The sequence below is a fragment of the Falco punctatus genome, assembly GCF_963210335.1.
Source record: "Falco punctatus genome assembly, chromosome: 2".
In the NCBI taxonomy this organism is placed as follows: Eukaryota; Metazoa; Chordata; class Aves; order Falconiformes; family Falconidae; genus Falco; species Falco punctatus.
In genome coordinates, this window is record NC_137581.1 from 105,194,233 (window position 1) to 105,266,321 (window position 72,089).

General features: G+C 36.6%; 1 long non-coding RNA gene across 1 annotated transcript; it reads left to right on the forward strand.

The window, feature by feature from the left end:
* The first annotated feature begins 15,719 nt into the window (after positions 1–15,719).
* Positions 15,720–54,699, forward strand: LOC308058553. Its single transcript, XR_013925879.1, has 2 exons — positions 15,720–41,519; positions 42,375–54,699. It is a non-coding gene; the product is annotated as an uncharacterized lncRNA (long non-coding RNA).
* Positions 54,700–72,089: the final 17,390 nt, after the last annotated feature.

Sequence of the window (72,089 nt, forward strand, 5' to 3'; positions counted from 1 at the left end):
TTGAAGGTTTAGATGACGCTGCTGCAGTCTACAGTGGGGGTAGGAACCAGACTCAAGAATACATTGGAACTGAGTTTTATGTAGTGGAAGTCACACCTACACCTCCTACATCTACACATGGCTTGCATAGAAGTGATCTAACTGTGGTTCTGAGGTCATGTAACATGTCAGCATGACACTGAGCTCAATAGTCTTCTAGCAGGGTTATACAGCTAAATACAGCTATTATTGTTTTACAGTGCAGGCCAAGGGGCATGGAAGAACCTGCAGGAAATTGTGAAGATCTGACCTAAATCTACAGTCCCTAATGGACAGATTGTGAGTAACTAACTGAAGTATAAAAAAAAAAAAAAAAAAAAAAAAAAAAAAAAGAGAGAGAGAGAAAAGTTTGAAATGTCTAAATGCTTTGGAAAATAGATATTTGATAGTTCAGTTGATGACTCGTCATCCACCTCTATCAAAAACAATCTATAATACCTGACAACTTCCATGATGGGAACAAGATGTAAATTTCAATAAATGTAATGTGGGCTGAAACCTAACTATTGCCTTAGCCTAGAGGTACTTTCTGGTTAAACCAACTAATAAACAGTTTACTTAGATTGAAGAAATTCTACAAAATCACCTGCCTTTAAAGTCTTCTGTGATTGCAGAATGTTCCTACAGACCAAAAAAAAAAAAAAAAAAAAAAAAAAAAAATCTCTTAAAAGCTATATATAATGAAATAAACAGATGAATTATTGTCAAAGCAAAGAGTCTGATGCATCAAGTGGTTGTTTTTTATTTAATGTAAAATGAACTAATTCAGAAGTAGTGGCTTAGGCTGCTCCTTGGACTGCTTTGAGTTAGGCACATACATTGTACATTGTCTTTTCTGTGGATTCTGCAATTAAAATTGCCAAAGAACCACAACGGCATGGTGATACCTTTTCAGTCAATTTCAAGTTGTAGAAGAAGCAAAAAAGCTGGGGAGCACTTACAATGAGGCTTTGTACTCCAATGAAAAGCCCTCATAATTTCCCTTATTGGTTACTCAATGAGAAACTTTAGATGAAGGAAAACAGGTTATTCAGAAGATTTTAGCATCATAATTATGATGCTAAAAAGGAAATAATGCAAAGCTTCTGATACAGTTTGTATATAAAGCTTTAGATTAAATGAATAATATTAGAAAAAATTACTCCATACATTGTTTAAATTAGAAAAATAAATAAATAAAAATATTATTTGAATTTTTCTTCAGAGGCCAAAATTACTTCAAAAGGAATTTAATGCAGGGCATTAGACTTGTATTTTGTGTTTTGTGTTTATGTTCTTCAAGAGTAAAGGATGGTTGACATCTGTTTGCTTCCTAAGATGAAATAACAAGACCTGTGGATGAGGGGAGAGCAGTGGGTGTTGCCTCTCTTCACTTAAAAAGACTTCTGACATGGTCTCCTACAGCGTCTTTGTATGCATCCTGGTGCATTGTGCTCCAGACAGGGATCTGCTAGATAGATGAGAAAGAAGTTGGATGATGAGTCTCAAAGGATAGTGCTTAGTGATTCTTCCTTTGGCTTAAGGCCATTTGCAGGTGGAGTTTCTTCAGGATATGCACTGGGACCTATCCTACTTAACATCTTTATCAATGGCCTAGAGGAAGAGATGGACTACACTTAATTGGCTTATGGGAGACAACAAACTGAGCAGAACCCAGGACAGGGCTGCCTTTGAAAGGGATCTGGGTAGGGAACAGCCTGACAGGAATCTCTTGAAAATTCTCACACGTGGAATGAATTAGCCCCTGCAACAATGCAGGCTGGAGTCTGAATGAGTGAGGGACAGCTGTGCTGAAGAAGACTGGGATGTGTGCGTGTGTGTGTGTCTTGGCTGACAGCAAGCTGAGTGTGAGCTGGCAGAGGGTCCTAGCAGCAAAAGCTCATTAACAGTGTCCTAGGCCATATGAATGTGGGAACAGCTGGTAGATCAAAAGAAGTGATTTTTCTTCTTTACAGTACTCATCAGACCATATATGAATTATCGTGCCCAGTTCAGGCCTCCCCAGTACAAGACGGACACTGACAAATTGGAGTGAGTTCAGAGGAGGGTCACCAAGCTGGTCAAGGACAGAAGAGCATGCCTTACAAGAGGCTGGGGAAGATGGGCTTGGCCAGCCTGGATGAGAGACAGTTTCAGGGGGACCTAACAGCTGCCTGTGAGCAGGTCATCAAGAAGACAGAGCCAGGCTCTTCACTAAGAAATCTGTCAGGTGGATCAGAGGCAGCCCACAACAAAATTGAGAAAGAGCCAATCAGTCTGGATACAACAAAAAAGTTTCTTCTTTCGAATACAGTCAAGCAGAGAAGAAGGTTGCCAGAGAAGTTGTGCAGTGTCCATCTTTGGAAGTTTTCAAGACCCATCTGGGCAAACCCCTGAATAACATAGTCTGATCCCAGGCCTATGCTTTTGACATATCCATAGGAATTGTAAGTTTTTAGTGTCTTGTCCAACATATCACTATTACATCCACTGGATGAAGTCTTATGCAATGTGTCAGTGTCCTGGAAGTTCATAAGCAAACTTTTGTCACGTAAAAGAATCCTTAAAGTGTGAAAGGTATCTTCTGCCTATAAAGTAAGCTTACGGAAGTTAATCATATGGAGCAAAAGCAGTAATTTAACAGGTTAAGAATTACTGCCTTTTCTTTCTAGAGTTCTTACTTCAGCAAAATGTCAGTATGCCTAAATTGATAGAAACCTCTGAGTTCTACCTCAGAATCATTAATATCTCAGTGGAAAGCAATTTACAGCTATTGGCTTCAAATATTACCTTAAAAAAAGATATAATGGCATTGCCTGTCTGAGAGTGGATGATTTCCTTAGCTTCTTGTCCATTATGTTGTCTGCTTAAAAAGAATCACCAGACATGCAAATCAAGATTCCTCATGAAACCCGGCAATATAACCAACAAGTGTACTGAAGTAGAGCTGAAAAATTTTACACAGACGCAGTTGCTATAGGCAAGCATGTAATAAAAAATAAAAATTTTGTAGTACTGAGTGAAATATATGTTATTGAAATGGGTGGCCCAATTTCTTGCCCAAAAGCATTTCTGGTTTGTGCATCCAGAGCAAGGTATTCTTTTCCTCTATGCTTCCAGTTGTGGGCAGTGACATTGGAAGCAGATAGACACAGTCTACTAATGCATGGCTCCATAACTGGTTCATTGCCACAGTTTTGGGGTTTTACAATAGTGGGATGGCCTACATGGCACCAGGCCTGCTAGTGTCAGATGGGATTCACCTTTCTCAAAGGTGGAAGAGAGTCTTTGCTCGTGAGCTAGCAGGGCTGATTGACAGAGCTTTAAACTAGGCTTGAAGGGGGTGTGGGGTAATATCAGGCTTACCTATGACAAGCTGTGGGACAACACTCCAAGGTTAGAGGGACAGGTGCTAGCAAGGATCCTCAGCCTGTTGCTGTGAGACATGCTGAGTATGCTACAGCACACTTGAAATTTTATGGAGATAAATCAGGGGCTCCTGAGGTAATAGGACCCAGCAGGGAAACACCAGTGAAGTACCTCTAAGGAATTAAGGTGTGTTCCTCTAAGAAGGTATCCTCTATGAATTGCCTCTATACCAATGCACATGGTGTGGGCAACAAACAGGAGGAGCTCGAAGCTGCCATGCTTCTAGAAAGCTAAGACCAAGTTACTATGACTTAAACTTGGTGGGATGAATCCCATGACTGGAATGTGGCTATTGATGGCTACAGGCTGTTCAGAAGGGACAGGTGAGGAAGGAGGGCTTGCCCTCTACATTAAAAATTGTGAAGAGCTGTCTCTAAAGGATAGCCACATACAGGTTGAAAGTTTATGGGTAAGAATTAAAGATGGGGACAACAAAGGAAACCTTGTGACTGGTGTTTACAACAGGCCATCTGATTAAGGGTAGCCTACTAACAAAGCCTTCTTACTCCAGCTACTGGAGACATCACATTTGCAGGCTCTCATCCTGCTGGGGGACTTTGACCACCCTGATATCTGCTGGAAAAGTAACAGCAAGCTGTAGGCAATACAGAAGGCTCCTGGAGTACATTAAGGACAACTTCTTAATCCAGGTAATAGACAGCCCTACCAGAGGGGATGTGATATTGGACCTGATGGTCACCAATGCAAGTGAGCTAATCAGTGAAAGCAGCTTGGGCTGCAGTGATCATGTACTGGTGAAGTTCACAGTCCTGAGGGATATGGGTTAGGAGAAGAGTAAAGTCAGGACCTTGAATTTTAGGAAAGCAAACTTCCAGCTAGCTGTTCAAGGAGTTAAGTCGATGGGATCCCCTGGCAAACTGTCTTTAGGGACAAAATAGCAGAACAGACCTGGCAGAATTTCAAGGAAGCTTTCCATAGAGTACAAAGGCACTCAAGCCCCAGATGTAAGAAATCAGAATGGAAGGCAAGAGACTGGCATGGTGAGTCAAGATCTGTGGGTCAAACTAAAGGACAAGGAAATGCACAGGCAGTGGAAGCAGGGACAGGTATCTCGGGAAGAGTACAGGGACGTTGCCCATTTGTATAGGGGTGGAGTCAGGAAGGCCAAGGCAAGGCTTCATCAGCAACCTCTCTTCCAACACCACTCAAGTGGATGGACCTGAAGATAAGGACTGGATGATCAAAGTCCCTCCCACAGTAAGACAAGATCAGGTTTGTGATCACCTGAGGAACCTAGGCATACATAAGTCTATGGGACCTGATGAAGTACATCCCAAAGTCCTGATGGAATTGGCTGATATAGTTGCTAAGCCACTCTCCATGGTATTTGGAAAGTAATGGCAGTTCCTGGTGACTGGAAAAAGGGAAACATTGCACTCATTTTAAAAAAAGAGTAGAAAGGAAGACCCTGGGAACTACCAACCTGCCAGAGTCGCTTCTTCTTGACAAGATCATGAAACAGATCCTCCTAGAATCTATAATAAGGCCCAAGAAGGACAGAGAGGTTTATTTGAGACAGACAGGATGGATTTACCAAGGGCAAGTTCTCCCTGACCAACCTAGTGGCCTTCTATGATGGAGCGACTACATCAGTGGACAAAGGAAGAACTACGAACGTCACCTATCTGGACTTCTGTAAAGCCTTTGACACCATCCCCCACAACATCCTTTTCTCTAAATTGGAGAGATATGGAATTGATGGGTGGACTGTTCAGTGGATGAGGAACTGGTTGGATGGTTGCATCCAGAGGGTAGTGGTCAATGATTCCATGTCCAGATGGAGATTAGCATTGAGTGGTGTCCTCCAGAGGTTCATATTGGGACCAATACTGTTTAATATCTTCATCAATGACATAGTGTGATTAAGTACACCCTCAGCAACTTGCAGACAAGACCAAGCTGTGTTGTGTGGTTGACACACTTGAGGAGCAGGATGCCATCCAGAGGAACCTGGACAATCTCAAGAAGTGGGCTTATGTGAACATCATGAGGTTCAACAAGGCCAAGTGCAAAGTCCTGCACCTGAGTCAGGGCAACGCCCAGTATCAATACAGGCTGTGGGATGAAGTGATAGAAAGCAGCCCTGTGGAGAAGGACTTGGGGGCTCTGGTACGTGAAAAGCTGGACATGAGTCAGCAATGTGTGCTCACAGCCTAGAAGGCCAAACATATCCTTAGCTGCATCAAAGAAGCATGGCCAGCAGGTCAAAAGAAGTAATTCTGCCCCTCTACTCTGCTCTCGTGAGACCCCACCTGGAGTACTGCATCCAGCTCTGCAGTACTCAGCACAGGAAAGACATGGAAAGAGTGGGTCCAGAGAAGGACCACAAAAATTTTCAGAGGGATGGAACACCTCTCCTACGAGGAAAGGCTGAGAGAGTTGGAGTTGTTCAGCCTGCAAAAGAGAAGGCTCCAGGGAGCCCTTATCACAATAAGAAAGATGGGGCCAGACATTATTGTAGGACCTGTAGTGCTAGGGAAAGGGGTAATGGTTTTAATCTAGCAGAAGGTAGACTTAGACTAGCTATAACGAAGAAATTTTTTACCATGAGGGTGGTGAAACACTGGAACAGGTGGCCCAGAGAGGTGGTAGATGCCCCATCCCTGGAAACATTCAAGGTCAGGTAGGATGGGGCTCTGAGCAACCTAATCTAGTTGAAGATATCCCTGTTCATTGAAGGCTGGTTTGGACTAGATGACCTTTAAATGTTCCTTCCAACCCAAACTATTCGGTGACTTTATGATTCTATGATTGTAGAGAAAGATTCTATGATTGTATGTTCATCCATTATTCTTCTAAATGTGAAGTTCAATGACATCAAGACCTCAAGAAGTAAATTAAGATGATTTAAGTTTTGTAAAACTAAAACTGACAATCAGAAATGTGCTTTTGACTGAAGTAGATTGATGGTTATTTAATGCCTAAATAATAGCCTGTACAGAAAGATCTAATACACTACCTTTATGGTTAACTGATATTTACCTTTAATTGTTTCATCTTATCCTTCTGAAACATTTTTCTACTGTTTTAAGTTGTACCTTAGAAACAAATGGCTATTATGAAGTCAAGAGAGTTCACATACAAATAGGATGACAATGGACTGGGCTTTTTTGTTTTGTTTGATGGGGGTTTTTTATCCATTCTGTAATAAAAAAATCCTCTTACAATGCAGAATGAGCTTCAGTGGATAGAAAGCAAATACTTCAAATCAAGCATCAAAATCTATGTATTATAAGTTGTTGAAGAAGCAAAGTTTAAATTTGCGAAGTTATTTGAAACACTGTTTGGTATGATTGTTTTAATGGTCACTTACACATGACACAACAGTTCCCCATTTATAAAATCAATATAAAAGATGAAACCACAAGTCAAAGTTTTCATCTGAGAATTTTTTAATATATATATAAAAAAACAGTTTAGCTTTAAAGTAAGGACATAACTCAGATACAGTCTGAGTATGAAATTCAGCTGTGAGATTCTGGCTTTTGAAAATCAAGTGTCTCAGATACATCCTCTGAAGAACTGAGAAGAAAGTAGCAAGATAATTGAGGGGTTTAGAAGGTAACTTTCCCTTACTATCTTTTTAAACTTTTTGGTTTGGTGGATTTTGCTTTGGGGGGGTGGGGGTGGGGGGGTGTTTAAGTTTGTTTTATGAAATACTTTTAAGAAAACATATCTCTTTTCAGACAGCTAATTTTCTCTGGTTTCTGTTTCCACTGTACTTCAGCAATAAGATTGTCAATCTGCACAGCGTGGTTTGCATGTTGTCAGATTCATACCAATGAAGGGTTACTGCAATATGGACATGAAAATATAGGTGTAAAACTGCTGTTTTCTTATTTGGAACTCAAACCTAAAACTTATTCACATACACTTCCTTATATTGAAATTGGGGATCTCACCATACGGAGTGTTAGCCTGATCTTTGATATAAACATGAGGTTCTTGATTCTGCAGTGAGTATTTCTGACAGTTCAAACATTTTCAGACTGTCTACTCTGCCTTTCTTCATAGTTCATAGAAGATGTAATCTGCTTTCAGAGAATAACCCTCAGCAGACAGTAAGTTGCCCATCCAACTTCTGTGCTACTCTTTCTTAGAGCATAAAAGAAAAATATATGTCAGAGTCCCCAGATTATTCTACACTGCAGCAAGAATTTAAAAGCTAGTTATGTTTCATTTCACCTCAAGGGAACGATTACTATTTGAGAATCTGGCTCTTAAGTTCCTGAATAAAATTCCACCAAATTACTGACACATCCGGCAGTTTGTACATGATAACAATACAAAATAAGTAGTGAAAAAATGAGATAATATGACAGTTACATTGAAGGATGGAAGCCTGACGTAGTTGTTCGTGTCATTTTTTATCTAATTCAAATGGTACTCTTAATCTCTGATCCTGCAAAGTGGTCCATCTGGCTGGAAGGCAGTGTCTTTGCAAAGCCCTGCTGATGTCAATGGGGTTCACATGCTGGGAGCAGCTTGCAGGGCAGGGCTAATTCTATAAATTAATAACTGGGCTTTATTACACAAGCATCTGTGTCAGGTTTCCCTTAAGTAGTTCAACCCAGCTCCATTATTGTTTTATAATTAAACAACCTTTTTTTCCAGCTGTAACTATTTGCACAAATCTCAGAGTAGCACTTTCTGCATAGATCTGCAGAACACAATACTGAAAGCTTCTCCAAAATGCTTGCCATATGCATAAAGCATATGGCACAGTTCTATAATTGTGTTATGTAGCAAGAACCTTGTAAATTTTCAAAGATCAAGAACTAGGGGAGGTAATAACTTTAACATTGCAAACCCTTTAATAGATAAGTGCTGTGCTCCCAGAAAACAAACAGTAATATTAAATAAATGTCGATGTAATTTAACAGGAAGGTTGAAGTAATTTTGGGCAAATTATTTCTAGATTACTTTTTTTCCTGATTTAAAGAAATGCAATCTATAACATTTTATTTGCTTCTTCATTTCCCAACATGGTGCTTTAAGTTACGTTTTCCATCTGAAAAAAATGACAATCTATTGAAAAATCCTATATTGAAGCGTGATATTAAGAATGAACATTATTTATGTTACTGAAAATGCTTAACAGACCCAATAGAATTTAGAATAACATTATTTATTCATGTTTAGAAAGAATACATGGACTTGGGTTCAGCTGCACTAATGCTAGTAGATACTTCTTGTGACCTGTGATTCTGACTGTGTTGCCACTCAACAGCCTCAGGGTAGATCAGCCCAGATAGAGTCTAGGTCTGTGTGCCTTCACCTCAAGTGACTCTTTTCCTTGATGTTCACCTATAGGTTCATGAGATATACAGAATTCAGTCTGTTCCCACTCTCCACCCTCTCCCTTTTTTTCCCTGTCTTTGGAGATAATCACTCCATCAGTATAACTGCAACTATGGTTTGGTTTGTGGTTTTTTTTTTTTTTTTTTTTTTTTTTTTCATAAAAAAACAAGTAGTCATATACTTTTCTCTGGGACTGTGGTGTCAGAGGGAAAAAAAACCAGCTTCATCAACAAGTGCTGACAGGAGAGGCATAGCTTTACATCTCATGATAGTAAAACTATCATATCAGAAAACCAATTAACCAACATCTCTGTCCCATGCTAAACACTGAAAGAATCATGCAGAGCTTGTCCATGTGTTCCATATAAGAAATAAAGAGTTCCATGCAGTTTGCCACTGACAATAAGGATGTGGAGAAGAAGAGAAAAAACAAAGAACAGAGCTTTTGTTGTCACATGATAACCCACATAGTGCTCTTTTATACTCAAGTATCAACTCTTGTTAAAAGTACAGTATTTTCTGACAGTACTATGGGATCAAGGTGATAAAATGAACAGCATGTGTGAAGGTGGGATTTACAATAAATAGGGAATAGTTGATCAAATGATCTTTAACATTTAATACAGAGAAATGTAGTGCAGCATGGATTTGGGGAAGGGGTGAAGTCCTGTCTTTTTAAGTATCTATGTTGTAATGGCTACTATCATTAAGAAAAGGTATGTTGCAATCGCACTAGATAATCCTGTGAAAATGTTTGCTCCACCAAAAGGAAAGAAATCAAATGGTAAAGCTGCTACAAATGTGACAGGTAATGTTATTATGCTACTGAAGAGATCTAGGAAATACTTGGAACTTGATAGTTTTGCTCTCCATGTCCCCAAAAAGTGTGTGGTGACACCCTGTGTATCAAACTATGTTAGAGCTGGCCTAAAGCATCCTCAGTTGCAGCTGTAATTACCACAGCAGGTCCTGCCTAAAGGGGAAGGGACACCTTATTAGAGGCTACAGGAACATGCAGTGCAGCCATAATCTGCTCTACTCATTCATAGACAATCTTTATGACTGTAACAAGGGACAAAGCACTTTACTCAAAGGTCTTATAGATATCTTAATCATTATGTTATATTGCCAAAAAAATTGTCCAGGTCCTAAATGGAAGATAACGAGTAAGAGAATCCATGAATGGAGACTCTCATTTGCTTTCAGATCCAGGGGCACAAACTTAACCATGCATTATTTAACAACAGCAGTTGTAATTTCTGTTTATTAACATGAAAGCAGCAGTTGCTGTTTGCATCTAGATGGTATTTTAAGATGAATATTTTCTAGTACAATTTAAACTGACTCAACTCATAAAATTATTTTTGCTAAGTTCTTTTATGAGATTATCAGGTTTGCTAACACCCTTAAGATATTGACTGAAAGCAATTTGCTCCTATTTAGCCATAAGATGCAAATTATAGTTGTTTGATCAGTCAAGAAACTGCTTTCTTCCATCACCAAAAGCTTACAGAAAAAATATATAACCAGATTTTTTTAAAAGCCCACATTTTCAAATTCAGTTCTAAACTTTTTTTTCCAGTATAACCTCCCAATTTCTTGACTGAAAAAACAAAAGTAATGACTAAAAAGTCAAACTTCTCAGCATGTTTCACAGAAGTTTTTTCAGGTGTTGGAGGTAGTATTCAATAGTGGTAATCTTGACTCCATGTAATTGCAATCAGCAGAAGTGGTTTTGGCATGGCAATTTGAAATATTCTATCTTAATTTTTTTTCCTCAAAACTCTTGCCTTATTGCCTCCTGTTCTTTAGATTCCACAATTCTGTTCTGCTGCTTTTGCAAGCTGGTAATTGCATGTTTTAGTATTTTCCACAGAATCTCATTCTAATCCTATCTTGTCCTACTTAAGCACTCTTTGATTAAAAAGGTTTCAATGGATTTAAACCATACTGCTGAAATTATTTGAACTTCACAAAAGCTGGACTTGTGTCTTCACAGTTGTTTCCACTAAAAGAATTTTAAAATATGACATAGTTTCAAGTCAGCATTGTATAAAAAAGGTAATTTAAATTTATTAAACTTTGAAAGAAAATTATGTATAATATCTTAGAAACAGAAATAGTATTTTTTATGCCCAATCTTGGCGGGGGGGGGGGGGGGAGTAATCCATGTAATATACCAGGTCCCTGAGGAGAATCAAGGAAACTGCAGTAAATGACACTGTAGAATCAACTAATGATGTATTTCTTCTTGAGTCGATATTTTCTCAGTACGTTAGCACAGAGTTAGAAGAATTATGCTGCTGGTGTAGCACAGAAAGAAAGGGTGAAATTAATTGCTAATCTGAACAAAGTAAATGCAGACAAATTCTAAGAGGCAAGATTTCAGGCAAAACTAAAGATTCAATATGTCTCCTATAATTAAATTTATTGCATATTTTAGCATCTTTCTGTTGTTGCAAAACCTAGATTGAAGAGTTAGATTCTGCCTGCCTATATCCAAAATTTCAGTAGTAGCATTCTAAATCAAACCCACCAGGGTTTACATCACAAATATCACATATAGCTTCATCAGCTGCAGAGAAATTACTATAGCTATACCTCAGCTAAGGAAAGGAAGCATAATTTCTTTTACAGCAAGTGTAATGTAAAATATTTCCCACTCTCTCTTTTTCCTGTTTTAAGCACAGGCACGTGCATGTGCACACACACAACAGATTTTATATGTTTGAGAATTGATGTGTGAATGACTGTAGGAACTGTTCATTTATCAATATAATTCTATTAAATAGCGTATAAAGCCACCTGTGACTTCTCTGTGTGAAAATATGAATATTCTTAACAGGAAAACACACATTGCTCTAAAGTACCTACTCCTTCCTATATTTATAAAAAGTTAGTATCTATACCTGTTAAACACCAAAAAGAAAGAAAATTTGTAACAACACATAAAAATGTGATTTCTAATCACATTTTAATAAAATAAACAAATATATTTCAGATATTCACAAAATGCAACATAAATTTATTTTATCTTCTTCCAGGTTAGCGTAAATATTCTGTGATGCAATTATAGTACAATACCTGCCTGGAAAGGACTGATATAAATTCAGCATTTGATACCCCATTTGTGATAGAGTCAGCTATTATGTAATGATTCCATATACTAGGCTGTCACCATTAGCAGTAATAATGAATGCTCAAAAAATGCCATTATATTACTTTATAACAAACTTCTTCAGTTTACATCTGCCATAATTAATAAAAGAATTTGCAGTTCCAATACATTTGTCAGTGTTTAATCCTGTACATGGAAAGTAATTCCTTACAGTACAGATGTTTGTATACCATGCAAGAGGAAGGAAATGTTTCTTCAACTCTTGGAACAAGTAGAAAAAGAACGATTTGCATATTGACTAAAATGGCAAAATAGCTATAATTATGGTACAAACATGCTGTCAGATAGATGTTAGGCAACTACAAGGCAAATCCTTCTTATATCATCATATCTCTAAATGCAAGTTTTTAAATATAGAGTTGATCTACAAAAAGTTTTTTTGATTTCATTACCTTTCAAGATCCTATCTGTGTTTAGCAGACAGATCTTAACAATTTGGGTGAAACTAAAATGTTTTATTGGATCCTGCATATTTTAGTACCACCACCACCATCATCTCCAGCAAAAATTGTCTCACCATGGTTATAGTATCTCTTCCTTATATTTTATCTAATCTAATCTAACCTAACCTAATCTAACCTAACCTAAATTTGTCTTCTTTCAGTTTAAAACTGTTACTCTATAGCTACAGGTCCTGAGAAAAGCTTTTCTCCATCTTTCTTACAAGACCCCTTTTGTATATAAAAGGCCACAATAAGATCACCCTAGAGCCTTCTCTTCTCCAGGCTGAACAACCCAAACTGCCTCAGCCTTTCCTAACAGGAGAAGTGTTCTGTCCCTCTGATCATTTTAGTAGCCCTCTTCTGGACAACTTTAAGAGTTCCATGACCTGTTTGTGCTAGGGACCTTGGATCTGAATGCAGAACTCTGGGTGGAGTCTCATGAAAGTATGTATTGCTTCTATGTATTGCTCATATTGCTCATCCTCAAGGCCCTTATAAAGGCATTTTGAAAGGCCTAATACCTTGACCAGCTTGATAAGAACCCATGTCACTGTCTGAAAGCAATATGGAGGTCTGGAATGAGCTGCCCCCAATAAGTAATGTCCCGTTCCATACAGTGCCAGATGGGATGAATTCTCCCTCCAGATTTCATGCGATTTTCAGCACTGACTGAGTTACTGGCCCAAAAAGCTAGTCTGGAATTGTCTTGCTGGGTAGCACACAACATGGAATTTCAGAAGTGAAACTTCCCATACTGGTTGTCACTTTATCTTGGTAGTTATATTTATTTAGAATGCATATGATTAGAGCCTGACTCTGAAAATGTAGAAGGGTCTAAAAAGCCCCAAAATGTAGGCTTGCAGAAAGTAAGAACAAACAAACAAGGCCTTCCTTCCATGCCAACTTTTCCACCAACACTTATTCCTCCTTTTGTCTCTGAGTGTCTGAGGATACCAAATAAAACTAGATAAGATCATCATGTAATCTAATGAAATTATCAAAGGAAAACAAATTCTGTCATTGCTTTGAGACTTTCTTTCAAGACACTCCTTCAAAGGTTGATTATTGTCCTGGTTTCAGCTGAGAAAGAATTAGTTTTCTTCTTAGTAGCTGGTGTAGTGCTGTGCTTTGCTTTTGATGTAAGAGCTATGTTGATGGGACACTGATGTTTTCAGTTGTTATTGGGTGATGTTTATACTAAGTCAAGGACTTTTCAGATTCCTGGGCCCTGCCAGCCAGAGGGCCAGAGGGGCACAGGAAATTGGGAGGGACAGGTGACCCAAATTATCCAAAGGGATATTCCATGCCGTGTGAGGTCGTGCTGAGTATGTAGACTGGGGGAATAAGAACGAAGAGTTCAGCATTATGGTGTTTTTCTTCCTGAGTAACCATTACATATGACAGAGCCCTGCTTTCCTGGGGATGGCTGAACACCTGCCTGTCGATGGAAAGCAGTGAATGAATTCCTTGCTTTGCTTTGCTTGTGTATGCGGCTTTTGCTTTACTGATTAAACTGTTTACCTCTCAACCCATGAGTTTTCTCACTTTTACTCTTCTAATCCTCCCCCATCCCACTGTGGTGGGAGTGAGTGAGAGGCTGCATGGGTCTTGGTTGCTAGCTGGCTTTAAACCACGACAATTATGTACAAAAGCTATTAATTCTAGGAACAGAATGTACAAAGTAGACAGACCAACAAAAGTTACAGTACATTATTAGACTTCCTCTATCAAGAAATACTATAAAAAATAATGAATTACCTATTAAAGATTTGTCGCATTAGGCATATAGAAGAATCTGTACTGCAACATATACAACTGAACTCGTTTTCTGTTTTAACATGCTGCCATATGATAATATTTTCATAGCTACTGGTAGATGGGGGTAAGTTGCTGTTCCCACTTTAAATGTTTCCATTATAAATCCTATTTTACAAGTGCATTAACTATGACAAGCCACTTTAATAAGCATCAGAATGAATCTATGGGCCTACTCATTTCAGTTACACAGCATGTAACTCATGTTCCCATTTGCTTTGAATAATAAAGCTACATAATCCAGCTACCTGTTAGACTACAGAAGCGTGGTAGTCTCCCATCCAAATAATTATGTGCAACTCAAATTACATTCCATTAACATGTTGGCTAGCTGATCACAGCGAATGGAGTGTGTTCAGCCAGAAAGGGTAGGAGCAGTCCAAATGAACAACTTTAATATATTCAAAAAGTAGAGCCAAGCCACTGAAGCTGGCATTTTAAAGTGAGTAACTTACAGTGTGGAACCACAACTTTTCTCCCGAACTTAGTTCTACTATTTTTAGGGGTGGATGTGACTGAAATTCAAATAAATTACTTGTGACAAAATTCAAACCTGTCAGATTACAGACACCTGCTAGTGACAACACAGTTTAAGCCAGGGAATGGGTGGTGATTCTCTAACCAGTGCATCTTCACTCAAACATGATTCTGTGATGCTAAGTTATTACGTCTACAAGCATTTGTCTGAAAAGCTGAGTAACTTGTGTAGTTTCCTTTCTATGTAATATATCACTTCAGTATTACAAAGATCACTAGTACACATAAATGTTACAATTACTGTGGAGTCTTTGTACTTTTGGGTAATTTCAACTAGGACAGAGAAGTTGGGAAACAGTCCTACAGGACAATTGTTGAAAGAGTAAGATCTGGGAGGAAGCTTAGATGAGATTTTGGTATGCTGTTGTTCTTAACTACCATTGAAGCCATATCTTGCAGGGAAGGAAGTGTACAGATACTAACTTGGAGTGCCTTTTGCTTGGTGTGTACTGATCTCTCTGTTCCTATGCAGTTACGTAAATGTACAATTATATGCATTATAATCTCAAGAACATCTCTGCTTGAAAGTTGAACTGTTTTCCCAGCTACTCTAGCTCATGGAAGCCAATATACACTCTCTACCTACAAACTTTACTTCACTTAGGCATTATTACACCATCTGTGAAAGACTGAAAATTTCATGCTTCTATTAGAGGGTTACTGAGCTTTGGAACAGGTAGCAGCCAAACACCTCTTCTTTAAGACCTTGACCACATACAGCATTTAGGGATAGACAAAATATGTATAATATGGAGTGCAGCCATAACCAGTTCCAAATGAACCCAAACATCATCATAGATGGCACTTCTTAATACAGCTGTCACACCCCTTGTGTGAAAACTTGATACAAATCTAGAAAGCATCAGTGCTTGGAAATGAATACATGTGTATTTAAACACTCTAAGTGCAGAGAAAGGGCTGGACCACATTTGAGCAAAATGGAACAGTTATGAGACATTGCACAACGGAAAATAGGTGGAAGAAAGGGATACCAAAAAGAAGACAATAAAATAAGCAATGAAAATGCAGATTTTGAGAGATGAGGAGTAAGAATCATAGCAATAATCACTGCATCAAACAAGGATGTTTTTACTTTAATGTTTAACATCACAAGTATGAAAAAAAATTTTAAAATTACATCCCTCAAACCAAAATATTTTTATATATGTCTTTTGAGACCATTCTTCCTCCTGTGTAAAGTTTTGTTTGATGTGCCATTGAAATACTACAGGTAAAAGGCTTCTCTAAAAATTTCTTGTCTCTTCTTTTCCAGCTGACTTGACCTGGTTTCCCTTCGACGGGTGTATTCTATTGACATCATGTGCAGAGGAAAAAAGTTAGGAATAAAAAAGACCTTAATACATGCTCAGTTTACAACTTCTGTTGCATTATATTTGAGAGGATTTCTAAATTCAGAGAGTGATGATGAAGTGGGGAGTATTATACAATTGCACAAAAGCCTGAAAGACCTGTTTGTGGGCCACCCTAATCTTATGAAATGGCTTGTACCTTGGAATTAAAAAACAAAAAAAATCCCTCTAAAGACTTTGAGAAGTCTTTTTTATTTTGGTAGAAAGCTATATCAATTGCAGTTCAGAAAGAAATCCCAGATACACCAAAACCCAGAAATATTTACTCAGTAGAGCTAGCAAATAGGTGCAACAACAGATAAAAGACAGCAAAGCAAGAAACACAACTAAATAGACAGGCTGATGGGTGGCTTATGACCCCAAATCAGCTGAAGCTTCCTAGCCCACAAATGAGGCTTGATGACAACAAACTGTGAGTGGGATTTTTACTAAAGTACTTAGTAGCAGCAGCCAGCCATAGTAGCAATTAAACATTAAGAAATTTAAGATGACTGTAAAAATTATTATTGGTTATTTTTGTTATTATTATTGCTATAATTATTATTATTACTTATTTTTGGAAGGTCTAGTTGGCTTATATATGTACTCATGTTAATCTTTCCTTTTCTTGTTTCTATTTAGTATGGCAACATTCTGCTAAACCATATGATGTACTGTTTGCAAGTAGAGAGGTGTAGTTCATTGAACACTTAATCTAATTTAATTTTCTTTGATTCCTGTTTTTATGTATTTATGAACCTTGCAGTATTTATGAACCCCAAAACTATGCATAAGCTCTACTGCTCCAAATCAACATATGTATAAGAATTGTCAATCCCAAGCAATTAGTTCCAGTGACATTTTAAGTTTTCCTCTTGTAAGCCTATAAACTACAAAAACATGAGTAAACATAATGGTCATCATTGTAGTCCCAGCAATTCTTCCTAAGGTCACCCCATGTTGAGTTTCAAAGGTAAAATCCTGGATCCACAAAAATATTTTCCCAATTCTCTTTATTTCAACATGAAAATGTTTCTTTCAACATTCTAATTAATTAAACTCTTTACTGCAGTTAACGCAACAATATCACTTTGGCTCCAACATCTTTATTGAAGATGAAATTTATTTGCAAAATACTTTTCTCTTTGTCTGCAATACATAAAAACTGTTAGCAAAGGAGGCGTAGATCCTCATATTTAAATTCACCATCCGTACACCAGTAAAGAGAAACATGAATGGAGGTTTAACAAAAAGGAAATGTAATTTAAACATGTAGTTGGTAAGGAGAAAAATGCAAGCTAAGAAGTAAAGAAATGGACAAATACTCGATTGAGATACAAAAGCTTATAAGCTTATGGAGACATTCTATGACAAATATGATAAGTCATAACCTCATCATTAGCATCTATGGAAACCCAACCACAGAAGGTTTCCTGTTAGACATCCACAGTACTGATAAATGACTGTGGTTTGGCTGGAAATCTGTGCAAGAGACCCTTAAAAAGCGCTGCATAAAGTTTCTATGATATAAAGACTGCAGTTGTAAGAAAACTATGAAAATGCATGTATGTGAAGACCAAAAGAAACAAAGTGATCAGATAAATAAGAGAGCCATAAGAAGAATCAAGAAAACAGAGCTAGATCATTACAGAAGACAAGACAGAGCTTACCAACCAAAAAAGTTTCATTTATGTTTGTGGAGACCTCAAATACCAATAAACAAGATAAAATAAAAATAACTAGCAAAGAGAAAACTATGGAAGGTTCCAGCCTCTGCATCGAAGTTCTTTGTGTATCCACATAATTGCAAATGTGAAGTCATATATTTTGGTGTTTGATGACACAGACAAAACTATCTGAGATGAGAAGACCCTCATTTGTCATAGATGTCACAATCAATAAAAATGTCATTGAAAAAAATCACATGAAGAACCAATTTTTGAGACTATTGGCAGATATATTTCAAATTTGCATTAACTTATTTAGTGTTTTGGTTTCGTAGTCATGTTTCTGGTGTTACTAATCAAGCATTTAACTTTATTGCTTTGCAAGTATAAGAACTGCGGTTTTAACTTTGAACTTATCTGGAGAAATAAAGCTGATATTAAATGAGTGTTGCAAACTAGCAACCTAGATTGACATCTGCAGTGCAAGACAGAAGAAATTAGGAAGTGTTTCCCCCTGCGGTGCAATATGGTAGGGACTGATACAGCTTAGTGCCAGGTAAAGAGGAGAATTTTCTGTGGTGGAAGGGAATGTAGTGCCTTCCTAGCAAGAGGCAAGGCTGGTGAAATGACCATGAGACGGAGCCTCTTGCAAGGCTGATTACAGACAGAAACAAAAATTACTTTCATAGTAAGGATACTGAAGATTACAGAAAAGCCATGAATAAGACTGAAAGGTAAGGGACTGCAAATTTCTGGACAGAGTTCTTGGATTCACTTTGGTCTCAAACTTGCATAGAAAAGATCTTGGATAATGATGCCTAGTCCAATAAGCTCTCAGTGACAGTGAAAAATTTCTTTTCATCTACCTACTCTTTTAAAAAATAAATTCCATTATGTTGCATGTGGGGGAAGCCTGGGAAGAAAGATACCCTTTAATTAATGGCATACCCCATACATGTCAGTTATATTGTACATTCCAGAAAACTCAGTAAATTGTATTAAGTTCTAGAAATCCAGAAGATCTTAATTAGAAAACATAGAAAACATAAGTTGAAATCATAACCAAAATGTACATGAAAGGTCACTTTTCATGTGAAAACACACTTCTGTTAAAGTCAGCATGTTTTAAAGGAATGCGTCAATTTCACAACGTTGAAGAAAAAAACAAAGAAAACTGTTGCAGATTTCTCATTTTGTCTCTATAAAGGAAAAGTACTATTTAATTTTTACAATATTACTGTGTTCATTTTGTTCAGAATATTAAACCACTATTTTCTTCTTTTCATGTCAATGAATCAGGGCTCATTATGAGCAGAGTATGTACATTGCCAGACCTCCAAATCCTGGCAGAATGTAAAGGAGCCCTTTGCCCTCATTCAGTGTTCCCTTGTAGCTTGCCTTCCTTATTCAAGGTCAGGTTGATCTCATTTATTTTTAGCTTCCTAAAGTAAAGCATTCAGCCTGTGTTCATCTTCTACAGTCAACAGGCTGTCCAATAATAATCATTCTACTAATTTTAAGGCAAATTAAAGTATAACACTTTCTCTGAGGTTATTTGTTTTATGCTGTGGACCTATGTCTACCTTAAAATTTAACTTCTCAGATCAATACAAAACCCTTATGCCACAATCCCAAACAGTAAGCTATGTTGTTTGGGCATATTGTCTTAAAACTATCTATATGGATTCTAGCTTTCTCGTTAGCCCTTCAGTGAAAAGACAAGTAAAATCATTTACCAAAGAAATACCTTATGTACACAATAAATCATTTTAATCATAAAAATACTGGAAAATTATTGATCAAGACAACGCAATGTATTAAAAACTTCTGGAAATTATGCTTCTGGTTTGATCTTAATGCTTAACGCTTAAAGACATTTGATTGTCTCTTCACATGGGTTTTTAATTTTCTCTCTTCTATATAAGCATTATTTTCTTTTTCACATTTATTCTCTGAGCTAGCTTCCAGTATATGAGACCTACTAGATTCCATCCAAACTGGATGGACACTTGAGAACAGGAGACCAATATTTCATAGTGAGGGAAGAGACATTCGATACTGAAGACCCATGGTCACTCTGTATCTATATGGTATTACTGTAAAAGGATCACTAAATTGTTTCAGTAACAACTTAGGAAACTGGAACAATTTGGGGTAATTTAGGGTAATAGTGTAATGAACCTTATACCTTCCTCTTTACAAGTTTGTCAATAAAGAGCAACTGTTCCTCTGGCCTATTACATGTACCAAAAATATACAGTGGTTTAAAAGTTTAAAATCAAAATTAACTGTGGAAGATATAGAATTACCCTGACCTACAATTCTAGATATACTAGCCATAAAACCTGATTACTTCATATTTGGCAGATCTCATCCGGCTTCTGACCAGGCATGAGCAAGCAGACAGACAGACTTCTTTTTTCTTGTATAACATAGATGGAGTTACTTCAGAGACTTCAGATTATTAATCTTTTTCAAACAGTTTTGTTAGAGTATTGAAGGTGGCAGCATTTCTGTGTGGCTTCCCAATCAAAGGTCTGGCTCTTTATATTTTGTGCAAAACTGTAAGGAAACTATAGGGTATCAGATAAAAAAGAGCTTTCTAGAAGTTTGAAGTTCTGTAAAATAGTCACTTTCCCAAAGGAAGTTCTGCTTCAGAGGGTTCAAGAGATGAGCATTGTCTTGAATCAACCTGTAAAATTTCAAAGACTGTGTGTCTGATCTCTTCTGATTCAGCCTTTTTGCTGTCTGTAAGTCAAATATTAAATGTACTTTTCATCTGAGAAACAGGTAACCAGGGAGAATTCATTACTTTCTAGATATCTGGAAACAATAAATCTTCCAATTTCAGTGATAAATTAGGTTGCAGAGGGTCTGAAATATCCATTTATCAGAAATCCTATTCATGTAGTAATCCCCAAACTGTTACAAGTGGATCTATATTCAATAAAATACTACTTTTTAAAGTAATGGTGGGGCAGAGATCAAACACAATAGAAAATGCTTCTTTTTTAAAGGTTTGATCTAGTTGTTTGTTTATACCCCAAAATCCTCTAAGGAAGGTTTTATTTTAAAGTTTAAAACACTAAGTATAATTTAGCATATCCCTGTGCAGTTGCATGAGCATGCTACAGATTTCTTGCTGGAGACAGAAAGAAAAGAACATAAAAGAAAAATGATCTCACAGTACTTTTTAAAAAATTATTATTAACCAACAACAGTAAGCAACAAATTTAATCTATTATGCTAAACTCTGAAATGTCTGTATTATATTTTATGTATATAGCAAGGATCTCTTGGAATTAGGTACAGTGATTTAGCTATTCTATTCAAATAAGACTACAAATGGGACAATCTAGAGGAAATAAAGTCAAGCTTTCATAACATAGCTATTCAAACCAGCAAAGAAAATAATGCCTCCACCATCAGTGGGGATAGACCTTAGTTGTCTGGTTTCATTCAGGTTAAATGGGATCAAAAGAGATCTAAAAATTCTCCCATCTCTGGCTATAGAAGAGGTTTGAAAGAGCAGGAAGAGCCTGCCCAGTTTGTGTCTGTATAAAACTGTCAAACAGGCGCATACACACAAAGAGAAGAAGATAAAAGGGCAGCAAGGGGGTTAACAATTTTTTCTTTGACTGATTTGTTTCTTTTCTCTGTTAGATAGAGGAAGCTAGCATGAAGGATTTCCAGAGTTGTAGCAAATGCCCTATACCCACACTTTTCATTATTTTAACCCATATTGCTACATACGTTGAGCCTTTGAGTATCAAATAAATAATGCTTTGTTTTAATTTTTTTTTTTATGTCAGAAAAAAAGGCAAATTTTTACTCTGCTACACCAGAGGAAATATAAAACATAAGTAATTTTCATTCAGATGGACTTAGCATATGCATATACCTATAGAATCATTCCAGATTAGCTAAAATCAAATTTTGAGTAACAGCAGCTGGGTTTACATTAACTTTCCCTATACGTTTTTTCTCTAAGATAGTTGCAAAGATAGAGTAAGCCTATTTGATAGAATTTAAGTTCATGAGAGCAATCAAAATGAATTTGTAATTTAATTCTTTTTACATCATTATGCTTTGCTGAATCAAGATTTTTTGCTTTGACAGAACCAGTTACTAACCAGTGTTAAGCCCCAAGTCCTTATCATAAACTTCAATTTCAATTTATACTTGAATTGCAGAAGAAACAAAGGTCCCAGAATGAGTTTTAATTTGCTTCTGATCAGCAAACTGGATCATAATGACTGGCCTTTCAGGCATCTGAGTGACCCTTGGACCATTCAACTTTCTGGGGCCACGGCCCCTTCCCTCTCTCATCCCACCTCATCTCTTCACAACAGCAGGACAGCTCCTTCATATTGCCTCTTTTTCTGCTGGCTGTATCAGGTATGTTAGCGACATCTGAGTTTCCCTCCATTCTTCCTGAGAAAGTTCAGGGGGACACTGGAAGAATAGGAAAAATGCCAAAGAAAAGGAGTAGACTTTAGTAGGTTTAAATGTACAATGACTTTAAGGGTATTGTAATGTGGGTTTTTTTCTGTATTAATTTGAATTATAAATGTTAATATTATTTTAAGTTGGCTAATATTTTCACTATTAGACTGTAACAACATTCATTAGACTAAAACAAACTTGTGGCTTCACATGTGTTGTTTGTTCTTTTTTGGCCATAACATTGTTTTGAGTATTCTGGGGGCACAGGATTGTCAACCGTTTTCTTATATCAGTTCTTCTGACACTAGTGAGTCTGCAGCTTTTACTATTACAAATTCAATCTCACAAATTTTTCACAATTCCATGTTTGAGTAAAAGTTATCTTTGCTTACTCTTGGTTTCTTCTATCGCTATTATCAAGTGAGAGGCTGAAAAACCGTGAGAGGGAAAGGCCAACACCCAGAGCATTGGTTACTAGGTGTCAAAGATCTGGCAATACAAAACAAATTATCAGGCAATAGTTTGGAGTAACAGCCAGAAACTTCAACAGCTGACTAACAAAGTTTAGAGATGCTGTCAGCGTATCCCAGTAACAAATGTAATCAGGCCCATGTCCATCCTGGAAAGGCCTACTTACCCAGCAGCTGCTAATAAAGTGGTTTTTTTTCTCTTCAGAAAAGTTCAGCAACCCCATCAATGTTGATCTGTGCTGCTCTACCAAACTGCTCCCATTGTAATTAACCTCTAAGTGGTGACAGTGTGTTGTGTGTTGACCCCAGCCAACAGCTGAATACATAGAGTTGCTCACTTCCCTCTTCTGCAGGATGGGGTAAAATGGAAAAAAGAAACAGAGACTTGTGGGGCAAGATAAAGAAAGTTTAATAATGAAGCAAAAGCTGCATGTGCAAGTAAAGCAAAAAGAGGAATTTATTCACTGTTTCCCATCGGCAGGTAAATGTCCAGCCATTTCCTGGAAATTGTGGCCTCAAAACATTACAAACAAACACCATAAAGAAGAACATCCCTCCCTTCCTTTTCCTTTCCCTAGCTGTGCACAATGTCAAATGGTATTGGATATTCCTTTCGTCACTTTGGGACAGCTTTCCCAGCTGTGTCCCCTCCCAGTCTCTTGCCCATCCCCAGCTAACTCACTGTGGGGGCAAAGTGGGAAAAAGAGAAAGTCTTGATGCCATGCAAGCACTGCTCAGCAATAGCAAAAATGTTAGCGAGTTAGCAAGACTGTTTTAGCCACAGGTAGAAAACATAGCACCATACAGGATGCTGTGAAGAATAACCAACTCAGCCAGACCCAGTACAAAAAGTCAGGTTTTAAAAGAAAATGAATGGTTTGCCCATGACACTCCCAAATCTACGAAAGCCTGAGAGAGTCAATGTATTTCCTGATTCAGGTCACTGATCTTTCACTCTAAGTAATCTCCTGGTACCATGTAAATTCATAGTAGTATCAAATGTTAACTTTAAGTTCTCACTGCTTTTCTATAATAGATAAATGTTTAAGCTACTCAAACACACTGTAAGAATTATCACTAGGAAACCTGCTTGGAAAAGCTTGTATCCTCCTCAGTTCCGCAATGAGGATGGAGGATACCAGCTTTATAGTGATGAAGGCTTCTGGTAATGCAATTTCTCCAAATGCTTGGAAGTGTCTTGCAAGCTAAGCTTATTAACTTTTATATAAGTTTTATTTTGATGTTTAATTTTATTGCAACTTCTCCAATGGGCTGTATAGAATTCAGGTATGCTGCAGGCTGGTGTGCTGTTCTTTACAATATCTAAAAACCTAATTTCATATCCCTGAAACATTCAAACAACAGATGAGAATTTATATGATGTATACATTAAGAAATATAGATGGATTTTGGGATTGGCTTTCAAGCAAATTCAAGTCTTTCTAAAAGTTTCATATAGCAATTGCATTTATTTAGCTAAAACCAGCTTAACAGAAAAAAGCTTTGTTGATTTTGGTTTGGTTTTTGGTTTTGTTTGTTTGTTTGCCTTCTATTGTAGCTATGCTTTCTCACGCACAACAGTTTTCAGTCAAGTGGAAAGTAGTCTTAAGTGACTTGTGAGATAGAGTATGTATGCCTTCAAGCTGTGTAAACTAGAATAACACTAAACTTTGGAAGCAGTGTGTGTTTATCTGAAAAATTCACTATGTCTCATCCATAGACACTTCATCAGTATTTCATTGCTAATCCCTTATAGGGAGAGGAGAATAACCACAAGCCTTTTCAATTAACTTTTTTGTCCAAGGGACATAGGTGTTATTACAATACAATTTTTAAAAGCTCCTAAACCCACCATACAATGCATATTTCTATAGATGTTATTGTTTTAACAAACTGATAATCTCAAATAAAATTGATATAGTTTTTCCTCAGTCACCAGCTCAGTTGCTTAAAGACATAACACCAAAATACTTTCAATTATATCATAAACTAAATAACCATGTAAGTACTGCCCATAAGAACGGTTATGAGTATATGGATTTGAAAGATCTGAGAGATATATTGGGCTATGTCCACTGCAGAATGTCCTTAAATAAGGGCATAAAATCTTAAATATAATACAGGATTTCATAGAAAGCAAGGGTAAAGACTGTAAAAGCATGGAAGTAGTGCTTCTGAACATTTGAGAATGTGCAAGTATGGATGCACATGTGCTTTGTATTAACTATATTTGGAGGAAATTGTAATTAGAAACTCCCACAGGTAAAAGGAGGGGGGGGGGGGGGGGGGAGAGCCATAAGCCAATAAAAAGCTGTATGTGCTAACTGCAGAGCATTCTGGTTATGTAATGCCATTTATTTATATAATAATTAAAAAAAAAAAAAAGGAAAAAAAAAGAAAAAGAAGGAAAGAAAAGGAAAAAAAAGGAAAAGAAACCCAAAACCACTTACCTTCATCAGTCCAACATGTGATCAGTGTACAAGAAAACTATTTAAAAAGTTGTGAGATGTTCCATGCCGCAATAAAAGAATAAGCATGTGCACAGGGATTCTGCACTTTAGAAACCTCTGTGTTTTAGTAGGCATTTCTATGTTGGTGATAGTTGACTCTGTAATTGAATATATACTTACAGAGAGAAACTAATTACCCTTTATGATCTGTCTTCCTGCTCTCCCTATGAAGTTTAAAGCAGAACACACTGATCCAGTTGGTGAAAAGGCTTCCAGCACAAATTCTTGCTGTCAGTTCATGGCTGAACAAGCAGTGGTATGACATTCATTTTCCATGACTCCTGGATAGTGATGCTGGAGAACTCCAGGATACCTCTAACAAATGAACAAACTCATACAAATAGGAATTATACTCTACATATCAAGTCAAATGCAAAATGAAAATTCTCATTGCCATTGCAGAATATGTAGATGGAAAAGCAAACATAGCTGTTGAGTTGGATTTTGAGAAATCAGAAGCTGATGGCCTTAAGAACTGTATTATATATAGTATTCTATATAATTATTGTATCTTGGATAATGCAAATGTTGATATCATCACTTTTAAAAAGTTCTGATGTTTATGAAAACATATTTGATTACTGCATCAAGATTACTTGCGACTCATAATTAAAAAAAATAATGATACCTGACAGCTCAAGACCGGAGCATTTCAAAATATACTACTTTATCAAGAGGCTAGTGACAATGAGATGGGACAGGTTCAGGAGTGTATAGTTTTTTTGACTGGACTCATGACATGACGGTAATGTTAACATATTATTGTGAAGGAGGGGATTGCTCTGAAACAATTTTGAAAATGTACGAACAATAATGTCATAAATAAAAGATTGTAGTGAAAATAAATAATTATATATGCATCTTCTAATGGATCAATATTTTTGTCCAGTGAAATACTCCAGGATCCTACGACACAAATGTGGGCATTACTAGGTAGTTTCAATAAAGTGTTTGTTACCAGGTAAATCCAGCTTGAAGGCTGTTTAAGAACAGGTAATTTTAACTGTGACCTCCAAAAGTACAGGCACAAGAAGATAATTGGGGTCTTGAAAGTCTTAGTACAGAATGACACCAGTGGCCCCAGGGTCATAAACAGAAATCAAAAAGTTTTTTGATCATTAAACTTACTACGGATCACTATGGGAATGTACCCTTGACAGCTTGGTAGAACCATTTCAGAGTATTAATTTAATGTGCATAAAATTATGTGGGATAGGCAGCATGGGTAGAGATGTGTCTATGTTATACAAGACCACAGTGGAAACAAGAATCTGCTCAGAGAACATATTTCAGATCTGGGTATGTGGTACAGGTCACTGTTCAGATCTGTGGATATCCTGAACTATATACATGTCTACATGTATTTTCTTGTCATTAAAGAGAGTATCCTTCCATTGTGTGTGTTTGACCCAGTGTTCATTGTTTTTGGTCTGGCATACCACACTTGAGGCTTGGTTATAATTTAGATGCATAACATATACATACACTTATATATGCATATCTACTTAAACCATAATTTAATTAATTAATTAATTAATTAAAATGGTTTCACATTTATACACATATCCATGCATACATATAGCCTAAAGGCCACAGGTTTCCAGACTAGGGTAGAGGGAAAGGAAGGAAGGAGAATTACAAGACAGTAATTGATGTGATTGGCTACATCCCATCGAGCACATGAGGCTCTTGTGAAATTCTTTATTACCTTTTGTGCCATTCTTTTTCCTTTTCCCTAAATTTGTTTTTTCTCTTTCTGGCCTGAAATTTCTCTCAGTTCTTTCCAAGAGCTCTAAGAAGGATGTAGCATTGTTAAATCGGTATGAATGGCCTGGATAAGGTTCAAGCTTAGGCTGTAGCACATTTTGTACTTGACATTTTCCCCACCTGACTCAGGAAAGTCTCACTTGACTTCCTTATTCAAAAAAGGTCTGTTGCTGCTGCAACATCCTCATAGGTGTGATTCATCACTTTTTTCTGGCAGAGTCCAGACTCGTCCCTTGGACTGGGGTGTCCATAAGGCCATTTGGAGAGGACGATGTGCAGTACAGCCTGTGAACACTAAGTCAAGGACTCAGATTGCAAGGGGCTGGCTCTGGTGGCATTTGAAGAACTGACGTGTCAGAAGGATGTGGTCTCAAGATGAAACACATCAGTTAAGCAATGAGAAGCACTCTTTCAAGTGAAAAGGATTAGATGGAGCAGCAGAAAGATTGTTATTCAGAAACATTTAGTGCAGGGAGTCTTACAGGGGATTAGATGAAAGAGTTATTACAGTCAGGAAAGTTGATAGCTGGACATCCAGACACTACCAGCAGACATACTTAAAAGACAAAAAAGGTGACTGTCTCAAAGTAGCACAGAAAGGAAGCAGTGGACAAGGAATATAAAACACCTGGCATGCTGGTTTACTAAAGACATATGCTTAGTATTTTGAGTTTTGTAACTGTGGAAATATATTCTTGCAAAAGCTGTGTCTATAAAATAAAGTGTCAAGTAGAATAATGCTTATGGAGATAAAATATCTAGACACCTGAAGGGCAAGGCTTGGCCCCTTGTACATTAGTAAGAAATTCTAGTGAAGAAATCTGCAAAGAAATCCAGATGCAACTGCCCTATAGATCCTGTACTCAGAAAAGTATGCAAAAAAAAAAATAAAAATGCTGACAATAGGATATGAGTCTTGCTCAGCAAGTTCCTAGAGCCAATTAGCAAGATTTCCATTATATTTGGATGTTGTTTAATTAAATTACGCAACAAGAACAACCAGCTGTCTCCAAGAGTTAATAGATCATTTTTATTCGTTCTTCGGAAGTGTATCCACAGTTATCCTCAGATGCACATACAGCTATTGCAATGCAGTCTGAGTTATACAGCACTGTACAAATATTACTTTTTCACGCATAGCTCATAAATCACATGTACCTACTCATAGCTCCTCCTACAGTACTTAACATTTTGCACTGGAAGTTAATTAAAGCAGTCCATTCAAACTGTTTAACTGTTTAAATATAAATTACATTTTGTGCACTCTAACCATTTTAAGTCTTTTACTCCATCTGTTCTTTCCTTTTAGTTTTCACATAATATAAGGAATATGCTGACATACTGCTTTTCACATAGCCTCTGCCTTAACCACCCTAGTGAAATGGTCCTCAAATATTCGCTGAGCTAACTGTAACCTGGCAAAAGCACAGATACATCAGAAGTGAAGGCACTAGAATTTTATGCACTAGGCTGGGACACAGAATATCATTTATTGGTTTAACAAAGACCTTTTTTTTTTTTTTTCCCCTAACTTCAGTAAATCATAATTTCCCAAAGCATGAAATCCTCCCTTAATAATCAAATAATATATTTCTCTTTTCTTCCCTGTTTGCTGTAGTAGAAGTATTAGTAGAAACTGTATCTTACTGTTCTCATACAAATGCAGTACCTACTGGCCTTTCTCAGATCTCTTAGTGCTATTGCATTCAGAAAAATGTGACCTACTATTTGAATGTAAAAAATAATTTAATTCAGTATTTCTTTTTATGTAGTAAAGTACTGAAAAAAAAAAAGTGTTGCAATCAAGTTGTATTAAAAAATTCAATACAAGAAAAGGAAAAAATAGGTATTATTTACAAAATGTTTAGTTATATTTTGGCTCTCACAACTAAAGCTGAGAAGTCTAATTGGCATGTTTTATCATGTTTGAGTTTGGAGGGGAAAGCAAGAGCAGGAAGATATCTCCAGGTGAGAATGGGTGAGTTTGTTCATATGTTTTAAAGAAAATACTCTCCTTGGAAAATATAAAACAGTGTGGTATTTATTTCTGGGGATTTTTTTCCTAATAACTAAGGATTTTAGTCTTCCATTTTTAAATTACACCTTTGTGTCAAAAATTTAGTTCCAAAATTTCTCTGGCAAGTGATACTAGAAATGAATAATCATTAAAAAAAAACCTATTTACACAGGTTGATCACTCACAAGTTACAAAAAGCACATTCCTAAAATATATTTTCAAAAGTACTGCAGAAACTAGGACCCTAATGGTAGTTGGTTGTTAATAATTATGTGCACTAATTCTGATCTCTAAGATTGCAGAATGTCCACATGATCATTCAAAATTGAGGGGGAGAGGGGGAAATAGAGAACAGAAAAAAAAAATTGTACAGCAAATTAACCTTTGAGTGGTCTCTGCTTCAGGATGACAGGCAAGATAAAAGATTCAGTTTGAGGCTCATATATTTCACACTACGCTAGCATTTATGTTTTGAGTCTTTTTGCTATATATTTATTTATTGGTACACAAGTTGTTTTCTGTTAGGCTGGAATTTTCAAAAGTACTTAGCACTGGCTTTTATCACTTCTAAAGGTCATTTTTACACAGTCAGTGTAACCCATGCCTTTTTGCTGTTCCCTGTTCACTTCAATGACAATGCCAAGTTTCACCTGCTATAGGTAATTAGTTTTATTGAAGCAAACTGTGCTGAAAAGAATACAATATTTGAGATTATTTTCTGTTTTGCTTAAATGTATGTTCTATTATGGCAGTAAAGTTTCAAGTAAAATATCAGACATTGATCAGCATGAAGCATTCACTATATGCAGATGTGTAGCTCCAGCTGGGCACCTCTTCATTATTCTGATTCAACAAATTTCCAAACTAGATGACAAAGAATGCCTTGTAAAAGAGTATCTGCTAAAGTGTCATGGACAGCGCAATGCTAGACTGCACTAGAACCAGTTTCAAATTTTTAAGTGTTAATTCCTCTGTATACTGTCTGGAAATGCTTTGAAGAACCTACTGGCATAAGCTGTTTTAAAGACCTGCTTTACTTTACTAGTCTTATTTGAAACATTCACCATTAGCTTAAAATATATATGCCTGTATAAATCAAGAAGATTAGTTTCAGATATTTTTTACAGAAAGATCATTCAAGTGAAGAATAATAGAATGTAGAAGCCCAGCCTCTCCATCTCTCATTCATTTCTTGTTGAAGAGAGTAATTTACATGACAGTAATTCATCTGTCTAACAGCAAATTAAGAAAGTAAATGAAGATGTATCTGATGATATATTTAAAAACTATGTATACATACATAAGGCAGAGAAATTTAGAGTCGGAGGGAGATGGGGGCAACTGATGTCATCCTACTTCCTAACTACACCAATATATTTTAATGATTTTTTATTAGAATGTGACTCTATATCTATTAAGGAAAAAAGATATGAGGTTTCATTTTCCAAAAATGCAAGTCCACATCAGCACTGCTGCTCAGGCTGAGCAATGGGATGACCCACAGCAACAGAGAGCTGTTCTGATTTCAGTGACCTGTCTTAGTTCTGGCAAGAGGGTGACTATTTTTTAGTTCAGTGCAAAGTGCACTAATGAAGCAATGGGCAAGGACAATTGAGCCTTAAGATTAGAATCAGTAGTGGAGACTTTGTGCCAGTGTGAAGGGGTTGTAAGGTGGATTTTTAGATACAGTGCTTTATTATAGCTCTGACATTACAAGACAGAGTTGCCTTGTTACTCTGTCTAAACTGACCATCCAGACATACAGAATGTGATTGTGATCAGTCTTTCTGGGCTCACCTTCACCTTTCTAAAAAGCACTTTTTCTGCTGCCTCATAATATGAATTAACAACATATCCACCTGCACAAAGCTGGACAATGGCCTGAAGACATTATAAATTTAGTAATCAGCTTCTTTCAAATCACCACTTTACCTCTACCTGCTGTGATCCGAAACGTCATCTCTCTTTCAATTCCTCCATCACCCTCTGTAGTCACACTCATTCATGTCAATGTACAGAAAGAGGCAGTAAGCAGACACTTATTCTAAATGTAGACTTAGAGGTTCAGTCTGGCAGAGATGAAAGATTAGAATTGCCAACTGATATGAACAAAAAACGAGGGTTTTTTTGCTGGCACCAGCCTGAGTAATGTGGTTAAAAGAGTGCCATGGGGTAGCAATGGTCTCTGAGTTTCGATTAAACTTTGGACTGGGGTTAGGGTTGGTGGGTTTTTTGATCTAATGTTCTAGGTTTAAATCTGATGCTTAGTTATTTATAGGTTTTAACAGTTTGGCATTTAAGCCTGGCCCAACTGTTGAGCAATTGCTATTGCAAGATCAAGCCTAGCACTAAAAGGTAGAATTCATGATGTTTCAGTGGTGAGAACTAACTTGCGAATGTTCATAGCTTCTTAAGCTGTCTGTTGGTGCTTGACAAGCACTATTACTATTGGTATATGGTGCATGTCAACAAAGGCTGAGGAGATAGCAGCATGAAGTAGTTTTAAAACATGTAAGAAGAAGTCTATAGAGATTCTTTAGATAGATTTAACTACAGCTAATATTTTCAAGGGGAGATAACTCTGAAAGCATTCTGAAGTGCTTTGGTTACAACGCAAAAGTTGAAACCATTCAGGTGTAAATTGGGTTAGAGATCAGACTCCCAAGCTTGTCTGTATTGCAAGTATGAAAATTACACCACAGTTCATTATTTTAATTAGACCTTGTACAATTTCTGTTTGATGCCCTTTGGCACAATTCAGAAACAAAACAGAAAGATACATAAGAACTTATCTGTGGCTATACACCTATTTACCCCTGCACAATAATGCAGGCTCAGACACAACTTTTCATAGAAATAAAAATCCATGAAAAGCCGGAAAACCTGCTGTCTTTTGAAGCATTTCATATACCACTCCAGTCTGGGTAACTGATTGACAGTGAAGATGCAGGAAAATAAGTTACAAGATGACAGGAAAGCACATCAGTAGAAAAAAAGAAAAGTGCTGTTTTGGAGCCTGATTAACAGGATTCTTCCCAGTATCTCCCTCTGTAATTCAGACAGCAATGTTGCCGAGTACCCCTTTGGCTGCTCAACATGAGAGTCTAATAGCTAAACATGAGTTGGTTTACAAAGGAGAAACTGGATTACCAACCAGGATTGGCAGAATTCCTTCTGTACTTATCATTTCAAAACACAGAAAGGTTATAGAGATCAAGAAATCTGTTCTTAACAATCTGACCCTATGGAGACAAACATGCAATATTCACCACAGTAATTCCCAAGGTGAAATTTCTTAGTGCCTCATGCCTTTAACCAATTGAAGCATAATCCATACTTTCTGAAGTAAAATATTATTAAGTTTTTAACAAGCAAAACATGAGTTATGAAACAGCAATACTCTCAATGTCTACTGCATACTTGTTACAGCACAGAACAAGGATCATTGGGATGTGCAGCTGATGATAAAAATAACCTGTTGTTCTGGGTTACAGAAAGGTAGATACATTTTTAAGAAGTTTAGTTTTTAAATCAGTAACTTCCACAATGAAATACTGGAAGAAATTGGGTCAAGTTATGAGGAGTTAAATGCGAAGCTAAGCAAAGTTCAGTAGTGTTTTGAAATAACAGTGGACTTCACCAGTTCATGCACTTAATTTGACTAATGTTTATCAACTGATTTTTTGGGGGAATAAAAAAACAACAAAAATTAAAAAGTTTTGGATTAGAAACATATTTGCTGTAGTAAGATCACAAACATTTTCATAATTTAAAATATTCTTCTCCAGATAGTTCCAAGGAACTTATTTTTTTTTTGTGTCTTATAATAAGGGATCATTTCTTTCCTTATTTTCAGTAGTTGGAAATATTGCACTCTAGTTTTAGCCTACAATTTTAGTAGGCTGTGCTAACTAACACCCTGTATACTACAAGGACTCATTCTATCAGAATATTTTTGAGACAAAACCAATGAAAACAAAAGAAATCTAAGAAAAAGAAAACAGAAAGGCAAATTTTCACTTTAAAAATGTTACCATGCCTAAGCAATAACCTGGACTTGCCAAAATTACTATGACAGAAAAACATTTGAGACATTCCTTCAGAAATTTTCACCTTCAAGTCCAATATTTCAGATACTAAAGCGCTGGTTTATGTCAGGGAAAGAGAGATTTTCTTCAGGTGGGCAAAGCTTTCATTATATTTTTTAGCTTGATAAGTAAGAATTTCTTGATCAAAAATCATTCAAGAAATAGCATTTTCTCAGGTCATTGTTTGCCATTACATATGAAGACATTTTATTTTTTTTTTTTTGTAATGGTAGTAATATAATACCAAAATCTAAGAAGTGTGATAATACAGACATGACATTTCACCTCTACAATCAATCTATCTTGGTCTGTAACAAAAACTTACCCTAACAGAAAATTTAGAACTTCAAAACCAGATTTTTTTTTCACAATATTTCTTGTGTGATATAGAAATACCAGGCCACTCAACCCTGTGGCAACAGAAGGGTCAGGTGAATTTTCCATACAGCAGCTTAAATTATACAACACAAATTCAACACCTTAAACAAAAAAATGTATTTTTCATAATGCGGAATAGAACTGCAATGGGTAGATATCAGAAAACTAATAGGCCAGAGTATTAAGACATTAGGTTGCTCAGTAAGGGTTGTGTTTCTCAATCCTCCTTTTCCTATTAGGAACAGTCATTGCCAAAATGGGATTCACTTTCAGATGTTTCTGGTTATGTTCAGCATTACGTTCCCTGTTAACTCACACTGCTCTGATGTGAAATGATGTTCTCTGCAGGAGTTCTCAGTTTTTTTCAAACTACAGCTCTGTGATACTTTTCTTCTGCTATAATACTATAAATGTGCTTTATTTTAAAATGAATGATATATGTACTGATCTTCAATGGGGAGTCAAGGACTGCTTTATTCAAATAGCATTTTCCCTACATCAGGCTGCACAGAACTGATTTCTTTTGCAATTTAATATTTAGCTGTGTGCTCAAAATGTTGTGCTAAGTAGATAAGGAATAAAATAGACAATAATAAAGTTTCATTTACACTGGGAACAGTACAATACATTTTACTTTTAACAACTCCCTTCCACTACAAGAAGGCGGGTGCTTTCTCAAAGATGTGCAATGAGTTCCACATAAAGGATGTGGCCTGACATGCCTCCTTTCCACTCCTTTACACTTGAACAGTGGAGGGTGAAATCACAGTTCATATTCCTTTTACAGTTTTAAAAGTAATGGAGCCTCATCTTTTCTATAGCTTCCTCTTGACTGAGAAATGAAGTGTTATCTGTCTCTGGCTGTAACATCAAGACTTGTGGCTTGAACACCAGTCATGTTCACTGCTGAAGAGGCTCTGGGCTGGAGTGCTGTAGTGTATGAGCAATCGTGGTACTATGCCAAATAACATGGAAAAATAAATTTAATGGCCTAGGATCTGCATTCTTTATCTGGTCACTTAGCCTGCCTAAAAGCCCTGATATGATCGATTTTTTTTGTATTATTATTATTTAATTTTGAGCAGTTTTTAATGTGGGTTGTGTCACTTGGAGTGTCTATAGTGAAGGACGAAGGGATGCATCTCAAACTCTTTTTCTTGGAACCTGCACTAACCGTTGCCTGTCCCATCCCATCTTTACCTAGGAATTAAAGCCAGCTGAGCAGACAGGAAAGAGCCACAGTGTTTCCAAGAGGTTATCAGGAGAAATTGCCTTCACCACAATAAAGACATGAATATCTATGGATAGAAACCAAAGATAGTAGGTTGAAGTTCCTGATGGTACACACAAGCAGAGTGCATTGATTTTATTGGGAACTTTGCACATGAAAGATCTGATTCTTGGAAATGAGAAGCACTTACAACTCAATGTGAAGCCAATAAGGCCTGTGAATGCTCAGTTGGCATTTCATGCTATTCATTTCAGCCGCTCAGCAGTGTAAGGTGAATACGTGATCCTGAAAGTCTGTACACTAATGTGACTTCATTGATTTAAAAGCAATGGCTCTGAGCAAGACAAATAGGATTTGTCTCTTAGTTCTTAATTTCACAATGTAGACAGCACAATATTCTGCAAAACTAATCTTGGTAACATGTCTGTCTTTCTGATCCTCTTATCCTGCCGTTCCTGGTTTTCAGTCAACAACAACAAAAAAATATCAAAACTACTCCTTTCTATGGCTTTTTGATACTTAGATTGTGGTTCATTTCTGCCAAAGTAACAATAAAGACAGAATGCACCTTAAACATTTTCCTTCAACCACTGTTCGACCATCAGAGTTTTCCTGAATGAGCTGTTACAACTGGATGTTAAAAAGAGTTTCCTCTTATAAAATGGAGAAGTGTGGGCTCTGTAGAGGGAAAACCCAAGGAATATTACCTTTTCCAGTGGTAAAATGCAAATCAAGATTCTGTGTAGTAATGTAAAACATTTTTTGCCTGTCAAATGCAGAACCAGTGAATCACTTTAGAATCTAAATGTTTTGCGATATTGGAGCTTTGTTACCTTTCAGTATTTGTAGGAAGATTTTTTTTTAAATCATACTTTTTACCTAAAAGGAATCTTACAAAAAAAAAAAAAAAAAAAAATCTGCTGGAAAGTTAAATAAATTTCATCAATTTTAAGTAAAGATCTTATAGATTATATATTTCAAATTCACCAGTCCAATTAAAATGACAGTAAATGTTTCCAAGAGCTATAACGTGAATGGCAGTTTCTCATATATACCCAGTGAATTTAATTGACATATATTTCCTCTGAAATGGCTGACAATATCAATTGCTATGCCTTATACATATGCCACAGTGATTAGAAAATTAACATCATTATGTTATTTCTAGTGACATTCTGACTACCTCAAAAAGGATATATATGGAGCTCTTTTGCTTTCCATGGGAGTGTTCTGAAATTATACAAATGAATGAAATAGCATGCATATTTTTCAAATGTTCTAGCCTTTATGTTACACTTAGATATGGCCAAGACAGACTGCAATTTCAAAGTACCTCTCAAAATCATTCACCTCCAAAGGGCAGTGCCATGAAAAAAAACAGCTAATATTATACCTAATTAATGCAATGGCACATCAAGATCCCTCACTGGCTAGAACTTGCTTGTTAAAAAAAATCACAAAAAAACAAAACAAAAGAGTAACAAACCAATGAGCTAAAATACATAACAGTAATTTGGAAAGCGGTCTATGGGACCAGTCCAGCTTCCACAGCCTTTAATGAGTTTTGAAATAAAATCATGTGATGAGAGATTTTAGCATTAAGAACTTGGAGAAATGGATCTTGAATTAATTATGTATGCTGTCTGAATTAAGAGTGCGCCTGTACAGTCAAAATTTTGTGTGTACATTTTTAAGATTTAATAGATACTCTATTATGTGATTTGAGTTTCCCTTTATTTACAGTAACATCAGGGAAAGAGTGCCAAAGGGTGGTAGATTAAGCAATTTTAATGCACAATGTATGGAAGTGAAACACATCTCTCTGACCTGTGGGTTGTGGGTAGAACTTTTCAAAAATCTTTCCTTAAAACTTGCAAATGCCTCATGTCACTGGGAATTAACTGTAAAGTAGATTAGCTGACTAATAGGTACAAATCCTGCACTATTATGCCACTGTGACATGGGCTTTCAGACTCACAGGGTACAGGTTACTTCTCTACCCTTTGCCATATATCACAGAGCTTTCCAAGCTTATGTTCACTTTACCCTTACAGAGACTTATATTAACAGCTATCAAGGGTAGATGGGAAAACATCTTGTAAGTCTTTAAATACCCAGACAAATATATATTTGGATCCTGGTCTCTATGGCTACGTTCTTACTAATAAAATAAATGTTTGTTTCATTCTTTGAAGTGCTGAGCCAGATGAGTCCTCCCTCTACACAATTAAACTCCCCTAACTTCTGAAATAGGATGTTCACGTCAAACTGTCTGCCAACAAAATATCATTTGCTGTTGCACTGACTCCTGGAAAGTACATGTAACTTGTTTCCAAGGCTTCTGGATGATATGGGCTAAAACCACACTGGGAAAATGTTAACATGTTAACAGCACATTTTGAAATTTACAAGTATGGGCACTATTTATAACAACATCCAGTATCCTATTTTCCAAGGTTTTAGCAAAGCTAAAATAAAATAATTGAAAACAGAGACTATACTTGCAGCATAACAGATAAATAGTCTATGTGCAGCATCAGCTCAATTTTTTTCCATCTACCTAATTCAGCTGACAGACCAGACCTCTGTTCAGAGCACCCTTAGCTGAAGACTCTGCCGTGTTTTTGAAATAGACTATTAACCTGGGAAACCTTAGTACCATTATGGTCCAAATACATCTATGTGATCAATCAGACTCAATAACCTCTTCACCACATTAATTACTATTTATTTATACAAACAACCTGGTTAGTTCTTCCTGACACTGCACCTTTGTTTGCCCTATTCTGGTTTGGAGAAGCTGATGTTTCTTTGAAATGACTCAAGCAGAAAATAATTATCTTCCTGCTTGGCAGAGCTGTATCAGGTTCTTTATTCTGAAGCAAAACAACCCTTCCCACTGGAATAGAAAATGCCCAAGTCTCACAGCAAATGCTTTTTATGTTTGAAAATAATCACATTTTCACTAACTTGCAAAAAGCTCTAAAAAAAACCATAACTTGAATTACAGCATGTGGTTAACTGCTGATTCATTTGAAATCCAGCATAACCAATCATTCTGAAGTGGTAAGTAGCTAAAGAGCTTCTATACAACAAGTTTCTGATATCTTGAGAGATATACCGTGACATCAGCCCATGTGAACTTGGCACAGAATGACTTTCCATAGTACAAAAGAAGTAAGAAGACATTTCTACAAAGCTGTTCTAGTAACTCATCAGTAAGAAAGAGTTGTAAGTGATCTCAATATTGTGGTCTATGCCAGGGATTAAATGTCACATACTAAGATTTTATTGACTCATTTTCTGCCAACTCTGCTTCAAGGGATGACTTTCTAGGCAAGATTGAATGGAGGGTTACTTGCAGGTTTCTCAGTCTCTTAGGATTCTAACCATGGCATTTATCTTTCATAAAAAGTACTTACATAAAGTAATAGCCACAGGCAAGTTGTCTTTGTGTGCAAAATATGATTTTTATTCTTACATTCTTGCTGGAAATGACCCTATTCTTGGAAGGAATTATCAAACCCAGAGGTATGTTTTCTTTGCTTTGCACTACTTTTCAACTTTTTTCCCCTATATAGCTGTTTATCCTTGTGCCTTTACACTGTTAAAGGAGCATTACTTTTCAAGACTTACTTTAGCTTTTACTAATAGCAGCCCCAAAATTAAAATTTTTCTAGTAGCTTTGAACTTCTTTCAGTTATTATACTGTACAAATGCATCTGATACTCTCTAACTTTCAGCCTTCTGGTTACATGTTATTTGCTGAGCACCTGAGGTCTCAGATTTCTGAGATGTATTTATGGACCAACAGGCACTCAGACCCTGACCTTAAAAGGACTGAGAGGTTAAATTCCACTGAAATAAGTTAAATGCTGAAGCACATAGGTACTTAGTCTCAGAATAACCTCACATATTAGTTACTGAACTGGTATGTACTTACTGTGAATTTTCTCAAGTATACAGTAAGCATGCTTTGAACGCTCTTTGGAGGAGACTGGCACAATGTATGCATAACCGGGTTCATTGTCTTTAGCTGTCTGATTTTCATAAGCTAGGCTGTCTTTGACATAGAAAAGAAGCAGTTTCATGTTCTGTGGACAATGGTAAGCTTCTCTAAAAGGTAAGGCAAGATACCTTAACTAAGACTGGTTGAAAATCACTCCTTAGAGGAAATTCTCTCTACTAGCTACAGAGGAAATCTAGGCAGAATGTCCTATTCACATTATGAATAGTTCCCTAAATCATTCTTATGCTTTTGTATTTTTTATGGTAATACTCATTACTGAATAATTTTTGATGAATTTCAGAAAATAAAAAAAGTATTTATATGGATAGATTGCTTTCATGATAAATAAAATAGTATATGTGTAACAATATGTTTGTAGCTCAAGTTGTCACAATAAGAAGTTATCTTGTAACTATCAGTCAAGTGTTAAGATCAGAACCATAAAACCAGGAACTGATGATATTGTCATTGCTTAGCACTGGATGAGGTAGTGTTGCTATTGACGTACACAGAGCAGCAGATCTGTGAACATAAAAGTAATTTTCATACAAGGTTTAACTATGTCTGAACTCCAGTATAGTACACAATTTGCTCTCCGTGAAATACTGTGCTTCTTTTGAATGTGCTATAGAGTTCAGTCCCAAAGATCTCAAGGGGGATTATTAGCTGGGACTAGCACCTCACTCGTTATGTTCACAAGGCTTCAATTTGTCTCAAAGTCAGAGCAGACTTGCATTTCTTTAATGTGTAGATGGATCATATTAGGTTATCCTTTGTGTAACTCTTAGACAGAACCATAGATGATCACTGATTCCATGACATCTCTGAATTTTAACGACAACTTTTGCATTTCGTATGTTGACAAGCCAAATACTGAGGAGCCCGGGTTTTGTAAGCTGATCTTTTTTGTGAGCAGAACTTACTAAGGTAGAAGTCTAATTTTAGCCAAAATGAAAGCATTTGACATACTGCACTTCATAAAGCCTAGAAGTAATTGGTAGATGAAGAAATTAATTTCAGCTCAAACCCACTTATTTAATTTTTTAAGCCCATGCTGTTTTACTGTCATCACTTCTGGCTCAGCAGGAGAAAAGCCTCAGGTAAATGTAGAGGTAGAAATAGAAATGTCTACTGTAAACTGAATTAGATATGTGAGTATAATCATTGCTTTCTGTCTTTTTCTCAACCACAAAGACTAAGCCTAGCTGACTTTGTGGAAAACATGAATAATCATAGGAAAAGTTATAAGCTACCAGTTTTAGTTAATACCAAAGTCTATTTTTCTTCATGATGAAAACCACTTAATTATATTTCTCATTAAAAAAAAAAACAAAACAAAGAAATGAAGGAAATTTGACATCTTACCATATTTTAAGTTATTCTAGTGCAGTGCAAAATGATCCAAATCTCACTAGGTGTCTATTGCAACTTAAAATGTTAAAATTTATTAATGGATATTCCATTTTTGAAGTACAGCAGATTAGACATACAAAGTCAATATTATAACAGATCAACACATCACTTTGAAGCAGGGTGTTTCATAAGTACAGGTATTCTCAGTCAAGATGGCTCAGCTGAAAGGTAATGACTTGGTGACTTTTGCTTATGCCACCACACCTCGAATAATGAAGATCTGAAGATGAAAGCTCACAAAGATCAGACTGGAAACCAGTTTACTACCGAATTATGAATGCTAAAATCTACAAATGTGAAACATTTTTCATAGAACCATAGAATATCTTGTGTTGAAAAAGACCCATGATGATCATCACATCCAACTCCTGACACCACATGGGACAACCAAAAAATTAAGCCATATATCTAAAGTTAAATTGTTTGTCTATAATTTTTGTGCTTCTTTGGACATATTCTAATATTTTTATATCCTCATATTGTGCAGCCCAAAACTGAACACGGTACTTGAGGTGAGGTTGCACTGCGTATAGTGGGAGAGTTACTTCTTTCAACTCATTAGCTGTGCTGTACTTAATGCACTCCAGGATAGACTTGGCCCTTTTGGTCACTAGGACACATTTTTTACTCATATTGAGCTTGCCATGAACCAAAAACCCCAGATCCCTTTCTGCAAAGCTGCACTCCAGCCTCTTGTCCCTCACTCTCGCTGTACATCCAGGATTACACCATCCCATGTACAGAATCCAGCATTTGTTCTTGTTAAATTTCATGCAATTAGTGATTGCCCAGCACTCTAATCTATCAAAATCTCTCTGAAAGAACTCTCTGTCCTTGAGGGAATCAATGACTCCTCCTAATTTAGTATCATTGGCAAATGTCCTTAGTGTGCACTCAACTCCTGTGTCCAGGCATGGATAAAAAATATTGAAGAGATCTTTTTTTGCCTTTATGAAAGGATACAGTAGTAATTTATCTTCAGTGTGTCCATTCCTTGTCTCTTTGCTTGCTTGACTCTAGCTCCCAGACTGCCCCCTCCAAAATATCTGTCAAAAGCCTGGGTTCAAATATGGCTTAACTTCAAGAAACTTCAGATCCATATCGGAACTCTTTGATTTATGTCACAGTGTGTGCTTCATCCCAGTTTGAAGGAAAAAAAAACCAACCCTCAATGGTTTGAGAGAAATTCTTTAAAAAGCTGCCAGGACACGCAGTAGAGGAAGACATTGGAAGGGGTGGGAATAAAGTTAAAATAAAGACTTATCTTTCCTTTGCATCTTTTTTTATTTGTGCTTGTTACAGGTGAGACCCATATCTAATTATAATAACAGAATCACTGTGGCAGAACAGGACCTCTGGAGAACATCTAGTCCAAACCACCTGCTCAGGCAGGGTCAGGCAGAGCAGGTTGTCAAGGACTGTGCCCAGCTGGGTAAATAAGATTTTAATTATAAATTTATTATGGATCATCACCATCACATCTAAGGGTTATTTTTTCTGAACATCCTAATTGGATAATGATTACGAATGCATAATTATATATTTATTCTAGAGTCAGTCTGAAATAGATGAGTTGCAATTAGTAGTGTACTTCATTTTACATATAATGAAAATAAAGCAACTTACTATAGAGATACAGTATATAAGTATTTGTACTGATTTTAATGAGAATAGAACTAATTTTCTGCATAGTAGCTTGTCTGGTGCTATGTTTTGGATTCCTGCTGAAAACACTGTTGATAACACACCAGTGCTATATTTACTGCTAAGCAGTGCTTACACCCTACAAGTTAGTAGGCTGCGGGTGCACAAGAAGTTGGGAGTGGACATGGCTGGGACACTGCTCAGACGCCAACTGACCAAAGGGATATTCCATACCGCATGCTATTGTGCTTAGGAAAAAGAGAAGGGTGGATGGAGACATTCAGAGTGATGGCGTTTGTCTTCCCAAGTAACTGTAACACATGATGGAGCCCTGCTTTCCTGGAGATGGATGAACATCTGCCTGCTGATGGGAAGCAGTGAATTAATTCCTTTTCTTGCTTTGCTTGCGAGTGCGGCTTTTGCTTTACCTATTAAACTGTCCTTATCTCAATCCACAAGTTTTCTCACTTTTTACCATTCTGATTCTCTCCCTTATCCCACTGTGGAGGGAGTAAGCGAGCAGCAGGGTGGGGCTTAGCTGCCTGCTGAGGTTGACCGACAACAGTGCCATGTATCGTACATATGCAAGTATGTGCAGGTACTACTGAAATTACTATTGCAATTAAACCTTGTCTTCTTTCAGCCCTAGAAGAAGAGGAAATGATTCATCAGGATCTGACTTGGCCAAAGATGTGGCGAATTACATTCAATTACCTACTTTATAACAGTCTGTCTACATGTTGCTGCACTGGTCTAGTCATCAGGAACCTCAGAGAAAATTTCTCTCAAAGGCTGTAATAAGTGTAAGAAGGCTATTGCAAAGATGTTCCAAGAAAACAATGGTACTAAAGCTCTCATTTATACAAACTAATTTGTCAGATGAAAGCAAAAAGGTAGTCAGCTGCCACAATACAGGTGTGCCAGAGCCAAAAAAATCCTTACTGAGAGTCAAACTGTAGTAACTTGGTTTTTAAACCAATATGCACTTAAAGAACTCCCAGGTGAGCTTCTAGTTAGCTCTTCTGTGTCTCTACTTTTATCTATATATGTACCCAAATAATTTTGTTTTCAATTACTTAACTGTAAGGAGCAATGAAAGAACATTTTAATAAATCTCACCCTGTTTCCCTGGCATCTGTTCTTTTCCAATTTCTCCACAACATTATTTCTCCTTTTCTTCATTTTCCAGTTCTCCCCCAATATTCCATTGCCTTGCAGTTTCTTCTGCTTTCCCTCGATTAATTTCCCCCCTTTTTTTGCCAGCCTCAAGACTTTACAAATTATAGATGGCTGTTCATTTTCTCCCTCACCAATTATATACCAGCAGCTGTCTGTAAAAGAAAAACGACAAAGTTAGTCACTTCCCTGTCTGTATTGAACTGTGGGCAAAAGACTGAACTTGGTGCAGGGAGGAACTGACTAATCAGCCTTTCTTTACAGGCAGATTCATGTTTAAAAGAATTCAGAAAAAATGAATCATTCCCAAAGCTGATAATACATTGCTTTGCACCTTGGGGAAAGTCATTTCAGGCTCTGGAAGATGAGCTCTGGCATCAGCAATTTAAGAAAAAAATTGTGCCCAACTCTCCGCCCACCCACAGTTTAACCTTCTGTAGTAGTGTGCAGAGATGGTGTGTCACCGTGCTTTACTGCTTTCACTCATTAGCTGGCTCCTCAGATTGAGTGAGACTTGAACCTCAGAAGCAGAACAACTGAAATGTGAACACACTGTTCTTTCTCTGTTGTAGATGTAATTTTTATGCCTATATTCCTTCTTTAAACTTTGATTATAACCTGGAACAGAAAAAAAAAATTTGGTGAGGGTTGACACAAGTGCATTTCTTTACACTTGGACACAATCAGGTTTTAAAACTTTACATCTTTTGGTCAATTAAGATCTTTTTAGATTCATACTATGACAAATACACACAACAGAGAGTCAATTGATGATCTGGAAGGAATAAATGAGGAAGAACAACCTGAGAGGAAGAAATGAATTGTGAAGTTGTAAAGGAAATAAATTAATTTCATTAATCTCCCTTTTTTATTGGATGTTTGTAGGTCTGCATATATCTTACGTGAGTTCTGTAAGGTAATTGTTAATGACTTGAGAATCTCATTAACCATCCAGCTTATCCCTCCAGATGATCTGCAAACATCTGATTTGTATAAAAACCATCTAATCTGTTCATTAACTACTGGGGGCTAAGGCTTTATTCTTATTATTTCTAATTGTTTCAGCCATCTGGTCACAGTTGGTAGTTTTGGTGAAAACTGATGCAAAATGGCATTAAATACCTTGTCTTTCTCAATACAATCAATAATTGTCCTTCTATGGGGAGAAGACATATGATCCTCCATTTATTTCTTCTATCTCTACAATATACACTAACAGTATTTTCTTATATATACATTGGTGACACCATCTTAAACAGTGTCTTGACTTCCTTGATTACATTCATGTAAACTTATTCTGAACTTCTGTCTTCATCCTCCCTAATCTCCATTGTTTTATATGAAGCAAATAAAGGTGGTTTATGCATTGTCCAAGCTGATCTCTTGTTATTCCTTCTATCTTTCCTTCCTAATTGAATTGGTTGCCTTTGAACCTCTGGAACCAACATATTCTTAAAGAAATATTCTTGTTATCATCGTCATCATCATCTTTACTGTTATTTTGACTTGAAGCAGCTTCCCAGAAGAGCTCATCAGCAAGTTTTCCAAGGCAAATGAAGTCTTTTTTCCTAAATAAGTTATTTTATTTTTTGTTTGCCCTTTATTGTTCTAAAAGTTTTGAAATCTGTCACCTCCTGGCCATCCTTGTACAAGTTACCTTCTATTCAGCATTATTAAAGGTCTTTCCATAGTAGATGAGAAGCATATCCAGAACTCTCCCATTTCTTTTTTTCCACTTCTCCTACAGCCAAGGAGGAGTTCACAAGACATGTAGCTCATTTTAGACATTTCACAGTTTTTGAGGTATGTCTATGAGACAGGAGACATGACTTGGGACCAGTGGACTGTTCTTAACCTTTTGGAGGGGCCATGATTAGGCACTGAATTCCACCAAGTCCCACAGCATCTCCCTCCAAACAGATGATTTGATTTACTTTTATGTTGAAGCCTGTGCTCTGAATGACTTTGCATCTCTGCATGAAAGCCCCCATCCATCTGATAGCTAAAGCTGGCAATATAGTGTATTATCAGGTATTTTCAGTCTCCCTCTGTGATATACCTGAGAACAAGCATATACATCTCTGACAGATGAAGCAGTAGCTATTTTATTATTCCTTCCTCTCCTTCCTGAGCAAGATATTCCTCTTCAAATTAATATTCCAATTTTGAATTATCCTCTAATGTACCAATTTATACTTCAGGCCATGAATTAAAATTTCAAGATCCTTCACTTTCATATACTCGTATGCTATGCAGGATACGCAGAAGACTTACACAAACACATAAGCCGGTGTAAAATTAGAACTGCTTTTCTTCAGTTTTTTCTACGCCCTTGTATTTTCTGAAGATAAAGACCTGTAGTTTTGTGTATTTTCTACAGCTGATTTATGAATAAAGTAAGGCTATCCCAAATGGACTTTCTTTCTCATGAAAGAAACAAATCTAGTTTCCCTTGCTGGAAGTTTCTTTTGCTGAAATGTCTTTCAGGTACCTCTGTCTTAGATCAAAGATTCTTAAGGGCACAGATGCACATCCATTTATAGTAATAAATATAAATTAATAAATAGGTCAAACTGTAAAGAATTAGAACTAGTTAGTAATGATTTATAAGCAACTTTAACATTTTCTATTTCTGACTGTACCATTTAAACTAGAAGAGTTCAAAAACCAATAAACCAGTTGAAAAAAGAAAATTAAGGTTGTTTTTTTTAAAAAAAAAAGTTGTATTTTTTGGGGGGTTTGGGTTTTATTATAAATATAAGGGAATAGAAATACTTACATAGAAATACTTGCATAAACAACAATGCTGGAAACATGCTATAACTGTTTATCAAAGAGAAGATTGTGCTCACCCATGTTGTGAGGCTTAGCACAGATCACCATGAGCTGTCCTCAGAATCTACAGTTCACCTTTGTAGCAGAAGCAATTCTTTCATACAGAATTGGGACAAAACTCGGCTTATTAACATAGAAGTGGCAACAAATGACCTTGTGAGTTTCTTTTGTTTATTACATTTCAGCATCACTAAGGAAACTACCTGATGCATACTAAATTAAAAAAGAAAAATCATTAGGAATCTGCATAATGAATACAAACGGGAGTACACTGACAGGACTAAATTAAGGAGTCATGCTGCACAGAAAAAAAACCCGCATCCAAACAAACAACAACAAAAAAAACCCTAAAGGCATGCCCCTGCAAAAAACCTTTCAAGACAGTTCAGTTTCTTTGGAAGCTATAATTTTTTGTGCTGAAGAAAAATGCTTTTAACTACTGAATCTGTTCTAAATTCTGATTTTTTAATTGACTTTGTGCTTAATATATTAAAGTTATTATCCATAAAATCCAAGATTTCAGAAGAATGAAGCAGTCACATTAGAATGCTTTCTTTTCTCTTTCAAGAATTATTTGAAAAGGTCTCCTATACTATTCCCTGAACATTACATACTTTCTCTTCCTCCTTATTTTCCTTATTTCTTTCCTTAATGTTTCGGGTTTTTTTCCCCTCCTTCCTTCTTTATTATTTTCCTTTTTTCTTTCCTTATTTCCTTAGGGTTTTTTCCTTATTGTGAGAGAACTCCACTACCAAGACCAAGATTGGTGCCTCTTTCACCTTTTTTTTTAATAGGACTTGCGGGGAATAATAAGTAAAGGAGAAAACAACAAATGAAAGCCAGAGGAAATGCTCCCCATCTTGAATTCCAGAAAAAAGATGTATCATAACTCAGAATAAACTCAGTCATTTTTTTACTGAAAATAGATGTCTTAGTCTTACCATAGAACTAAGATGAACTGAGATCATACCCTTTCCTTGCATTATGATCAGTAATCCCTTGAAAAATTAATTTGATTGATTGCTTGCATTTAAAAGACTACCTTTCAAACCTGTCACACAGTAATAGAATATCTTCATAAAATCACCACACATTTTATCCTTAGTGATAACTGAAGAGATGCCATTTTTGCCTTCTGAGTTAAGCAGATATCACAGAAATAGATATTTCATGTTAATATATGTTTTCTAGAAAATTATATGTTTTGTTGACTCATAAACAAATTGTAAGACGATAGTTGTTTCAGCTCAACTCTTGCTGAAGCCTCCAAAGCAGCACACAATTTTCTTCTGTATTTGACCATGTGTAAATCTTATGTTTGGGATTTCTGTCTCAGCTTGTTGTAGGCTATTGTGCTCTTCCCAGGCTTGCTCCCTGTAGTTGTTCTTTTCCCTGGTCACTACAGCCAAACACTTCCTTTTTTTCAGTTCCTAGCCTGAAATCTACACTTTTCTTTCCTTCAGTTCCATGACGACAGCCGATTGTGCTGATGCCAGATAGCATAAAGACTGCACTTAGTTGATTGAATCCATATCCATCCCTTCAGATCTGGAGCAAGGCTGGCAGTTTATCAAGGATCACAGCCTCTCTCATGAAGTGAGAGAATATGTATTAATAAGACAGAGCTAGCTCACTCTCAAAATGTAAGAACAAATTTAAATTAAAATCTGGATGAATAAAAGCACAGACAATCTGAGAGGGGTAGAATGTGGTCCTCATATAAATACCTCAGATTTCAAAAACTTCAGCTCTACTTGATCTTGAGTAAGATCCAAAGCCTATCAAGATAGCTTTTGCTAAATATTCATCATTGTTCATTGTGATTAACTGTGAACCAATATTAACTTTTCATTGATACAACATGAGACAAGACGACAAAACTTATTTGTGGGCTTGGTGTATAGCAGTTTAGTTTGGCTCTTCAGGAAGTGAATGAAAGCAGGGATCCAATCCATCATTCACATGGACTTGCATCCTTTAACAGATGTGTCATTGAGAACTTGTGCAAAATGATATGGTATAGCTATAAAAAGAAACAGCAATACAAAAGTAAATTGGATGTAGTGTGAAAATATGTTATATCCCAAAGGAAGAACAGTCTTCATGATAACCATCCAAGAAAATTGAACTTACCTTGAACTTCTTCTACCTCTACTTCTACAGGTTCATGGGAATCAGCTTACTTAGCAGAGGGGGATTAAAAGTAGTTACAGCATATGCCTTTTACTGTGCATATGTAAATCACTCTAGCCTTAATGGAGGTTCTGCAGACACACCATGAAGAATACATAGTGTCTTATGCCAGAAAGCTTGGAGCAAAACATGAAAGTATTAGTAAAATGTACAGACAGTAAAATGAGCCAAATATTAACTACAAATCACCTTAAATGAAATCAATTACTAACAATCACAACATTAAAAAGTGACAGAACTAAAGCCACCCTAACATTCATATATATATTAAACAAAAAGAAGTTAAAAAATAAGAATGGATATAAACTTTGAGATAATAGAGAAAATAAAAGTTGATTGAATTTATGAGACAAAAAATGTATCCACAAATTATGGACCCTGAGCAACCCATGAAAACTTAGGTCTGCAGCTGGCCACAAAATAATACTAAGGACCAAACCTACCACCTTCTTCAGTTTCATGTGACTATGTCAGTTGTTGGGAAAGTTTCAGTGCTAAGGCTTGCGAATTGATCTAGAAGCTGGTTAGCAGTGACTTGGGGAAAAATCCAAAAGTTCAAAATGTCTTTTGCTGTCTGGTTGAAAACATACCAGGGATTCAGTTTTCTAGGAGTACTGTAAGTTTTCATTTGCCATTGAATTCAAAGCTATGCGAAGACATAGACCCGTTGACTGCAGACATAGGAATTTTTCCTTCTTAATAGGTCATTTAGATCTACAAACCAGCTTCTTAGGGTTGAAATGAACTCTAAATAATATAAAGGTCTATATTCACTTAGAATAATCAGATTTAAATATTAAGATTTCTCCCAAGATTAGGATCTTATTCACTCCTTTCCTTTCGTATAATACAGACTTTTCCCAGCATGTGGTGGTCCCTGAAATATGTCCTAGAACTTCCTCAACTACAGTAAGTGACTGGAGACATAGGTTGTTTTTTCTCTTAGTGGGTCATAAGAAGAAAATATACAGTGTTTCTTATCTCAGAAAATGTTTCATTTCTTCTTAAATATCTCAGAAATCTCCACATAAACCACACATCTCTCCCTTAAAAAAACAAACAAACAAACAAACAAACAAAAAAAAACCAAACAAACAAACAAAAACACAACAAAAAACCCCACCCAAAACCAAAATAAAAACTAAAACCCAAATGGCTAGCAAAATATACTAAAGCCTGTGTTCAAAAATGACCAGCACTGTGATTCTGTTGTTTTGGCATCCTTACCCCACCCAAAACCAAAATAAAAACTAAAACCCAAATGGCTAGCAAAATATACTAAAGCCTGTGTTCAAAAATGACCAGCACTGTGATTCTGCTGTTTTGGCATCCTTTCCTAAGCATTGTATCTTCTGCAGTAATTTCCCTGTTTATGCCAGCCTCAAGGCTTTATACATGTCTACATTTTGCTTCCTTCCAGTAACAGCTGAACATTTTGGTCTGTATTAGAATGGATTCTATAAACTCAGGCATGTGATTATGCTCTTCCATTTGCTAGAGTGGAGTATATTGTAAGACTGCTGATTTGATTGAATTTTTAAGAATTTACAATTCCTAATGGGATATGAAATCACTTAAAAAGAAAAAAAAAAAAAACAAACAACACCCTAAATCAGAAACCCATATATTCACTGGTCACCCAGTGGAATATCAGCGAATGTGATGTACATGGATCAACTATTATCTACTATTTTTCCATGTTAGCAATTGAGAATTACCAGGGAAAAGCAATTTTTGACAAATTTATAGTGCTTAAATGTATTCATACTTTTAAAAAAAAAAACAACCAACCAACCAACAAAAACCCAAAACAGCCACCCAACCAAAAAAACCCAGGCAAACCAGAGTCGAGACGATTAATCAAAAGAGAGGCATAAATTTGAGAACCACTTTTGAAGTTCATCATCATATCTTTGCCTATTTCTTTACAATTTAGCAAACTAATAAATGAAAAGCAGCCTCTTGGGGATATATTGGAAAGTAAAAATTTTATCTTCACAGTTAAATGATCTGTAAATGGCACTGGCATTTTCTTGCAGCTAATCACCAAATTAAGCGGGGTGGTGTTGGTGGTAGTGGTGGAAGGGGACAAAACGCAAAAACCTTAAACTCTCTACCTATTATTAAAATCTAGAAACATCTGAATCCAGTATTTACAAAGAATTTTTTACTACGCCAATAGAAATGTTCCTAACTGAAGGCTCCAAGTGGTAGTTGTCTTTTTCATTTTCTTGTTACCAGTATTACAAGAAAAAGAAGAAAAAGTAGATAATAAGATATATACAGAAATCACAGCTTGGAAATATATCTTCTGCATCTGGCCACAGAGTACTTAGAAATTTCACTTGAACTGCAAATTTTCTTGCTTTTGTGGTAGAAATGGAATTTCTGCTACTTCATCCTCTTCCTGACTATTCTGTGAAAAAGTTGCACATGATGACATTATTCGTAAGCTATGCCACAAAAATCACCTTATAAACCCCATTTCTGACAATATTTATATATAACCCTCTGTCTGGCAATTTATCCCTAACCTAACATATTATTTATATAGCACCAGTAGCCTGCAGGATTTATTACAGGCATGCAGGAAGACATATGGGTAGATTCTTCTCTCATTTATACTAGCATAAATCGGAACTAATAATGCTGAAGTCACTGGAGTTCCACTTGTTTAAAGGTGGACTAAAAATGCTCATAACCAACCCCAAACTTACCGGTAACTTTTCTACCTTAATGGGATCATGTCAGACAGGTTTTAATTCTGCTGTCTAAACCTGTCCTTTTATCCAGCCTCAGTAGAGTTATTAAAAACTTTTAAACAGCAGCAAGGCTTTGTGCCATTCTCTTGCCATCTTTGACTCAGCCATTATCCAAATTTGTCCCCTGAAGCCATACTTATGTCATTGGAGTAGTGCCAAACAGTATTCACAGTGTCATTTTTTGAATTTAGGGACAATATTTAAAAACCTTGAAATATTTATGACACTTGCACATTACTTAGTACAGCAGTTTGGATGTAGTCACATCTGCTCAGAACTTTAGATGCTCAAGGACATTTTGGAAACTGAAAAGCTGTCATTGTGAGAGCATTTGGTAGCTTGTAGTAGCTTAATAATGTACCACTGTGCCATAGCTGTTCACTAACACCTTTGATTCACAGCAATAGGGAAAATGAGCCTTTCAAGAGCTTCAGTTCAGAAAAAAGTTAATAAAAATTATTGATACTTATCAAACTTTAAAAAAATATATACATATAACTCAACATATAAATCCTTTCTCTGAAAGTATTATGTCTGTGCTGTAAAGCAATTTTGTGCCTGCGTGTTACTTGGGAAGTAATTATAGTTACATGGCCAAGAGGGAAACTTGAAGAATTGGCTTGTACTAACCAGAAAGTGAACAGATGCTCTTCACACCTCCCCACTTAACTCTAATGGGGCAATTCATTCCTGATCTACTTTACCTTCTTCTGTCACTTTATTTCCAAATTAATCAAAACGGCTTTAGTGAAGGAAACCTAACACCTAGGATCTATGCCTATTTCACTGGCTACTAATACTCCCAAGGTGACAGGATCTAGCCTCAGAGCTTTGTAGCATTTTAGAGAAATTTATTATAGTGACCAAAAAGTGAACTATTTTTTTCAGAAATTCTTTGCTAAGGAAGAGGAGGTGGAGGGGGGGGAAATAAAATATCCCTTTCTAGTTCATTCCTGTCTCAAGAGAGGTAAAATCCAGACAAATCCTGAGCTGTTTTAGTTGCTGTTCTTGTCCTTTCTGAAAGGAGGAAAATTAAAGATAATGTTAATAGCGGTATTTCAAGAAGACCTCATTCAGAATTTTTGGGCTATCATTGTGTACACACCTATGAGTTAATAATTTGGCGTTCATTATGTTGATAAATGCATACATGTAAAGCTGGAATGGACTCTTCCTCTTAACAGCTAGCTTGTTTCTTTTGGATCTGCTCACTGAACAGTAGTAGTGAGTGCTGTTATGAATGGATATAAGTAGAGACTGAATAGAGGGGGCAGGTTTACCCAGAGCCCTACTGACCCCAACAGAAATTTGATCCACTTCTGTTGTGAATCTTTACACAGGGAATAGCAAGTTCTTAGTTTTGGTGACAGTAAGAAGTGAAACAAAACAGTGTTTATTTTATAATTACAAGACTGAAAATCCTACATATGCTTAAATAACTTATGAAATAGGACATAGAAATGAGAAACATACTTAATCTGTTTAGAGGTTGGTTGTCTTCAATAACTACCACATTTTGCACACCTCCATGTCTGGCATTTATGCAAATTATTTCATGAAATAATTTGCATAATTGAGTAATTTACATATGCTCACCTTAAGCAGGATAGATTTTGTGCTGGATAATGTGTCAGTCTATTTGACAGCTTGGGTGAATGAAGCCTACAGGAAAACATCACAGTAAGCTTGTGTTCATTGTACATTCCACCATTTCTCATATTTCTTATGGCAAAAACTGGGATAGCAAGGAGCTGTGAACTTGAAAACACAGGGAATATGAAAATCTACTTTTGTTTCTGTTCTCTTCCTGTGTTAATTATAGCTGCTGCTTTTTTACACTCCTTGGATATTCCCTTTTCATCATACTTCTCCTTATCAACCGTTGTCACCCTGTTCTTCACAACTTGATTTTCATGTACAGTACTAGTTATTCAGCTAAGTCAAAATCATGCTAGAAAGCACGCTGACATGGATTGCTAAATATTTGAAGTAGTAAAGCAACCCTTCTTCTTTGTACTCTGAACAAAATTTACCCATTACAGAGGATCCAGGAAATGGCCTTGCATTAGTTTTGGCTCTCATAATTAAAAGGTACTTGCAGTGAATGAAGACATTGTGTTGGCCTTCAGCACAGATATGAAGTTTTACCTTAGTATTACATTAGAATTTCATGCCCTTGGTGAAAATGAAATAAGGATTATTCGTCCTGTAAAAGTGGGCATGAGCTGCTAGCTGTAGGTCCACTCCCTGAGTTCTTGTTTTCAGATAACATTTGAACTATAATTCATTAGCTTTTCATTATATGTAGAATAAAACTTGAGACTGTTGCACTTTCACAAGTATGGAGGGATGCAGGCTGTTCGTGGAGCCTTTCCTTCATGACACCTCTAGAAAAGACGAGGGATGGGGAAAAAAAAAATCCCAAGAGTCCTTGTCATTCTGCTTATCCAACAGTAGGTCCGTGGGAGGACTTTGCACAGAAGTGTGTGTAGATGCAGCGGACAAAATCCATACAAACTTGAGGATTCATTTTACTGAATTGCATTTGTATGCTTTTATTGGTATTGTCAATAAAATTAACTGAGAACAAACATCAAAACCACTAACATGGCAGGAGGTTCAAACAGAAATTATTAGATGCATTTCAGTATTACTTGTACAGTTGGATTAGTAGAATTTTGTAACTGTTTGGATTTTGGCCAGAAATTACTGAGCTTCTGAACCCTGAAAATGTCATGAATAACAGAAAAGGAAGTTACTAGTTTTTATTATTCATTTTTGCAAGGTTCCAGCTGTGCGATTAGTGAGAAGAATTATCACAAAAATAAGAACTGTGAAGCAAGTATTCCTACACTTAATCATTTAAATCTCAGTGATGCAGCATGGAAATCTAAACATCAGCATCTACCTTTACATCCTCCAACCTTATTGTTTCCTTTTGCAGTCATGCATACCAAAACCCAGAAGTCCCTGCTGGCTTTTTAAAAAGTCAAACAATGTCTCCAGAAATATTTATACCTTGTTTTTTCTGGACTCTTTCCTGGGAAAACATCTTCAAAGTTGGGAAAGATATATATCTGAGTTAAATATATCTATATCTATATCTATATCTATATCTATATCTATATCTATATCTATGCTTTCTGCTGATTCTAAAGCATATGCCTGAAAATGTGTTTTGCTGTGCTTTTTCTATTTTTAATAACACCTCAAAGTTAACACAGTGAATGAAACAACTTGCAGTCTGAATAGGGTGTTCAGACTACTTTAATTTTTTACACTGTAAATCCTACTATTTTTTAAAATTCTGTAGAAATGCATTGATCTTTTTCTGTTGAAGCAACACCTCCCTAAAATAGTAACAAAAAAGCTAGAAACACAGTAAACCCACACCATTTTTCCTCTCTGCCAATAAAGAAACTTTCAAAAAAAATGATAGCTTTTGACAGAAATATGTGAGTCACATAATTCTGTTTTATTTAACTCAAAGTAATACCATTTCAGCCACTGGATCGTGTACTCAGCTTTAAACACATATCTCTGCCAACAATCAAAGACAGCATACTAGTAAAGTTGTGTTCCCTGTCCGTATGGAATCAATAAAACAATTCCTATACCCCAGAAAGTTCTGCAGCACAACACTAATTGTCTGTCTCTGAGAACAAAGTTATCCCCTACGTGACAGTTCTTGCCCAGATTAGAAAATCCTTCCCTGACAAACAAATTAGCCACTGCCAACGAATCGGAAGCTTCCTCAAAAGCAGCAAGGTCAGGATGAGGATGGACTGCAAGATGTCTGTGCTTAGAAATGTTGATGTATGATGCTGTGCAAAGCAAAGGACAGAGGACAGGCAAGAATACGTGATGCAAAACCACCACAGTACATGACTACAGTTATTTTTAAGAATTTAAACCAGCTCTATACAAGTAAATTGCAACCTACGCTTCCCCCTCCCCCCCCCCCCAAGAAAAAAAAAAAGAGAAAAAGAGCTTTAAATTTTTTCCAAGATTTAATCTTGACAGTTTTTGATAATAATGATGATATATATAATATTTCTACCTAAGAATGCCCAACTTTTTTCTGAGACAGGACAAACGGCTTCAAGCAGCTTTCTTCCAGGGATGTATGGCTTTTCCCTTAACTTTGATGAGATCAAGGACAGACTCTAAATTGAAACTACTATGAACAAACAGTTATCTTGGAAGTTCGCGATGAGTTTGGCTGAGGTAAAAAAGGAATTTTATCTCGGAGATAGCTAATTAAGATGTAGAATAAGTAATTGTTTCTTCTGGCCTGACCCAGAATAGAATATTTTCTACAGGAATTGTGGTTAATTTAGGTGAAATAGAGGTTGCCTGTTTTAAATACTTAAATTAGTGAATTTTGAATGTGTTCCTCTTTTATCCACCCTTTACATTTATAATATTACATCCAAATCAAGACATATGGCTGTCTTCATACTCTAATGATTTCAAAGTAAAAAAGGAAGTGCTACAGAAACTTAAAAGTCAAGTCCTAAAATAATTTGATATGAGATAGACATGATGAGAAGACTCAGATAACATTATCTGTTGAAAGATTCTTAAACTGAATAATTACATTAAAAATATTAGCCTTGCAACCAGCTCCATAAAACAGACTTGATGGCATACATTTGGGTATAACAGCTCCTGCTGTGGAAATGATGAAATTGTATGTAGATAAGACATTTATACCGGGTGCCCAGAGGCTGGCAGGGGGCTGCACTGGTGGCCTCTGTGAGGAGAGGGACTGCCCTGTGCCGGACACAGCCGGTTCCAGCCGGCTCCAACAGCCTGCACAGGGCATGGCTGGGCTACAGTGAGGGCACCTCTGGGAAGGTCTGTGTGGGAAAGGGTAAAACACTGCCCAGCAGCCTGGGGCAGGGAAAAAACAGCCCAGCCAGTGCCAGGGTGGAAGGAGGAGGGGGAGAAGGTGCTCCAGGCACCCCAGCAGGGGTTCCCTGCAGCCCCTGGAGACAGCATGGTGCAGCGAATAACCACACCGCAGCCTGTGAATGTCCCGAATGTCCCCATGCCCAAGCGGGTGGATGTGCCCTGAAAGAAGCTGCAGCCCGTGGAAAGCCCAGGCTGGAGCAGGTTTATCCTGAAGGACTGCAGCCTGTGGGAAGGACGCACACTGGAGTAGGGGGAAAGTGTGAGAAGGACGGAGTGGCAGAGAGGAGCTGTTAGGGACTGACTGTAACCTCCATTCCTAACGTCCCTGCACCGCTTGTGGGGCAGAGATGAGGTGGAGGGGTGAAGCTGAGCCTGGGACAGGGGACAGAGGAAGGGGGAAGGTATCATTTTAATTTTTGTCTTTCTTTCTCACCATTCGACACTATTCTAATTGGCAGTAAATTAAATTTTTTTTTTCGAAGTCAAATCTGTTTTGCTCATGACAGTAATTGGTATGTGATCTCCCTGTCCTTATCTCAATCCATAAGCTTTTTCATCTTGTTTTCTCTGCCCCTCTCAGGTCCTGTTGAGGAGGAAGAGGAGTGAGAGAGCAGCTGAGCAGGTGTGTGGCAACCAGCCAAGGCTAACCACAATAAACAGTAGGAATGATTCATGTAGATGCAGAAATGGTTACAGAGAATAGTCTTATATACACGGATGAGATATTTAAAAGTTATTTTATATGTAAGATAATTAATAAAGGTGGGTGGTGCATATGCTGGGGTGTTTTATAGGACCATGGTCAGCTGGAGAATAAGAAATGAGGAAAACAGCAGACTGGAAAGTCTTGCACAACTGAGCTAAAGGTATTGCTGTCAGCAATGGAGACACACATCTCCACTGAACAGTGAGTGATTATCCTGTTCAGAAGATTGGACTCTCCACGTAAGCATTAACTTATGCCAAGGTCTCAATAAATCGGTTTCTCTTTTTAACAAACCCTTTGTCCCTGAGGGTCTGTGCAGCAAAAGTGTTACATACAGCTATTATCTACAGCACTAAAGGAACCTACAGAAGCCCAAATACTTTGTCTAATCATCAGCTGAGGTTATAATAATGAGCTGTCAATGTTCAGAGAAGGAATGTACAGAACTGAAATAACACCCTGGATGATCCTCTGCAGAGCACTGAGCTTCAGATTTTTTACATAGGGTGGCTCTGTATATTTCATTTTTATTACTGATTTTCTTTCATTTTTCTAATGTGTATGAAATGAAGGAAATAACTGACTTATTTTACATTTTTTCAGTGAAAATTACTCAGTGGTATTTTTTTTATTAAAAACAGAAGAAAACACCCTCCCACATCACTACCAGCAAGTACTATTTTAGCATTGAGTGAATATTTTTGGTATGTTCTGGAAAGCCCTCAGGATGTTTCATTTTTTACTTTACCAATCTTTTAATTCTCAATTTATGTATTTATTTACTTTGAGAAAACATAATGGAAGTTATAGAGGAGTAAACTGAACCTCCCCATGGATCTGGGCAGAACCTCTGGGTTCTACCAGGTAATGGACATGGCATGATGTGGGGGAAGGTCATTTCATTTCTCTTGGTCTTTTGCTCCGATGCCCTGCCCTGCCCATAATCTGTCTCACCTATTAAAACTACAGGCTAAGAAAGAACTGCCCCCCACTACATACATTTTAAATCCTTAGCAGAGTGAAGCTGTAATTTAAGACAGAACCTAAAAGATTGACTGGAATAAATATTTATCTCACATTGTAGTGATTCATGTCCTACAAAATCCCTGATGTGTAATGTATTAATACAATTTTTGCATATCGACAGCAAAATATTTTTGCATTTGTCTTGAGACTGACTTAAAAAATACATCAACAGTTTCTTAGAATATTGCTACTTAATGTTTAGAATTAAGAACGCATATAAAAGTCAGTCTTTGAAAGCAAAGAGTTTAATATTATTTTATATGAAATTCTAAAGAAAGAATCTTCCTATTAATTCTATATTCTGAAGTATTATTCTAGTATTAGTAGCAGTCTAATAAAAAGCAAGATCCAATCTGAAGAAGCACAAAGGTTTTGGGGTTTTTTTCTGATGAAAAACAGGGGTAGTGGAAGTCATGAAGAAATAATTATATGGTGAGATAATATAAAGACTGCAGGTTTGTGTGTCTTCATATAACTCTACCGAGTATGAGGTGTGATGTTTGTTAATTAAAGACTTTTCTATTTCCACTAAATGGCTGCTTCTGAAATACTAGCTTCTTAGCATAAAATTAATTAACCTTCAGGAGACAGTCCGATGTATTTCAATGACCCCACTGCTGCCAAAAAAAATAAATCACATTACAGGATCTTTCACAAATCTTTTAAAGGCCTTCTACAATATGTGTGGTGAAAGAGTATAAAATATTAGATACCCTTTTATTTTACATTATGTGCTAGCAGAACACAGAAGGCAATTATGTCTGCCCATATATCAGACCAGTGTCTCTTCTCACATTTTAAGAGGTATGGGGACATTATGAGGAAACATGTAGCAGATACCACATCACTTTCACTCTCCTTGCTCCTTATGCTATACACCTAATCTTCAGCTCTGTGACCTCCATCCCCTTCCCACCACAAAAAGTATGCAGGTACTAAATATCAGAAGCTATTGGAGCAGGTCTGTTTTTAATTCATATCTGGAAACCATCATAACTTTGGTCCAGATTTCAAGTAATTTAAAAACATTTTATTTGAATCCTCTTTTGCAAGCAAGGGAAGTGAAGGATGCATTCTAATCTGGTAGCAAAGCTGAAAGAAATGCAATGATCTAATTTCTAAATCCTCCTGACTTTTGACAAAGTACTTCATGTGTGGTTAAATAAAAACACTTCTAACATCACCACTAACCCTATTGAAATGTTATTTTAGAATCTGTTTTTATTTATACAGCCTTAGTGAATTAATTTAGGAATGAGTCATTTTCTCAAATTTATCATGGCTAATGATATGAAGTTACTCAGTGGTCTGACCTATATGCATGAGATTTGTATCATATACTTTGGAGTACTATAGGAGAGACTAAAGTGTGGATAACAGTGCATTGAAGCCACACAGACAGAATACTGAACTGACACTCAAAGTATGAGCTTCCCTGCACTCTCTGTGCTTCTTTTCCTGTATGACTTTGGATAAATTATTCTGGCTCTGTGATTTTAGTTTCCCCATCTGTAAGCTGCGAATAACAATGTTGCTTCTAAAACAAGTCTTTTAAGATCAGAAGTCTTAAAAGTAGGTTTTATTATTGTACTAGATGTGCTATATAGAGAGAATCGCCTGCTTACATGATGGAAAAGACATTTCCATATGTTTTGCACCAAACATTGTCATACTGCAGTTCTACATCTGTTGCTGCCAGACATTTGCCAGCTTTCTAGGATGTTGCTACTTAAGCTCAGACATAAGAGAAATAGAGACTGGAGAATGATAGGATTTGATCAAGTCCTGTGTGCTCAAACCTACTCCTTTCTGGTATAGTGTCAAGTATAGTAAACCACTTAGCAGTACTGTCCCCTATAATCTTCAGAAAATTTTAGTACTATTTTAAAAGAACTTTTTTTTTTATAAGATAAAGACCCATTTGCTTGTTCTATCCTTGCTACATTTTCTTTGTAATGGAAACTTCCAAATTTTTTTTCTGCTAAAGCTAACTGATCTAAATATAATGTAGGATGTATATATGTATAATGATGTATAATAATTTATAATGTATAATAAAACAGGATCAGGATGCTTGTATAACCCTTTCCTTCCTAAATCACTGCAATTTCTTCTCACTCAAAAGAGGGATTTCTACATCTGCTTTTCAAGGATCCAAGGCCCAGCACTGATATCATGGCTCAGAGATCAGAGGAATTTGCTACATTTAAGAAACAGTCTGGGTAACAGGGTCATGCAAGATAAGAAATGTAAGAAAGAAGTAGGACTGTAGAGAAAGATATTACTAGTACCTCAAAAACTTCAAGGTGGAAAGCCAATGAAATGGATAGGTTTAAAACCCTAAATGGGAAATATGGAAAAGTATCAGTGTCAGAGGATTTGCAAGCTGGCAACACTGAGGACTCCTTCCTGTCTGATTAATGCCTGCCTGGCCAGCAAAGGGTCTTCAGATGCCATACGGGGATGTTGAGCTCACTGTTGCTTAGCCTAGCAGTTTCTTAAATCGTTGTGATCTTGAGTGTGTATTAGGCAATACATGATTGCCTTATACCTTTATTTCTTTTTATGTGCGTGTGTGTGCACATGTCTGCGTGTATGTGCACATATATAAACATATAACTATGTAGATATCTATTGATATTCTACTTGCAAGGACTCTTCCTGCTCAGCTAAAAGACAACCAATTACAGTGACCCAAAAGAGAGAGTAATACCAGTCAACATTTAAAGTATTTTTAAAAGAAAATGTAAATTGAACAGGTCACACAGTCTCTTTTTAAATATTACAAAGTAGAACATTTAAAACCATTAAAATAAAATCACATCTAGACAAATGAGTAAATGCTATGCTCTTCACCTCCCCTGAAGAGAGTTATTGAAACTCTGGAACTGTTTAAAACAAAGATAATTAATAGTTCTCCATCTACTCTCAGTCATTCTGACACTGCAGAAATTGAATATGAAAGGCTGACTTTGCTGAAGGATAATGCTGGGCATTCTAAGTCGCCGATTAGGATGCAAACCTGAATGCTACGTATTGCTAAAATACAGTCCATTTGCATACAAAAAAAGAGAGTCAAAAACCCAAGAATGCTGCTTCTGGAATCTAAAACAACTGAGACATAAACCTGGCATTAAGCCAAGAAAAGAACTTTTTTTTTTTTGGGAAAAAAAAAAAGGTCATGAGAAAACTTTCTTATTTCAAAAGTTGTTTGTAGCGAAATAAATAACAAGTCCTTCATTGAATCTGGTTAGTCCATACATTTCTGTATCCCAACTGAAAATGATTTATTTGATAGAACTTGTTTCATTATATGAATCACAGAGTTAAAAACAAGCAAACAAACAAACCATCCACAATATAGTGTGACTTACAGATGATTTAGCTGTATCTTGAGACTCATACCAAAAAGTCAGTTGGCAGCCATGTAAAGTCAGAATAGTTTACAGTGTTCAGACCACCTCAGTTGGTTTCTCTTACAACTATTCAAGTCTTAAATTTATGCTTCTGTGACTTATAACATTAAGATATGCAGATAACATGAGCCTAAATATACTCAGGATCTAAAAATCAAGCTTTCTTTAGGGTACTCCTTAATATAAGAATGGATTGGTGAATCTGTGTTCAATAAACAGCTTCCCAGATTTTTCGTATATCATCCCAAGTACTTGTCACCACTTTCTGCTTTGTAAATCATACATGGGCAGAAGTAGCTCACCTGTAGATGTTGAACCTACCAATTTTCCTGTAATTTTTTAAATCATCTTCAGCTAAGCAAAGCAAATATTTTCTAACGGAGCACCACACTACTTTTAAAATAGTTTAATTCAACTCCTTCTGGAGTTTGAAAGCGAGAGGAAACTGCTACAGTGGCATGCCACATCTACACATTTATACGAACAAAGCTATTAATAGAATACTAGAAATGTAAAAATATACACTCCAAGGTAAGAAATGTCAGAGCTAAATTTATTCTTTATGAACTTACTCTTTTTCACTGAATGTTCATTATGATATAGGATCTAATTATATAATCATATAACATGTTTGGGTTTCCTCATGAAATCTCTACAGGTTACTTGAAAAATAATTTACCATGATAATGAAACAGGAAAACAAAAATCTCTTGTCACAAGTTATTCAGAGAAATCACCTCCAAAACCAAAACTGTACTCCTAAATCAACTGGCTAAATAAGTGTGGTAAACATATTCGTTCTGCTAAAATGATGTGACTGTGTTCTGTATAAATACATTATTTTTTTTCGTTATTTAAGTAAAAAAAGAAATGTATTTGTAACTCAAGTATTTGCAGCCATATGTCATGGTGAAACATTTACTTAGATATGTCTTTGCTAACCTTGAAAAAAGAGAGACTGGGATTCTGCAAGTGGTTCAAAATCTAGTAATGCAATTTGCCACTCCCCTCAGCATTTAAAATCCTGCTCCTAGCTAGGTTCAGTTTATGTCAGCAAGGAACTGCCTTTAATTGCAAAATTAAATATAAACTATGCAAAGGAAAGAAGGTAACATTGTGATTTGCAACATGTGGCATAATGAAACAAAAACATGGGTTTTTTTTCCTCAGTAGCTGTTTACCATACTTTATATATCTAATCCCACAGTCAGAGACTCAATTCTTTTCCACACCCTGTGTGATAGCTGTTATGGAAAAGAAAATCTTTCCTGTCACAGTCAGCACATACATTGCTTTTAGCAGTTTCCAAAGAGTTCTATTTGACTCTTTCTCTCATACCAGCTTCCAAAATTAGTGATCTTGAATTCTGGAGTTTTACATTCCTCTAGACACAATGCAAATGTCCTCTGTATTTTATAAATGCTAACCCTAACAATGATCATGTGCTATCTAGTGGACTTGTTAAGGTATTACTGAATTTATTGCTTACTGAAAAGTAAAATCAAAGAGTTGATGGGTGGCTCTTGCTGTAAATTTTTTCTCTGAATTGCTTATTTTATATTAATAAATATAGTGGTAATCATAAGTAATGCACATAGATAGATATATGGGATTGATATGTGCAATCTTGGCTGAGATCTTGACTGGATCTTGACTAAGACCACCAGAAACCACAGTGCAACTGAACCCAGCATCTTTTTTGACTGCTATGCACTTAGAAAAGTATTTAAAGAAGAGTTTTTATAGAACATATAGCAGCAAAATAAAATTATTTATGGAAGAAACTACAGATACTGAGAAGAAAACAAGCTACGCTGGATAATTATAAACTAAAACTTGATTAATGATTCTTACAAGGCCACCTTCTACCACTGGTTATTTCTTATAAGTAGACTTTGGAAACCCTATTCACTCATTGTTAGCATTTATGCTTAGTGTTTCCCAATTATTTTTTTTTTTTCTTCTGAGAAATAATAATACAAACTATTCATCAGAAGTTAGGCAGAAGATGTAATTTCTAAATTATTGTTCTGTATTTAGGAAATCACAATCTGACCTTGGTTGCCATATTGGCGTTAACCTTTATAGTTTTTTTTGAAAAACCCTTCTTCAGTACTTTTGAAAACACAGCCAAATGCATCTCCTACATTCATGTGGGCACACACTGAACAAAATTAGGGATAAAAGTTCATTTAATGAAGAAATTGTTTCCAAAGCTAAATAAAATGTGTGTAATCTGATGGAATTATTTAAATAAAGTTATTGTGGAGTCAAAGTCTGCAAAGGAGTGGCATGTAGCTTACCAATTTGAACATAAATACAGAGTCTGCCTGAAACATCAGACATTTTCTTCAAAGATCTTTTTCAGACAGTGAAAAGGTCCTTTTGCATTTGGCTAAAGGGGCTTTAAAAGTAACAAATACATTTTTTCTTTTAATCATAATTTTTTTCTACTTCAGTAATGGTTATTTTCTCATAAATTCAATTAGTTTTTCCCTCAAGTTCTTGATCTTCAGAAATCCTTACTTTTGACTGGTAAAACTTAATTTTCTTTTCTAACAGTTTCTAAAGCACATTTCCTACAATACCATTTCATTTGGCACACTAAACTTTAACAACTCTCAGTAAAGCAAAGAGAGTCTCATAAGAAAACAAATACTGTAATACATATTTGATTGACATATGCATCAACAAAATTTAAATTAATCCAAACTTTCAGCATATCTTGTTTTATTCTCTCTTATGCACCTATTTAGGTTGTTTACTTTAACACATTGTGTTGTTAAGTCCAGATAGCCTTGACATACCTACAGATGGGATAGTTACAATACTAGATTGCTCCTTCCTTTGTTTCTGAAAACTGCCTAAATGGTGCTGTTATCTCTGTCTTTTCTGAACTACTTAAAACCTTGGTGAAATAGCACTGGACAGCTTGTTTGGGCTCTTAACATTTTTATTGTTGCTTGCATGTTTCCCAGTGACTCGTTTCTTTCCTTACATTTGATGTCCATAAATCTGGCTGGTTTTGTAGTGCCAGGTCATGACTGCTTCAGTTGTGGTTCAAAAAGCTGTCGTCTTTTTGTGGACAACATAATTAGACACTCAGAATCACTCTTGTCAACAGCTATCTATTGAAAATGTTGACTGCCACTGTGAGATAAAAGACCCATAATTCAATTTGATCAAAGTGCCTTAAACAACTACACACAGTGCTGAAACTCTATGAAAAATTGATCAGTTCTTTCAAGTAATTCTGAAATAACCCACTTAAAACCTTAAAGACATACACAGGTCTGCTATCTTAATCGTCTGAAACTGTGAAAGCTCTTTTTTTTTTTAATAACTCAATGGATTCAATAATGTTTACAAATAAAATTATCTTAACATTTTCTATACCTAATTAATCAGCTATTTTATTTATTTCTAAGACTACAAAGAGACTTGAAGGAGGTTTAGGTTAATTGGATAGCCATTATTTCTTTTGAAAATAAATTTTCTTTCCTCTGAATATCATGAAGATTAAATAAAATTACTGATTTACCTTTGTATAAAAATAAATTTCTTTTTATTATTGATTACCATAATAATAGTACTTAAACTTTATAATACCCATTTCATGTTCAAAGCACAGAGGTTAAGTAATTAAGCCTTACTAGTCTGCTTGTGAATTAAGTGGAAAAACATTGTCATCTTCATGTCTTGATGGCACAGAAGTGAAGAAATAGAATGGCTTGCCCAAGACAATGTAAAGGAGAAGGGATGGTGCCAAATCATGAATTGATGGCCTTTTTATTCATTCAAAGACTACACTTTCTTCCCATGATAAACTAATACTTACATCTACTGGAACAATGTCTTCCTCCTCTCCAGCTTTAATGGATCATCCCTTAAAAATATATTTCCATCTGTAGCAACATCTTCCTGAAAACTGTGATGATTTTATTCAAGGTTATATTTCATTGTCATCAGTCATATTATCTTCCCCCACCCCACCCCCCAACTTTTTTGTATCCTTTTAATGCCACTTGTAAAGCCTGATGTGCCACTGGAACAATGGAAACAGTTTCACCTACTGCTTTCGAAAAGGTTATAGTGTGCTTAGCTATGTACCATGGGGTTCTGTATTCATGCTCCTCGGCACAAGTATTGGCATTGACTGTCGTTTGGGAGTACATGACACCATTTTGGGACTGTCTGTACACTCCAGAGCAGTTATGCTGGATTTTAGGAGGCTGTAAACTTTTTATGTTTGCACCGCTTAAGCCATAGCATAGGATCACAAAGATTGATAATCAGCTCATCACTGATGTTCACTGGGTCCCAAATACCATCTTTCCTCCTCTGCAGCCTTTGGTGCCCACCTGGAAGTGGTACCAGACTACTTTATTCATACTTTTATATCCCATCTGTCACTTTAACTTCTCAGTCTTATATTCTTGGTGTGCTGTAAACTGTACTCTCTTAATTATGGGGATGACTAAAAGGTGGAAGAAGCTAATGAGACAAACACTACCTGATTTGTTTACTGTTTGTTTTTTTGTCATACTCATATACAAATACTGTCAAACCATCACTGCATGTAAAGGACCCTTATTTACTGACTAACACGAAAATAGATCAAATGCTCCAGACTTTCTACTGAGTAGCTCCATAACTTTGGGATATTCACACAGCACAAGTCAGTCACCATACAATTAAATGATAGCCATTCATTCTAGTTTAAGTGAAGATTTTATAGAGGATGATATTGGAAAGGGGAAAAAAAAAAAGAAAAAGAGAGAAAAGGGGGGCAAAACTGCTTTTAACCTACATTAATATCTAGCATGTAATTACAAGCAATTATAAACACTGGATGAAGAAGTTTGCACCAGTGTCTGTGTGGTGTCAATAAGAGGCTGCCATACAGATCAGAGGCATGTTTGTTTGTTTCGCTTCTACATGCTATGGCTGAAAAGAAGGTAACATAAATTTGCAAGGATATTATTTGTCCTCAGGCAGATATGGCAGTTGTATATGCCAACAATAACAATAATAGTTTATAATAATCAATATCCTGAAATGCTTTGAGGTTGATAATAATTCATGATACATTATTTAGATCTTTAGATATGCGGGATTAAGATCGGACATTTATGTATGATAAATTATCTCACATCTATTTGCTGCATGATATTTTCCTTCTACGAAATATATTTAATTACTATTGGTTACAATTAGAAACAGGATGGATAACTCAGGAGATATACTTTTATTCAGTATAGCAAATACTATTTTTATAATGACTGGTGTAGTACTTTGATTCCTGAAATTAAAAGGTTTTAAATACATGAACACCGGTTTTTGTTGTTGTTGGGAAATAATTCTATAACACAAAAATTTAAAGTAAGTCCTGGTTTCAGCTGGGATGGAGTTAGTTTTCTTCTTAGTAGCTAGTACTGTAATGTGTTTTAGCTATGATGTGAGAACAATGTTGATAGCAGACTGATGTTTTTAGTTGTTGCTGGGTGATGTTTATACTAAATCAAGGACTTTTCAGTTCCTTGGGCCCTGCCAGCCAGAGGGCTGGAGAGGCACGAGAAATTGGGAGGGGACACAGCCAGGGCAGGTGACCCAAGCTAGCCAAAGAGGTATTCCATACCATATGACATCATGCTGAGTATATAAATTGGAGGAAGAAGAAGGAAGGGGGGACATTTGGCATTATGGCGTTTGTCTTCCCCAGTAACCATTATGCGTGATGAAACCCAGCTTTCCTGGGGATGGCAGAACACCTGCCTGCCCATGGGAAGTGGTGAATGAATTCGTTCCTTTGCTTTGCTTGTGTGCGTGGCTTTTGCTTTACCTATTAAATTGTTCTTATCTCAACCCTTGAGTTTTACATTCCTTTCCGATCCTCCTTCCCATCCCTTGGGGGGTGGGGGTGGGGGTGGGGGGGGGGGGTGGGGGGGGGGGTGGGGGGGAGTGAGCAAGTGGCTGTGTGGTGCTTGGTTGCTGGCCAGGGTTAAACCATGACATTAATTCCATTGATTGCAGTGCAACTTCTGTTGATAATCATGTGATAAGTATTTTAAGACTATTACTGCAGTTTTTTTCCTGTATCTTCTAGGGTGCCATAGCATTCATGCCATATTTGTATTAACAAGGAGGGAAATTATCGTTTCACTGACATCCATGCAAACCTGCTATCTGGGAAGTTAAGGGAAAACACTGAACAATATACACCTGAAGTTTTGAGACAGAATGATTACTTAGGTATAGTAATTACTATTACAAATCCAAACGAAAAGCTGACTGTACTGAAGCTGAAGGTGAACTGATGGCACCCCTACTGCAAATCAGAATCTGCAAAAAGTCCTCTCACATCAATGCTGTCAAGGGTCGTTTACTAGTATAGAAAAGAAACAGAAGGTTTGTTGAAAAAATTCCCATTTGCTGTTTGAGTATTGACATGTGTAGTTCTTAGATCTAGGTATCATTGCTGTGTGGAAGGCTAAACAGGAATGCTTCTGGGACTCTTGGTCTTACCTGACAGGGAGTAAAACATCTTACTTTGCACTAGAAACAGCAAAAATTGAATTGGTTTCTGTTCAAGGTAAACAGAACTTCTGTATATGGAAGAAGACTTCATAGTATTATTGCATTACCTCTGATTGCTTTGGAGATGGAATGGTCTGAGTTATGGAGTGTAATTATCATCTAATAGTTTAATTGGAGTTTATGTGATGTTTAACAACAGAAAGGGGGACCCTCTACGTAAACAAGATGGACTTAGTTCAGTTACAAATTAAGTGATCCACTATAAACCAACAAGTGGTTGATAGTATGGCCAGTGCAATGTTACACACCGCTTCAGAAAATGATTTTGAGATCCTCCACTAAAAGACTACTAGAACACTTAATTCTAACTTTCATGAGAGGCAATAAAGCAATTAGGATTAAAATCTCTGAAACAGTTTTAGTTTGCTCACTTCCTGTTACAGATTAAATCCTTGCTTATTTTCTCTGAAGTGCTCATAATGAGTAAAGGTAACCCAGAGGAAATGAAAATTTTAATACTTTAAAAAAACCCGAGCATTACTGTGAATCATGACTTATCCAGATTAAAAAAAACAAAAAACAAACAAACAACCACAAAACAACAAAAAACAAAACCCACACAAAACAAACAAACAACAACAAACAAACAAAACCCCAAAAAACAACACCAAACCACAACCAACAAAACAAAAAACACCTCTAGAAAAAAAATTGGGTTAAACCAGCATTAATAATTTTACCAAGAAAAGCCATAGGCTGGGTTTGGGGTTGTATGCCCCAAATGCCCATTATAGATAGGGGAATTCATTTCCCACTGAACTTCAAACAGAATAAGTATTTAGAATATGAGTAACATTATACAGGAGACAGGGTATGATACAGAATGCTGCAGTTTTCTCTTAGAGTATTAGAAGTTATCTGTAGCATATATTTGATCTCTTTTTGCAAAATCAGGTTGTTATCAATTGGGTGATGTTATAAGCTGTAGTTTGTCTGACACTAGTGGATGCTCCTGAAAGTGAATAAAGTTATATTCTGTAGTAATACACTTCTAAAAAAAAGAAGTGTAAAGTTATATTCTGCCAATTACAGATCCTTTGCAAAGGACAAATATCTTGGCAGTCCTTTAAACAGCTGTCTCACGAGAGAACAGGAAACATGTTTCCTCCTAGAAATCTCACAGGCACTAATCACTTCAAAAAGGATAGAGGAGACACGGGATATTGACTTGCTCATGCACAAATGTAAGTTTGTAAATAAGTAGTGTAAATAACGTGAAAGTTGATACAGCTTGCAGTTTTTCACTGCTCCTCTGGGAAAAAGGGTAGTTTTGTCTCCGTCTGGAAGTAGACTTTCACCCTGTGTGCCTAAAGAGCTTTGAAGAGACCTGGAGTTAGCCAGAGCTTTGAGGTAGATCTGCCTAGCCTGCCTCATATTCTCAAGTCCCTAAGTAAGAACAAAGGTTGGTTTTTAAAGTTACTTCTCTCTCCCCTTAAGAAACCCAAGCCAATCCATTGCAAAATCCCTCACAAGGAAAAGGACAGGTTTTATCAGACTAGATAATAAAAAGACTTAACTAAAATTTGCTAGGTCAGATAGAGTGGAAAAAATAACCAAAAAATCACACACAACTCTCTTTCTGCTCACTGTGTCTTTGAATATAGTCCTTGGTCCACTTTTGGTCTGAATTAACTCATGACTGCAAACTGTACCAAACTCCCCACAATCTCCAAAAATTTTTTTGCTGATATTTCTGATGCCTGGCCAGCTGCTATCCCTTTCTTAGCTGAATATCCTGATCCTTCAGGCTCCCCCAGCATTTTAGTAGCTTTCCTCTCTGCTATATCTTACATTCCGTGAAATCATGTCTCCCTTGAAATGGCAAGTAGCTCCCTGAGGAAAGCAAATTCTCACCCATGTGAGAACCATGACTTCCAGCATGTTATGCAAAAAAACATTATGTTTTCATTAGATCATCCATACACCATAATATTGCACCATATTAGCAAAAAAACCCCAACTTTATCCAATATTTTAACATATTCATTACCAGACACGTAGCATACTTCGTGACATTTTTTAGCAGATTGTGTTTTCATAGTGCACAGAGGTTTCACACTGCTCCACTCTTTTAATGAAATATAACGCAAAAAGATCTTAAATAAAATACATGTCTGCCTTTAGCATCCCAGCAATATATGTTTATCTATCCTTCTACAATATAACAAAAAAAAATGTAGCTATGTTTGTGTTTTAGGAAAAGGTCCATCCAAACATATTAACTCAAGAGTTAGACTTGAGTAATATGTATTTAAGTAGGTATACAAATCTGGGTGAGTGAGATTACTTTTGCTAACTATAAGGAAAGATCCTCTCCTGTATTACAGCTCTTAAAGCTGAGGGACAAGCATTTAAAGCAAACAGTATAACAAGGCCAGAATGCCGTAGTTAAGTGTAAGAACAGTTAAGTGTAAATTGACTGACTTACCCTGGTAATGTTAAGATTTGCCATCACCTGTAGTAAAGACTATGAACTATCTTGTTTACACAGTATAGAAGATTAAGTCATATTTCTAACCTGTCTCTCTTAGAAACACAATATGGTTATTTTATAGCATTTTGAGAAGTCACAAGTAAAAGTTGTATTAACCTGGATCAGAAGAGGCCTCTATCAATTCATGATTAAAAGACACAAAAGTTGTTAATTTTAATTTCCAAAGGTTCATATTCATCTGTTATTTATTTATTTTTCAGTAGTAAAAACATTGTCTAATAATGACAAGAGAAATGCAAATGAGATATGCTAATATAAGAAAATACTATATTAAACATAACTACAACATATTATGAAATATGCAACAGTACTATTTTATCATATATCAGCTTATCATGCCCACGTATCAACAGATTTTGCATATTTATATATAAAATTTTGTAAAAAAGTAGTTTAGCATGCTCTCTATGTAAGTTCTGAGTATGTCACATAGACAAAATGTATCTAATTCATGTTTCAACAGCAAAGGTCTAATCATTTCTTTCTATTCTAGAGCGTAAGTTGCTGTACAAAATGAGATCAGGTTGTGGTACAGGCTAAGCAGAACAGTGCCATTAGATGAAGTTGCAGGAAGGCAAACTATGCACCATCAGGGTGGCTGAGAAAGATTGCCGGGGCCTTTGGTGAGACTGCGCAGAGCCAAGAGACTGAGACCCACGGTTTAAGGAAAGATCTAGAAAATACCCTCAGATGAGCAGTAGATAGAGATTCCCACAAAAAGAAAGGCTGGAAACTTGTGACTTCTGGCAAGAGGAAATGCTTCCCTGCTGGCTGCAGATCTGTAACATTAGAGGAGGTATAGTGCCCTGGCAAGCCAGACCCAAATGTATGTGTGAGGAGGAAAAAGTGGGTGATAGATGCCAGAGATTGCTCCCTGAAAGGATGGAAATATCCACCTGATGGGCTCTAACTTGCATGTCCCAGGAGACTTGTTTCTTTCTGGGTGCCCTGTGGTGGGTAAACCTCAGCTGGCTGCCTCAGGAAGACAGTTGACAAAATAAGTAGGTAAAGATGAGGACAGTGACATCACTCAGGGATTACTGATATGGGCAAAACAGATTTGACCCAGGGAAGATGAATGTAATTATTTTCCAATTAATAACAGAGTAGAGTAGTGAGAAATAAAGACAAAACTGAAAACACTTTCCTTCTTACTCTCCCAGCTTCTTCCCAGGCTCAACCTCACTTCTGACCCTTCTATGTTCCCACCACTGAGGAGTGCAGAGGGATGGGGAGTGGGGGTTGCAGTCAGTCTGTAACACTTCCTCTCTGTTGCTTCTTTCTCCTCACATTTTTCCCTGCTTCAGGATGGGTCCTTCCCACGGGCTGCATCCTTCAGGAATAAACCTGCTTCAGCCTGTGGTCCTCCAGGGGCTGCAGAATTGCTATGTACTCTGATGTAGTCCTCCATGGGCTGCTAGAGGACAACCTGCTTCACCATGGTCTTTCTCATGGGCTGCAGGGGAATCTTATCTCTGGTGCCTGGAGCACCTCGTCCCCCTCCTTCTCTGACCTTGGTGTCTGCAAGAGTTGTTTCTCTCTCTCTTTTATTATTTTTTTCTCCACTTCTCTTTATCACAGCTTCTCTGCAGCATTTTTTACTCTTTCTCACATCTGTTATCACAGACATACCAGTAGCAGCACTGACAGGATTATGTTTGGACAGCAGTGTTATCTGCTTTAGAGTCTGCTGGAACTGGCTCTCTCTGACATGGGAGAAGCTCCTGGTCTCTTACAGAATTCACACCTACAGTCCCGCCCACTACTAAAACTTTGCCATGTAAACCCAATACACACCCAAATCTGGGGTGTTATAGAAAGACTACCAAGTCTTACCTTATTCTTGGACTTTTAACTTCTGCTGTTCATCCGTCTGGACACCAATGATACTGCTGGGTCAATCCCAAGCATGTCAAGGGATTCTGGCTAAGGAGCCCTAGAAGTGAGGGTCAAGGGACTGGGGGACAAGGGACTTCAGTCCTGCCAGTGAAGGGAGAAAGAGTTGGATACATACCATGGATCAGTTCCTGGCTCTGTGATGGATGACACAGGGAGAATTTGCCTTGTAACATCATTTGTTGGTGTTGCATTGGTCCATTGGCATATAATCTAGAAATGCTTATAGGCAAACAACCAGGAGTAAGAATGGTCTCAGTCAGGCAGCACTTTAGAGGTGAGGCAGTGCTCTCCCAAGCAACATAAATACAGAGGTTCTTGCCAACCAGGAAATGCTGAG